Genomic DNA, 72,089 nt, shown 5'->3' with positions numbered 1-72,089 from the left:
CATTCAAATCGGATAAGAATTGCGCACTCTAAGGCTCAAATAGTCAAGACCCCAGATCGGTTAATATGGCAGCTATATCAGGTTATGGACCGATTTGAACCATACTGGGCACAGTTGTTGCAAAATTGCAGTCAAATCGGAACAGAATTGCGCCTTCTAGAGACCCAAAAATTCAAGACCCAAGATCGGTTTATATGGCAGCTATATCAAAACATGGACCGATATGGCCCATTTACAATACCAAACGACCTACACTAATAAAAAGTATTTGTGCAAAATTTCAAGCGGTTAGCTTTACTCCTTCGGAAGTTAGCGTGCGTTCGACAGACAGACGGACGGACAGACGGACGGACATGGCTAGATCGACATAAAATGTCGCGACGATCAAGAATATGTATACTTTATGGGGTCTCAGACGAATATTTCGAGTATTTACAAACAGATTGACTAAATTAGTGAACCCCCCATCCTATGGTGGAGGGTATAATAATGACAACGTGCTAATCTTGTGTACAAAAGAACAAAGTTGGTTTGCTTTACTCAAAAAATATCCCCCCGTAGTTATGAAAGGCATAAAATAGTTTTAGTCAAAACAACTACTTGGAAAAATGGTATGAAAATTAGAGCAAGTTTTACTTTTTAAATCTAATCGAGTGCTGGAAAAAAGCAAGACTGAGAACATTACACATCACCTGTAACAGCTATATAATAAGGCATCGTCTACTTTCCCTAAAAATTTCACCAAATATGTAACATTTATTAGAGTTTTTGTTGGTGTTTGTAAGTCAATACAGTTGCTAATGAAAATTGAATTTTTTGTTTTTCAGATCTTCGGCTTATGAATAACTACATCTATTTAGCTTAAAAAGGTTAGTAGTATTTAATTAATCATTGCATTTACTTAATCATTTTTGCAGCGAACGAGACTTTTTATAGTCATTTCGATTATAACGCCTTGATGACCCTTATATAACATACTTTTTTTCGACCAACACCTTCTTAGTCCCTCAAGTTATCTCTAAGGTGTATTAATACAACACTAATATTCCTTAAAGTGCCATTTGACGACATATATTTTTATTCAAATGTTTTTTTGGATGCGTATCAGATAAGGACAGAGCGCGCATTAAACAACATGTATTTGACATATGTATGCGCTATTGTTGTTTATTCGTATGTTTCCGCATGTATATCCAACGATGCTAATTTGACCCATTGTGACACCCTAGCCAGAATAGAAGTGTAGTTGAGAAGGTAAAGAAATAGTGTGAGTCCCCGGATTAGGTAGGCAAATGAAGATATAAAAGAAGTGAACATATGTTAAGTTCAGCTGGGCCGGTATACCCTCAACCATTGATCGCGTTTGTTAAATTCTTTACAAGATTTTTAGAAGCTAAACAAAGACAATGTGAATTTTTTCCAAATCTTACATGAAAACCTCTGCGCCACGGTGGCAGAGGTTAAATACATGTTATTTCCACAAAATTCTACAATAACCAACTGAAAACAACCATCATGTCTTTTTGTAAATCCTAAATTTTGCCAGTTTTAGAAGAAAATAAAATATAAGAAGGTGGTAGAACTATGGTGCTCATTCGGTTTTTGAAAACCGGTTTTTGAGCTCAAAATGCTTATCGGTTTCTTAAAAATATCCATTTTTCGGGTTTTTTATAAATCGTTTTCTTGCCCAAATTTATCGGTTTCTTTCTAAAGTAAATTTCTCATAACATTTTGTTGCAATTATCACTTTTATTTCATTGAAATTTTTCCTTTGGATTTTACTTTTAGAGAAAATTAAAATAATTTATCGAAATTCGGTTTTCAGGCAAAACTCCATGAATATTTTCAAAAAAAAAAAAAACTTTTGAAAAGTTAATTGATCAATATTTCATGTTAACAGAATTTCTTATTAAAATTTTGTCTTAAGAGAAAATTTGATTGAAATTTGGACTTCATAGAAAATTGCATTGAAATGTTGTCTTTGAACATTCCTTTCAAAATGTTGTCTTCTCAGAAAATTTCAAGAAATTTTTTCTTCAGCAAATTTGTAGCGAAATGTTGTTCGTTATTATCTTGCTGGTCGACTTTGTTATACCCTCCACCTTAGGATGGGGGGTTCACTAATTTCGTCATTCTGTTTGTAACTACTCGAAATATTCGTCTGAGACCTCATAAAGTATACATATTCTTGATCGTCGTGACATTTTATGTCGATCTAGCCATGTCCGTCCGTCCGTCTGTCTGTCGAAAGCACGCTAACTTTCGAAGGAATAAAGCTAGCCGCTTGAAATTTTGCACAAATACTTCTTATTAGTGTAAGTCAGTTGGGATTGTAAATGGGCTATATCGGTCCATGTTTTGATATAGCTGCCATATAAACTGATCTTGGGTCTTGACTTCTTGGGTCTCTAGAGGGCGTAATTCTGGTCCGATTTGACTGCAATTTTGCAAAAACTGTGCCCAGTATGGTTCAAATCGGTCCATAACCTGATATAGCTGCCATATTAACCGATCTGGGGTCTTGACTATTTGAGCCTTTAGAGTGCGCAATTCATATCCGATTTTAATGAATTTTGTTATGATATCCAACAACTGTGTCAAGTATGGTTAAAATCGGTTCATAACCTGATATAGCTGCCATATAAACCGATCTGGGATCTTGACTTCTTGAGCCTCTAGAGGTCACAATTATTATCCGATTTGCCTGAAATTTTGTACGACGGATTCTCTCATGACCATCAACATATGTGGTTATTATGGTCTGGATCGGTCTATAGCTCGATACAGCTTCCATATAAATCGATCATTCTATTTTACTTCTTGAGTCCCCAAAGGGTGCAATTGTTATTCAAATTGGCTGACATTTTACACAGGTCTCCAACATATAATTTAATTGTGGTCCAAACGAGACCATATCTTGATATCGCTCTAATAGCAGAGCAAATTTTTTCTTATATCCTTTTTTGCCTAAGGAGAGATGCCGGGAAAAGAACTCGGCAAATGCGATCCGTGTTCGGCTGTATGCCCATGTAATAACTTGGCACACATGGCTAATCTTGAACACCTTCTACCAAAGTTTGGATATTCTAGGTTATAGTAGAGTTGTCAGATAGGACTTATTAAATGCGGAATAAGATGATATATGATTTCCAACATCCATTCCAGGTCTGCTTCGATTCAAAATCTGAAATAACTCCTTTATAAACAGTTTATCATATTTAACTTAATAGGCTTATGACATATTCACTATTTTTCTTACATGTTTGAGTTTTTTGGGATTTAAATTTAAATATTATGGAATGATCGAACTGGGAAAATCGATAAATTGATCCATTGGTTTGGCTTCTTAATCCCCTAAGAAGTTTAATTTTAACCTGTTTTGCTTGAATTCTAGTATGTTAAGTTCTCTTATAACCTCCAATCCATACGTATATAACCATGTAGGTCTTTGTGGTCTTATATGACCAGCTTGAGCATCTTACCAGCCTTCTCCACACTTTTATATTTCTTTTATATTCAATTCCTTTTCTATATCAAGGTTGTAATTATATGTTTAAAACTGGCAATGACAAAACAAATTTCTATTTACTGCATTCACAATAACCCCCCATAATTATTGCGGTATGTGATGAATTCCTTTTTAGCTTAAAAATGTTTCGAAATAATTGAAAATTTTTTTCGGGGGAATTTGTCTTTTGTTTGAGTCGCTAAGAAAAATTTGATGCGGTCTTTTTGTCTTTTGTCACTTAAAACAAAAGACCCAAGTAGCAGAACAACAAGAAAGGTCTGAAAATCAATTGAAAGCCACGATCACTTCACAGTCAGCCTAAATAAACATTTCCTCCATCAGTCAAACGACCACCATATGCTCCAGAACCAGTTGGCGTTGCAAAATTCCAAATTCCACTGGACAACCTTCTTTAAGGAAGTTGAATGTAGTGCCATTTTTCTTACTTGCGTTAAGACCACTTGTGAGACTTGATACATTGATCGGCCTAAGTTCGAGAGATTTTGACAGGAACCTCAGAGTGCTCTTTTAGTTGATGTATATGATTGTGTGTGCACTGAAACAAAAAAGTGATTTGAAAATGTTTGTAAAATCCGTTTCAAACCTATAATTGGCTGTTTATTTGCCATTCTGGTGGATTCGCTAGCTTATGGATAAATAAAACGCTCTTCCCGCTTCTTCTTTTGTATTTAAACGATGACCGACAATAACATTCGTTCGAAAAAATTAAATATCAAAAAAAAAAAAAAAAAAATCATTTAAATTATAAATAAATATTATTCGGAGTTTATAATTGTGTATTTTTTATAAATTCTTAGCAATTTATGAATTCTAGAACGCTTAATCATTGAATTAATATGTTAGATTCTGACATTCTTACACGCTTTCTAACAATGTCTTTTATTAGCAACTATAAAGAGACGGGGTACACAAGCCGCTTAGTATGCATATTTCTACAAAATAAGCGAGTTAATCTTGGGTACATAAAACCAAAACCAAATAATTGTTAATAGTGAATATCTTCACTGTACATTGGGTTCACTACTTAAGATATAAAATGACCCATTGGAGGATTAAAGGTATTTTTGTTTGGTTTTTCCAGGTGTATTATCATGTAAGTGAAGATTCAAGCTAGTCATACTGGTAATGTAAATACTTATCTACTGAGAAAGTATCGTAATCTATAGTATCTATAAACGATACGAGGAAGCGTTCCTGAGTCTATAATTCTTGATTATATGTGATTGCAACAGTTACCATCTCTTTACTTCCACTTTGGCTCTTCCCGACATTTGAGCGTTTAATACAATTTCCTCTTCAATGGTCTAGTGTCATGATGATTGCAGCGATGATGATGATGAGGAATAACGATTGCATTGTTCATTTTATGGTGACTAAGTACATATGTATTAAATATTGATTGTGGTGATTACAGAGGTAGGTTAAGTCAACTAAGGGGACATAGGAAAGTCAATTTGAATTATTAAACAATGTTACAAGATAACCATTAGGAACATTCCGAAAAAAGTGTGAACTCCCATTAAGCATCAGTAGAAAGAAATATTGGTGCGCGAACACTCATATTGGAACTTGATTTTTGTGTGAGAACGCATAACAGAATTCAAAAATTTCGGATCTTGACTTCCTGAGCCTCAGCTGTTGTAATGATTATACGATTTGCCCAAAAATTTGTTTTGTTTTGACTTCCAACAACTATGTCAAGCATGGTGTAAATCGGTTCATAACCTGATACAGCTTTCATATAAACCGATCCCGGATCTTGATTTCTTTAGCCTATAGAGGGTTCAGTTTTTATCCGATATGGGTGAAATTCTTATCCGATTTGGCTGAATCTACGCACGAAGACTTCTTCTATGGCCCCCAACATCACAACCAAGTGTGGTCCGAATCGTTGTATAACCTGATATAGCTTCAATAGCATAGTTATTCTTGTCCATTATCCTTTGTTCGGCACGGCCGAACTTAGTACGCTTTGGTTATAATTCCTACATCAAAAGTGGCAAGTTAACAAATTATGTTCAACAGGAAGAAGAAATGTTATACAATTACTCCAAAAGTGGCACTTCCCAAAAAAAAGTATTTGAATATCTCGCAGATATTCCAAAATTTTAAATTTTTGCCTGTAGAAACATTCCCTCGGACAGACATATGTTAGAGATGTTCTATTATTGTCAGCCTTAATTAGCTACAATTATTTTTTATTTTTACTAAGACTCTTCACGTGTGAATGTGGGAGTGTTTGTGACAAATTTGTTAGCACGATAAGATCGACATTTCGATGAATTACTATGGAAAAAATATCTATCCTCTTGAGAAAAGTAAAAAAAAGTACATGAGGCCTAAATTCGGGCGGTGCCGACTATACAAACTCTGTACATATAATAGAAGCCATAGATGAAAACATTGCGCAGTTTTGAGAAGAATGGTTAAGAAATACGTGAGATATCCAAATATAAACTGATTTCTTTTAGTTTCTGCAGGGTTTGTTGTAGGCAAGAAATGCCAAATTTGAAGATGATAGGGCGGAAATTGCGATGTGTACTAAGTGCACAATATAGCATGGGCAGACAAACGAACAAGGCTAAATCAAATCAGGAACTAATTTTCAGTCGATTGGTATACTTATCCTTTTTATGCCCACCACCATAGGATCGGGGTATACTAATCCAGTCATTCCGTTTGTAACACCTCGAAATATTCTTCTAAGACCCCATATAGTATATATATTTTTGATCGTCTCGACGTTATGAGTTGATCTAGCCATGTCCGTTCGTCCGTCTGACGATATCACGATAGCGGTCGAACGCGTATAGCTAGCCGCTTGAAATTTCGCACAGATACTTTACATTGATGTGGGTTATTGGGGATTTAGATATAGCTTCCATATAAACAAAGCAGCAATTTTTGTCCGATTTGGCTGAAATTTTGCATGCAGTGTTTTATTATGAATTTCAACAAGTCGAACTTGGCACGATTTTACTTGTTGTGTGCTACAAACTATTGTAATTTACGAATGGTGATTTCGATTCTGAAAAAAATGTTACACTAATGTTGCACTTATACTGGACAACATTTTCAATCGAATATGTTCATTTGTCCATATGTAGTCATTGCAACCAAATAATGTGGTAACAATCGCATCCTCGTTTTCTGATGAAGAATATTTTAGCAATGGATCTAATACGCCATTAGGTTAATAACGCATACACTTTCCATTTTATTTATTTATTTTTAATATTTTGCTATTTTTTTCCAAAACTTTCAACAAATTTTGTCTTCTTCTGTTCAAACTAAATTTGCTTTAATGTTAAGATCAATAACAAAACAATCCGTCTTAAATTTTGTGCAGATCGGTTGAAAATTTTAGTTACTACGGCCATTTGAGTGGAAATCGGGCGATACATATATTTGGGAGGTATATCTTGATCTTAACCTATTTTGATGCAATCTTGCATATATGTTAAAAGTGCAAATCGGGCGAAATCGGAATGTCGCACTGATTTTAAGTGCGACATTCTTCACCGTTGATTTGGCACGGTGTAAGAAAAGCAAAATGTTTCCACTCTCTGTAGGCAACACCATTACAAACGAACACTACACCTGTTGGTGGGGTTACATTTTTTTTTTTGGACAAACGAACACAACATTTCGATTTCAGTGCAACATGTTGAAAAAATGTTGTACTTTTTTGCACAATCGAAACCACCATAAGTTTAAATACCCTGTATCACAGTAGTGGTATATAGTATTGGGTTGCCCAAAAAGTAATTGCGGATTTTTTATATAGTCGGCGTTGACAAATTTTTTCACAGCTTGTGACTCTGTAATTGCATTCTTTCTTCTGTCAGTTATCAGCTGTTACTTTTAGCTTGCTTTAGAAAAAAAGTGTAAAAAAAGTATATTTGATTAAAGTTCATTCTAAGTTTTATTAAAAATTCATTTACTTTCTTTTAAAAAATCCGCAATTACTTTTTGGGCTACCCAAACATAAAATTTCGAATGGCTTAAGTAATTTAATGAGTGAATCCATTAATATGAGGGCCATTTCTATTTAGTGACTGATCTTGGCCCAATTTGGAGTTAGCGCTCGGGGTTATACACGTTTCTTTATATCTTGAGGGGGGAGGATAGGGATATACGGAGGTTTTATATATTTAGGGAACTATCGTGTATTGTTGTGGACTCAAAATTTATTTTCTAGGGCTTTGCAAAGCCAAAGCATTGGATTGAAAGAGAACTATGTACATCTTATTATGAACCGATACCGGTATCCGGTAAGATGATAGAGTTATCCGTTCGTAAGCTATCAGAAGGACGGACTACATGGCTAGAGTGTCAAGACGGTTGAATATAAATCATAGGATAGTCTATTGATATTTAAAAGTATTAAAAATAAAATGATTTGTGTATTCCCATCATGGTGGGTATAAAAAAGGACCTACACTTTCTTATGATACGTTAAGCAAACAAAAAGTTTTCTATTTCCCAGAATTATTTTTATCTTTTCGATTTAGCTCTTTTTGCAAACATATAGTCAAATCTCGTTTGAATGCTTCTTAACCCGCCGCATCAAATGGAACATCCATCCATACTTCTTCTATCTTGTGTCCATGTTTTGTGGGATTAAAAGTTGTTAAAGTCATTAATGGTATCCGTTTGCAGTCATTTGGTTTCTGTTTCTCAACTTAAAGTAGTTCTGGTGCTGTTGTTGCTGCTTCAACTTCCACTTTATGTTTTGCAGATTGCACAACAGCACATTCCGTTTCTGTTTTCGTTCCAGTTTTAATTCTATATTGGCTGGGCGACTGCACAAATTTTGTAGTCTTCTTCTCTGTGTATATGTGTACTACTGGCTCTTGGGTAGATGTATCTCATTTCTGGTTTGGGGTTATAACTTTAATGATCATGTTGAACTTTTTTCTTGTGGGGTTCAGATGTTCGTTGTATTTTATTTTGCCCCCTTTCAAAGAAGGTCATTGTTTTAATATGAAATGTTATCCAAGCAACACTTAAGTGTATGGTTTAATAACCATTCCACGTTTAATGGGAATGGCAAACATTGAACTACAAAGAAATAATGGTGAAAAATAAAACAAAACCCTCAAGAATTAATATTTTGCAAAATTAAACAAAGACTTTTTATTTGGGATGAGTATGCATTTTATTTGTAATTTAATTATAGCAACAAAGAAACTTTCAATTCAAAGAAGACAATTAAATATGAAAACACAAGGATGGGAGATTAAGCTGAATGATTATAGAAAAGGATAAAACAAATAAAAGCGTGATAAGTTCGGCTGGGCCGAATCTTATATACCCTCCAACATGGATCGCATTTGTGGACTCTTTTCCCGGTATCTCTTTTTAGGCAAACAAATGATAAAACAAAAGAATTGCTATCTTATTGGAACTATATCAAGTTATTGTTCATTGCGGACCATAATTGAGTTGAATATTGGAGACCATAGTGGAAGTCATTGTGTACAATTTCAGCCAAATCTAGTGAGAATTGCGCCCTTTAGGAGCTGAAGAAGAGATCGGTTTATATGGGAGCTGTATTAGGCTATAAACCGATTCAGACCATATTCAACACGTATGTTGAAGGTCATGGGAGAAGCTGTTGTACAAAATTCCAGCTAAATTGGATAATAATTGCGTCTTTTAGAAGCTCAAGAAGTCAAGCCCCAGATCGGTTTATAGGGCAGCTACACCAGGTTATAGACAAATTTGAACTGTACTTACCACAGCTGTTGAAAGTCGTAACAAAACACCTCTTGCAAAATTTCATCCAATTGTATAAGAATTGCGCCTTTCAAGAAGTCAAGACCCCGATCGGTTTATATAGCAGCTATATCAGGTTATAGACCGATTTCCACCATACTAAGCAAAGTCGTTGGAAGTCGTAACAAAACACCTCATGCAAAATTTCAGCCAAATCGGATAAGAATTGCGCACTCTAGAGGCTCAAGAATTCAAGACCCAAGATCGGTTTATATGGCAGCTATATCAAAACATGGACCGATATGGCCCATTTACAATACCAACCGACCTACACCAATAATAAATATGTGTGCAAGCTTTCAAGCGGCTAGCTTTACTGCTTCGAAAGTTAGCGTGCTTTCGACAGACAGACAGACGTACGGACAGACGGACGGACATGGCTAGATCGATTTTAAATGTCATGACGATCAAGAATATATATAATTTATGGGGTCTTAGACGAATATTTCGAGGAGTTACAAACATAATGACGAAATTAGTATACCCCCATCCTATGGAGGAGGGTATAAAAATAAAAGCTACAATTATTGCAGCATACGTTATATTAATAGTCAGTGTAATTACATGCTGCGTTATAGGAAATGAAAGAAATAAAAAAGGTTATGAGAAGCTAAAGTCGCTATTACAGTGATTTTGTTATGTCTGCACTGCTAACAAATTACTTTTGAATATTCTCTTTGTCAAGGTTCCAAATGTCATCACCAACACTTACAAAAAAGTCAAGGAATATGCTAGTTCGCCTCAATTTATAATAGGTTGACCCAATGTTTATCGAATTACAAATGTAAGGTAGACCTAATTTTTAACATCCCAGTAAAGGATACTTGATGTGATGTGAAAAAGTAGCAAGTTACTTGACATGATGTCGGCGAATGATTCGAACGATGATCATTTCAATCTAATTGACGTAAGTAGGCTCTTCGCAGGGAAGTACAATTCTAGAACAAGTAAAGGGTGCTAAGTTCGGCCGAGCCGAATCATGGGAACCCACCACCATAGATTCTGCTAAAAATGTATGCAAAATACATAAAGTTGTGGGGCATAATTTTATTTTAAATACCAAACTTCTGAGCCATCAAAAATTAAAGCTTCTAACAACCGAACAATGATGATCGAGAGACCGGTTTATATGGGAGCTATAATATCAGGTTATAGACCGATTTGGACCGTACTTGGCACTGTTATTGGATGTCATAACAGTTATTGGAAGTCATAACAAAACACTCCATGCTAAATTTTAGCCAAAATTGCAGCATCCAGGGACTCAAGAAGTCAAATCGGAAGATCGTAAACCTGTTGACATTTTCGTCAATGTCTTCTATGCTTGGAGAAGACTCAGACTCAGAAGAAGACTTGGGCAAGATAATTTAGATTGTTAAATTATCTTGCCCAAGTCTTCTTCTGAGTAGCCTTCCGAATTTTGTCCATTTCAGTTGTTACATCTCGAAATATTTATCTAGGACCCCATAAAGTATATATATTCATGATCGTCTCGACATCCTGAGTCGATCTAGCCATATCCGTCCGTCCGTCTGTCGAAATTACTATATCGGTCGAACGCGTAAAACCAGCCGCTTGAAATTTGGAAAAGTACATATTATCGACGAAGGTGGTTGAGGATTGCAAATGCGTCACATCGGTTCAGATTTGGATATAGTTCCCATATAAAGGAACTATATCCAAATCTGAACCGATGTGACGCATTTGCAATCCTCAACCACCTTCGTCGATAATATGTACTTTTCTAAATTTCAAGCGGCTGGTTTTACGCGTTCGACCGATATAGTAATTTCGACAGACGGACGGACGGATATGGCTAGATCGACTCAGGATGTCGAGACGATCATGAATATATATACTTTATGGGGTCCTAGATAAATATTTCGAGATGTAACAACTGAAATGGACAAAATTCGGAAGGCTACTCAGAAGAAGACTTGGGCAAGATAATTTAACAATCTAAATTATCTTGCCCAAGTCTTCTGAGTCTGAGTCTTCTCCAAGCATAGAAGACATTGACGAAAATGTCAACAGGTTTACGACTGCACTGGTTGGGTCCTTCGAAGACAGTTGTCTTCTTCGGGAAATGAAATCAGTTTAAGAAAAACCGTGGATGACCGGGGAGATTCCCAATATTGGGAGAGAGGTCCACAGACTGACTTTTTAACAGAGCACGTCATAAAAAGGCGGGATGTGTATTACACACGGCTAAAGGAATATAATAAAATTACCAGAGCGGCAAAAGTGCCTCCTGGAAGCTTTTCTGCGAACAGCATTAATGACGCCGCCAAGATAAAAAAGTTTCTCTCAAAAACCCATGCCCAAACGGAAACTTTAGTAGACGACATGGGAGTGAGAGCAGAGACAACGGAGGACATGTTGAGGCTTTTGATGAAAACCCATTTTCCACAGGATACGAAGGCACTCACGGAGACACCGGAATCTTGGAATAATGACGTTGATCGAAGGTTTATAATAACGGAATTTATGGTGAAGGAATCCTTGAGGAGCTACAAACCATTTAAGTCAACCGGATATGATGGAATATTTTCGGCGTTACTACAGAAAGAGGCAGACTATCTGGCACCTCGTCTGGCCAAAATTTTCACAGCGTGCATAGGACTTTCATATACTCCGAAAGCCTGGCAGGAAGCAAAGGGTGGTGTTTATACCCAAGCCCGGTAAGGCAAGTTATGCGACACCAAAGGCCTACAGAACCATAAGCCTTACATCCTTTCTACTCAAAATCATGGAACGTATTGTGGACACCATGATATGCTCAAATACAAACAGCATGCCTATGTCAACGGAAGGTCGGTGGAGACTTCGCTGCACGAGGTTTGCATAAAATAGAAGAACTATTCGATGCCAAAACGTACACACTGGCGGTATGCATTGACATCGAGGGGGCTTTTAACAATGTGCGGAGCGACACACTGATCCAATCCTTAGACCAGTACCCGCTGGGCCCGATCCTTAGAGACTGGATAAACCATATGCTAAGGAACAAGTGGATAAATTGTGTGTCGCATGGCATAAATATAAGGGAGAAAGTGGCACAGGGCACGCCACAGGGGGGCATTTTATCGCCACTCCTATGAGTGACCACCATAAATGACCTATTACGGATGGTGACTGAGGAGGGATTTGAACCCGTCTGTTACGCAGACGATGTTATAACACTTCTTAGGGGTAAGAATCCGAACGAGCTATGCAGAAGGGCAGAAAGTGCCTTGCATATGGCATATGACAGAGCTAGATTCAGAGGTCTTAATGTTAACCCAGACAAGACTGAAATATGCCTGTTCACGAGGAAGACGAAGGTGGGCCAATTTAACGCACCACATTTCCTCAATAAGACGATTTCGATATCTGACAAGGTCAAATACTAAGGTGTGATCTTGGACAGGAAACTGAATTGAAAGTGTCACATTCAGGAGCGTACTGAGAAGGCTCACAGATATTGGGCACTATGTAGACACGCCGTAGGCTCGAAATGGGGCCTGAATCCGAGGACAGTCCACTGCCTCTTCAGGAGCGTGATTAGACCAATACTTACTTACGCCTCAGTAGTTTGGTGGACTGCTATGGAGAAAAAGTGCAACATAAGGACCATACAACAGGTTCAGAGAACATGTTGTCTTGGTATAGGCGGAGCGATGAGGACCACGCGCACTAGAGCACTGGAGACCGATTGACATACAAATTAAGTGTGAGGCAGCCACTGCGGCTATAAGACTTAAGGCGATAGGAGAATGGATTGTGGATGGGAGTAGCTCATACCATTGTCGTATAATCGAGGCGACGATAGGAAACCTAGAAGGAAGGGAAGAGGTTTCCGATCGGATACCTGAGATGAACCTTGAAGTCGAGTGCGAGGCACTTCTGCCATCGGCACAGTCTTGGATTGACGGAACCCTAGTATTGCCATCTGGAAGATCATGTTACACGGATGGAGAACAGAGTGGGCCTGGGGACTGAGATCTGTTTCAGACTGCCTGACCATAATACGGTCCTGCGATCACGAAATGCGTGAAGTGGTGTGGTTCTAACGCGAGGACGTCGAGTGTGAACATCTTTACCGACAGTAAAATTGCCATAAGGGCAATAACAACCAGGACGGTAAGGTGACGAAAAGTCTTGCAGTGCAAGAAGGAGATTAACGCCTTCTCTGAGGTTGGCAAAATCCGCATCGTTTGGATTCCGGGCCATAACGGAGTAAGGGAAAATGAAATGGCAGACGATTTTGCGGTGAAGGCCAGAGGACTGCCGCCAATAAACTTGGTTAACCCGAAGCCTTTCGGGTCGCCGCAGGGCAAGTTAAGGGAGTGGGCGACGAATGCGCATGCAACATTGTGGAACAGCGAAACGGTCGGTAGGACGGCGAAAATACTATGGGGGATCCAGATCGTGAAAAGACAAGGCTATTACTGAAAGGAAGCAAGAAGGAGGTCAGTATTGCTATTGGTATCATAACGGGACACATAGGACTACGAGCTCACTTATATTAGATCGGTGCGATAGCATGTGTAGGGTATGCGGGGAAGATGATGAGACGTTGGGGCATTTCCTTTGCCATTGCCATGCCATGACACAATATCAGACATGAACCAGCTTAGGGGAGTTGTATTGAAAACAATTAAGGATTTTGTAAGTAGTACGGAATTCCTAACTTAAAATTTTCTTCTTAGAGGTTACTTTATAGTTTTTACAGCGCACATAGTGGTATGGGGCGGATTAATATTTGCAACCTAACCTAACCTACAAACGGAATGACTAGATTAGTATACTCCATCCTATGGTGGTGGGTATGAAAAGCTACTTGGTTTGGGTTACCCATATTAATTCCTCTTTCTCATAATGAATAACGTAAACATCAGGAAGAGTTGCTTCGTTTTTATACCATACACCACCACTGTGGTACAGGGTATTATAAGTTTGGGCATTTGCTTGCAACGCTAAGAAGGAGAAGAGCTAGACTGACATATATGTATAACGATCGACTCAGAATCACTTTCTGATTCGTTTTAGCCTTGAGATTTTGTTGTCCAATCGTGACGAAAGCTTGCACATGTCACTTTTTTTGCACAAGGACCAACGCTATTGATTTTGATAAAAATCGATTTCAATTTGTATATGTTTCTCCTTATTTGGACTTTAATGGCCGCAGTAACTTAAATTTTCAACCGATCTGCACAAATTTGTCACGGTTTGTTTTGTAACAGATTTTAGCATATCTGCAAGATTTCAGGGAAGTCGATTCAGGTTTGGATATAGCTCTCACATAAATGTATCGCCCGATTTGGAATTTAATGGCTGTAGTAACTTCAATATTCAACCGAACTGGACGAAATTTGGCATGGAATGTTTTGTTGCTGATCTTCACATATTTGCTGATCTTAACATTTGCACCTATGTGGTCGTAGAACAGATCAAAAGATCTGTTCGAAAAAAGTCTGTTCACATTTAAATATATATATATATATATATATATATATATATATATATATATATATATATATATATATATATATATATATATATATATATATGTATATATATATATATATATATATATATATATATATATATATATATATATATATATAGGTGCGATAGTCGCCTCTGCCCGACTTTTGCATTTCCTTACTGGTTTTTAGGATAATAAAGTTCTCTTAAACATATCGAAAGGTGCTTGTTATTGCAATTATTCCGTAGGGACATATGACACGAAAAAACCAAACTTTTTTATACCCTCCACCATAGGATGGATGGTATACTAATTTCGTCATTCTGATTGTAACTACTCGAAATATTCGTCTGAGACCCCATAAAGTATATATATTCTTGATCGTCGTGAAATTTTATGTCGATCTAGCCATGTCCGTCCGTCTGTCTGTCTGTCGAAAGCACGCTAACTTCCGAAGGAGTAAAGCTAGCCGCTTGAAATTTTGCACAAATACTTCTTATTAGTCTAGGTCGGTTGGTATTATAAATGGGCCATATCGGTCCATGTTTTGATATAGCTGCCATATAAACCGATCTTGGGTCGTGACTTGTTGAGCCTCTAGAGTGCGCAATTCTTATCCGATTGGGATGAAATTTTGCACGGCGTGTTTTATTACGATATCCAACAACTGTGCTAAGAGTGGTTCAAATCGGTTTATAACCTAATATAGCTGCCATATTAACCGATCGGGGGTCTTGACTTCTTGAGCCTCTAGAGTGCGCAATTCTTATCCGATTGGAATGAAATTGTGCACGACGTGTTTTGTTACGATATCCAACAACTGTGCCAAGTATGGTTCAAATCGGTCCATAACCTGATATAGCTGCCATATAAACCGATCTTGGGTCTTGAATTCTTGAATTCTTGAGCCTCTGGAGGGCGCAATTCTTATCCGATTTGAATGAATTTTTGCACGACGTGTTTTGTTATGATATCCAACAACTGTGCTAAATATAGTTTAAATCGGTCCATAACCTGATATAGCTGCCATATAAACCGATCTTGGGTCTTGACTTCTTGAGCCTCTAGAGCGCGCAATTCTTATCCGATTGCAATGAAATTTTGCACGACGTGTTTCAAATCGGTCTATAACCTGATATAGCTGCCATATAAACCGATCTTGCGTCTTGACTTCTTGAGCCTCTAGGGAGCGCAATTCTTATCCGATTTGAATGAATTTTTGCACGAAGTATTTTATTATGATATCCAACAACTGTGCCATGTATGTGTATAAACCGATCTTGGGTCTTGACTTCTTGAGCCTCTAGAGCACGCAATTCTTATCCGATTGGAATGAAATTTTGCACGACGTGTTTCAAATCGGTCTATAACCTGATATAGTTGCCATATAAACCGATCTTGCGTCTTGACTTCTTGAGCCTCTAGGGAGCGCAATTCTTATCCGATTTGAATGAGTTTCTGCACGAAGTATTTTATTATGATATCCAACATTTGTGCCATGTATGGTTGAAATCGGTTCATAACCTAAAATAGCTGCCATATAAACCGATCTGGGATCTTGACATTTTCAGCCTCTAGAGGTCACAATTATTATCCGATTTGCCTGAAATTTTGTGCGACGGATCCTCTTATGACCATCAATATACGTATTTATTATGGTCTGAATCGGTCTATAACCCGATACAGCTCCCATATAAATCGATCTCTCTACTTTTCTTCTTAAGCCCCCAAAGGGTGCAATTCTTATTCGAATTAGCTAACATTTTACACAGGTCTCCAACATATAATTTAATTGTGGTCCAAGCCAGACCATATCTTGATATCGCTCAAATAGCAGAGGAAATCTTTTTTTTATATCCTTTTTTGCCTAAGATGAGATGCCGGGGAAAGAACTCGACAAATTCGATCCATGGTGGAGGGTATATAAGATTCGGCCCGGCCGAACTTTGCACGCTTTTACTTGTTTTAGATTACCGTAACCTCAATGTAAAATTTGTTTATACCCTCCACCATAAGATGGGGGGTATACTAATTTCGTCATTCTGATTGTAACTACTCGAAATATTCGTCTGAGACCCCATAAAGTATATATATTCTTGATCGTCGCGAAATTTTATGTCGATCTAGCCATGTCCGTCCGTCTGTCCGTCCGTCCGTCCGTCTGTCCGTCCGTCCGTCCGTCCGTCTGTCTGTCGAAAGCACGCTAACTTCCGAAGGAGTAAGGCTAGCCGCTTGAAATTTTGCACAAATACTTCTTATTAGTGTAGGTCGGTTGGTATTGTAAATGGGCCATATCGCTCCATGTTTTGAAATAGCTGCCATATAAACCGATCTTGGGTCTTGACTTCTTGAGCCACTTGACTTCTTGAGCCACTTGCGCAACTCTTATCCGATTGGGATGAAATTTTGCACAACGTGTTTTGTTATGATATTCAACAACTGTGCCAAGTATGGTTCAAATCGGTTTATAACCTGTTTAGCTGCCATATAAACCGATCTTGGGTCTTGACTTCTTGAGCCACTAGAGTGCGCAATTCTTATCCGATTGGGATGAAATTTTGCACGACGTATTTTGTTACGATATCCAACAACTGTGCCAAGTATGGTTCAATCGGTCCATAACCTTATATAGCTGTCATATAAACCGATCTTGGGTCTTGACTTCTTGAGCCTCTAGAGGGCGCAATTCTTATCCAATTTGAATGAATTTTTGCCCGAAGTATTTTGTTATGATATCCAAATATGGTTCAAATCGGTTCATAACCTGATATAGCTGTCATATAAACAGATCTGGGGACTTGACTTCTTGAGCTTCTAGAGGGCTCAATTTCTATCCGATTTGGCTGAAATTTCGCAAGACGTTTTTTATTGTTACTTTCAACAACTATGTCAAATAAAGTACAAGTCGGTTCATAACCTGATATAGCTGCATATAAACCGATCTTGGATCTTGACTTCTTGAGCCTCTTGAGGTCGCAATTATTATTCGATTTGCCTGAAATTTTGTACGACGGATTCTCTCATGACCATTAACATACGTGTTTATTATGGTCTGAATTGGTCTATAGGCCAATACAGCTCCCATATAAATCGATCTCTCTATTTTAATTCTTGAGCCCACAAAGGGCGCAATTCTTATTCGAATTGGCTGACATTTTACACAGGTCTCCAACATATAATTTAATTGTGGTCCAAACCGGACCATATCTTGATATCGCTCTAATAGCAGAGCAAATTTTTTCTTATATCCTTTTTTTTGCCTAAGAAGAGATGCCGCGAAAAGAACTCGACAAATGCGATCCATGGTGGAGGGTATATAAGATTCGTCCCGGCCGAACGCACGCTTTTACTTGTTTATATCTCCGCCATTTTTCGCACCTCCTTATAAAAATTTCATTCGGCAAAAAATTGATTTCCCAAAAAATTTGAATTTTCAATTATCTTCTTTTACCGGAAATCATTGTTTTGCACCAACAAAAACAAACTCTCAAAAACGCTTATTCTTCACATGCGCTGAATTTTGTATGCCTTTCTTTTTCCAGCTACTGATATGCCAAATACAAATCTCATTAACTCCAAACCTCAGAATGTAATCTCGACAACCATATAATCTTCTTTGCACATGCATATGAAGTTGTTGTATAATATTGATTTTGTTGTTGTTGTCATATCACAAACATTATGATTTCAGGTGATAAAATTTTTCACCAAGGTTATCATCACACCAATTCAATGGCATTCATTATACTTTTATGGTGAAGAAAAAAGTTTAAAATTTCTCGCAATAGCTTTCAACAAAAAAGAGAATTTTTTGATGTTTACTTTAGCTTTAATCTGAAATATTTAATGTATATTTGTTTGGTTTTTGTTGCGTGTGTATATACGGAAGGTGGTTTGCATGATATGATAAGCGAATTGCTTTAATAATGTTTTGCTCAGAATAAGAAAGGGATGAGGAAGGCATTTCACAGCAGCACTTGCAGATAACAGATAAAACACAGGAATTTCAGATAACTTATTTTATAGGAGGGAGATATTAGCGCCACAAAGGTACATGAGTTTAATAAAAAAAAAAAAAAAAAAAAAAAATATATATATATATATATATATATATATATATTATAGTATATATATATTATATATATATATATATATATATATATATTATTACATTATCGCGGTTGTCATTAAACAACACCATGGATATTTATACCCTACACCACCACTGTGGTACAGGGTATTATAGATTAATGCATTGGTTTGCAACGCCAAGAAGGAGAAGAGCTAAACCCATTGATAAGTATACCGATGGGCTTAGAATCACTCCTGATTCGATTTTGCTATGTCCGTCGGTCCGTCCGTCTGTCTGTCTGTCCATGTATTGTTGTAATCAAGGTACAGGCCACATTTGTTGTCCGATTTTCACAAAATTTTGCATAAGTCTCTTTTTTGGTGCAAGGACGAACGCTATTGATTTTGAAAAAATCGGTCCAGCTTTAGATATAGCTTCCATGTATATCTTTCACCCGATGTGCCCTTTTAAAGCTGTAGAAGCCGCAATTTTGGTCCAATCCTTACAAAATTTAGCACAAAGTGTTTCTTTTGTGTGCAAAATTTCATAAAAATCGGTTTAAATATAGATATAGCTCCCATATGTATCTTTAAGGGCATATCGGACCCTTTTAAAGTTGTAGGAGCCATAATTTTGGTCCGATCTTTACCAAATTTGTAACGAAGTGCTTTTTGTGACGTCCCAATATGTGTGCAAAATAATAACAGAATCGGATCAGATTTATATATAGCTCCCATATATCTTTCATGCGATATGGTATTTTTAAGAAGGCACAATTTTGGTCCGATCTTTATCAAATTCGGCACGAAGTGTTTTTTTTGACGTCCTAGTATGTGTGTAAAATTTCATCACAATCGGACAAGATTTATATATAGCTCTCATATTTATATATAGCTCCCAGATTTAAGTAAAGTTCATATATATATCTTTCATGCGTTTCGACTTTTAAGGCTGAAGTATCTACAGTTTTGGTCCGATCTCTACAAAATATTTCATGAGATGTTTTAATTGACATCCCAATACGTGTGCAAAATTTCATCAAAATCGAATCACATTTAGATAAAACTCCCATATATATATTTTATTCGTTTCGAATTTTAAGGCTGTATAAGCCACAATTTTCGTACCATCGTAGAAGGTTCTATTAGATATTTCAATAGGTATGCAAAATTAAAGTCTGACTAGATTAGAATATAAGTGCTATATTTTTAAGGTATAACGTAGACTCGGTGGTGTAGTGTATTTTATAGTCGGCTCCGCCCGAGTTTTGCCTTTTTTAACTGGTTTTTATAATGAAACAGCGTTCTTGCATCTATTGCAAGAACGACTATATGAATAATCCGCAATTACTTTTTGGGCAACCCAATAAATTAACTAATCACGACAATATGAAATTCAAATGAAAGATATTTAAGATAAGAAAACGTATATGATATCCAATTGTCGAACCAAGTGTTTGGGGGACTGCCCCAATCGGCGCAGCGGGCCCGGTTCAGCTAGTATTAAATAAACAAGAAGTAAAAAGACGGGCCAAACTTTTGATACCCACTACCTCGAGTATATGTGTAAACCACCTTTCGTCATAATCAGGTGAAAAATGCGTAATTTATGCCCCCATACCAGCTATATCTTAATATGGTCCGATTTGGACCAAATTCGGAAGAAGAAAATCAAAGGCCCTAACACAACTCAGTGCCCCAAATTTCGGTAACATCAAACAATAAATGCGCCTTTTATGGGCCATAAATCGAGCGATCGGTCTATATGACAGCTATGTCCAAATCTGAACCGATCTGGGGCAAATTGAAAAAGGATGTCGAAGGACGGAACACAACTCAATGTCCCAAATCTTAGCAAAATTTGATTATAAATGTTGCTTTTATGGGCTTGAGACCTTAAATCCGCGTATTGGTTTATAAAGGGCTATATCAAGATATAGTCCGATATAGCTCGTCTTCGAACTTAACCTAAAAGTTCCAACTCAATATCTCTATTTTTAAAGACTGTAGCGTGGTTTCAACAGACAAACGGGCGGACATGGCAAGATCGTATTGGATTTTTACGACGATCAATAATATATATGCTTTATAGGATCGGAAATGGATATTTCGATGTGTTGCAAGCGGAATGACAAAATGAATGTAACCCCTTCCTTCGGCTGTGGGTATTAAAACAAATATATATAGATGGGACCATATTTCGATACAGCTGCAAGGTATATTTTTCACCGGACCTGATGTAATGTGGTTATCCGAGGTGGTGGATATCCAAAGTTCGGCTTGGTAGAACTTGATGAGTTTTTACTAGTTTATTTATTCAAATGACAAACATTTTTCAAGCTAAAGAAATTTTTGAATCTGTTCCAACTACTACTTGATATAATTTCCTTTTAACTTGACTATTACTCTAAGTCGGTCAAAAATGAGTTGAAAACTGCAAAAAGCAATCGGCAATTTGGCCCATTCATGTGCAATAATTTTCTTTTTTGTTTTGCTCCCTAAAATGGTCCATCTGACGATGTGAACCGCCACTGTGTTGAAGAAATGAAGTATCGAATACAAACTTTAGTCAATCTTGGTTTTCACGTGCATTATGTGACGGTGTCGAGTCTTGTTAGTATGTGTATATCTTCTCCTATCTTCTACTATTCTCTTCTTCTTCTATTATATATAAATGAAATTGTTGCGCTTTGTTTGTTAGTTTGTCTATTCCGTATAGCCTCAAAACGGCTGAACCAATTTTCATGAAATTTTCACAGATGGTAGAGTTTGAGCTCCCGATGAAAATAGGGTACTAAATTTTTTTTATATCGGAAGGGGTGGCGGACCCTCCCCCTTACCTCAATTTTCAAAAACGCCAGATCTCGGAGATTGTTGCACCGTTTTATGCGAAATTTTGTATGCCACCTTACGGTACCCTTAAAATACGAAATTTGTACAAAACTTTGGGGTCAAATAACCGGGCGGGACGTCCCACCCTAAAACCCATCCGAACGGACATATTTACCGATTGGGACAATATGGGTATCAAATGAAGGGTATTTAAGAATAGAGTGCGAACTTGACGTGAAAATGGCACCATTAGTGTCGGAGAAGTACCCCACCCTCAAAAACACCACTCAACAGGATACTTCAACAGCTTTGGGCTATATGGGTATCAAATGAGCGGTATTTAAGAGTAGACTACGTACTTGGCATAGAAATGACACGCTAAATGTCGGGGGGTTCCCCACCTCCGAAACACCACCCAACAAGACACTTTTACCGCTCTATTCAATTTGAGTATGAAGTTTAAGGTATTGAAAGTAGAGTATAAATCTGAAATAAAAATTGGTGTCTGAAGATATAAGCATTCAAGAATCTGGGTCACGTCCTGCAGTTCAGCCGGACATGTAGATCTCGACATTAAAGAACTTATATAATTTGTCTTTTGGGTCTCCTCTCCTCCCAATTAAAAACAACACCAAACTGTCATGTGGGACGACCGAAAATATATTCAAATGAAAGGACGTGTCAGAGGGCAATCCCCCCCCCCCTATCCTACCCAAAAAAGGAATAAAAAATAATATATGAAGGCTGGTCAGGATCGAATAGAATAACAATAAAAGGTCTAAAAGGTGGTAGATTACACTTGTCACCCTCAAATTGGGATAGACACAGGAGGACCCGCGGGTCTTTAAAACTGCGATATCCCAAGTGGTAGCTTTGAAATATGATTTTGAATATAGATAACCAATAAAAAAAATTATTAGTGTGAATCTGGACAAGACCCGTAGCTCTGAATATCGCCATCTTCAAAATGCTTGACATTATGGGGCTAAAAAATCGTGTTCTAAATGCTGATAGGAGGCCACCGTAGCGCAGACGTTAGCATCTCCGTCTATGACCCTGAATGGCTGATTTCTAATCCTGGCAGGAACATCAGAAAATTGTTAGGCTTCGTACTCGGCTATAAAAAGGAAGTCCCTTATAATTGTGCTTAAAATTGATTCAGACAGCACTCATTGATTTGTGGGAAGTTTGCCCCAGTTCCTGAATGGAATGTTCAAGAGCAAATTTTCATGCTGATGCTGATATTATTTCAAGGTCCGCCCCCTAGACTTCCTTCAAACCGGTAATGTTTGCCTACTGTGGTAATAAGGGGCTCAAATATTGGGTATTTCATAGTAGAAAACGAATTTGATATCCAATTTTGAAGCCAAGTGTTTGGGGGTAGTCTCACCCTGTAAACATCCCCTAACCAATTGCAATAAAAGGAATTTAGCAGTAGAGCACGATGATGATATTTTTTCAGGGTTAAGTGCGTGGGTGGTCGCCCCACCCTACATACGCCTCAAACTGGACATATTTGTGGATTATGGAAAAAAAGGTGCTCAAATCTGATATATGTTTTATGGCCAAGTGTTTCGGGGATGAGTCATCTCATAAACTTCCTCTGAACCACACATATATACCGCCTATAGCAATATGTAGCTCAAATGTGGTTTTGGCAGTGGATATCCATTTTCGGGGCAAAGGATTTGGCTACTACAATCCACCACCAAAACCAAGAGAATAAAGTAGATCAAACAACCAAACTTTAATGGGCGGACTCTCTCCTTACACTTTTTCAAAAACGCCAGATCTTTGAGTTGGTTGGGCGATTTAAGCGAAATTGAGTTTGTTTGAAATAACTTAAAAACAGAAATTTGTTATACAGGGTGGCTGATGAATATTGCTACAATGATGAATATTGCTACATTTTTTTTTCGGTGTATGGAATACATTTTTCTTTTATTCATGTTAAATTAAATTATTAAATTAATTATTAAATTATTATTAATTAAATTAATTAATTAATTAATTAAATTAATTATTAAATTATTATTATTAAATAGAAAAAAAGTTATTACATTTTTTTTTGGTAGCGGCTTTCATCAGCCACCCTGTAGTTAATTAAGGTGAGATGTCTAGGACGGCCACCACACCTCCAAAGCCAGCCAAATGGAAATTTTAACCAATAATGACAATATTAGGCTCAAATAAAAGGTATTTGAGACTAGAGCATGAATCTGATGTATTGGGGTCTATCTCACCCCCAAAAACACCCCCATACCGTATATATTTACCGATCATAGCAATATAAAAAATTTTGTAGTAGAGCACCAATATGATATGCAAGCAGGACGTTTTTCTTAGCCGTGCCAGATAAAATTAGAGAGTGAAAGAAGGCGCAGCGAACGGGCCATGTTCAGCTAGCCTTCTTATATATAAAAATTAATTTGAACCGATTACCTTGAAATTTTCACAGATTTTGTAGTACTACCCCAAAGAAAAAGTGTACTGATCGGGACAATATGGGACTCAATGGCAGGTACTCGGGAATAGATTTCGGATATAAGCAGGAGGGAGAAGCAGGCAAAAATACCAACCAAAATCAAAAGTGGAATGATAATGACAATATTGGTATTGAAGAGTAGATTACGAAAATTAAAATTTGCGTTTAGGTCTAGATGGCGCCCTTCCTCCTAAAAATACGTCAAATAGGTTAATAGGACTCAAACGAGAGGTATTTTAGAGTAGAAAACGAATTTAATATCCAATTTTGGAGCCAAGTGTTTGGGGGTACGCCCTAAAGCAAACTGAACTTAATTTCCGACTATGGAATATGGAGCTCTAATCAGGGGGTTTGCGAGTAAAAACGAATTTGAAATCTATTTTCAGAGTAAAGTGCCGGTGCCCACCTGACGATCATGTCACTATGGGACTCATATAAAATGTATTTGAAAGTAATGCGCGAATTTTATATTTACTTGAAGGGCCAAGTGTAAGGGTGGCGACCCCACACCCGAAATACCCCCTTATACGTTAATATTTACCAATACGGTCATATAGAACTCAAAAGAAAGACATTTGGTAGTAGAGAGAAAGTTTGCCCAGGAACCGAGCAGAGAAAACTTCTCACACATCAATGAGTGCTTTTCGATGTAAGCTTAAACACAATGATGGGACCTTTTTTATAGCCGAGTCCTAACAGCGTGCTGCAGTGCGACACCTCTTTGGGGAGAATTTTGTACCATGCATAGTACCTCGCAAATGCCGCCAGTTTTAAGAGAGGATAACCACCGCTTCCAATTTTGTCCGATATTCTCGCCAGGATTCGAACGAAGGCGTTCGGCTTCATTGGCGGACTCAGCCAAATTTGATATTCAAAACAACAAAAATGTTTGCTAAACAGCAGTTTTTGTCTGCTGAAATTGGGAAAGCTGACATTACTGCTGCTTCAGCAAACATAGCGCTGCTGTATTAGCAAACATTTCTTACTGCTAATTCTACTAACAAAATCTGCTGAAAAAAATTATGCTACTTTTTATGGTTGCCTGTTATTTGATTTGATAACTTTTGGCATTTTTTAGAAATTATGTGGGAAGAGATGATTTTATTTGTTTAATATTACTGTTAAGAAGCTACCTCCATCCATCCATTGGTATAAATTTCGAAATGTGGCTGAGCTAGCTCGTATTTTTATACCATCCACCATAAGATGGGGGGTATACTAATTTCGTCATTCTGTTTGTAACTACTCGAAATATTCGTCTGAGACCCCATAAAGTATATATATTCTTGATCGTCGTGATATTTTATGTCGATCTAGCCATGTCTGTCCGTCTGTCCGTCCGTCCCGTTCAAGCTAGCCGCTTGAAATTTTGCACAAATACTTCTTATTAGTGTAGGTCGGTTGGTATTGTAAATGGGCCATATCGGTCCATGTTTTGATATAGCTGTCATATAAACTGATCTTGGGTCTTGACTTCTTGAGCCTCTAGAGTGCGCAATTCTTATTCGATTTGAATGAATTTTGGCACGACGTGTTTTGTTATAATATCCAACAACTGTGCCAAGTATAGTTCAAATCGGTTCATAAACTGATATAGCTGCCATATAAACCGATCTGTGGTCTTGACTTCTTGAGCTTCTAGAATGCGCAATTCTTATCCGATTGGAATGAAATTTTGCACTACATGTTTTGTTACGATATCCAACAACTGTGCCAAGTATGGTTCAAATCGGTCTATAACCTGATAAAGCTGCCATATAAACCGATCTTGGGTCTTGACTTCTAGAGCCTCTGGAGTGCGCAATTCTTATCCGATTGGAATGAAATTTCGCACGACGTGTTTTGTCATGATATCCAACAACTGTGCCAAGAATGGTTCAAATCGGTCTATTACCTGATATAGCTGTCATATAAACCGATCTTGGGTCTTTACTTCTTGAGCCTCTAGAGGGCGCACTTCTTATCCGATTTGAATGATTTTGTGCACGACGTGTTTTGTTATGATATCCAACAACTGTGCCAAGTATGGTTCAAATCGTATCATAACCTGATATAGCTGTCATATAAACTGATCTGGGATCTTGACTTCTTGAGCCTGTAGAGGTCGCAATTATTATCCGATTTGCCTGAAATTTTGTACGACGGATTCTCCCATGACCATCAAAATGCGTATTTATTATGGTCTGAATCGGTCTATAGCCCAATACATCACCCATATAAATCCATCTCTCTATTTTACTTCTTGAGCCCTCAAAGGGCGCAATTCTTATTCGAATTGGCTGACATTTTACAAAGGTCTCCAACATATAATTTAATTGTGGTCCAAACCGGACCATATCTTGATATCGCTCTAATAGCAGAGCAAATCTTCGCTTATATCCTTTTTTGCCTAAGAAGAGATGCCGGGAAAAGAACTCGACAAATGCGATCCATGGTGGAGGGTATATAAGATTCGGCCCGGCCGAACTTTGCACGCTTTTACTTGTTTGTTATTGCTCTACTAATTGGCATATGACCGGCATGGCCCTTTGTATCTAAATTTAAAGAAAACAGGTTATGGAAAGCATACATTCAGTGGTGATTATAAACATCCACTGATACAGACATTTACATATGTGTTCTAATTTTTTCTAACATCTCCTTCATAAATAAGCAGCAATCATTTTCAGCAAACAACAGACTTTTTAGCAGTAAGCCTGCTACTCTGAAATTGCAGTACTACTGCTGTAATACCAGAACTACTGCTACAATAGCAGCAAAAATAACTACTAATATTCGACATACAGTGTTTGCTATTTTCAGCAAACTTTTTTCTATTAGTGTAGGGATACAGTGTCACGAATTCGATATCCACATTCAAGGCGAAGTGTTGCAACCCTAAAAAGTTATAAGAGAGTTAAAGAAGGCGCAGCGGAGCGGGCCCGGTTCGGCCAGTATATATATAGTCTACGAAAGCAATGTCCAAAATGCAAACGTGACTTTATGTGTGAAATACGCTCTTTAAGTATTTTTCCCTCTCAATGTTTACCAGTTAAAAAGGCGTTAAGTTCGGCCGGGCCGAACTTTGGATACCCACCACCTCGGGTATGTATGTAAACCACCTTTCGTCACGAGCCGGTGAAAAATGCATAATTTATGCCCCCATAGCGGCGAAATATGGTCTGATTTGGACCATATTTGACACGGATATTGAATGGCCTAATAAGTACAAGCAATTCTTCAATTTTGTAGAACAAAATATTGGTCATTTTGGTAGCCATATCCAAATATAGACCGATCTGAACCATATACGACACGGATGTCGAAAAGCCTAACATAAGTCACTGTGTCAAATTTCAGCGAAAACAGATTATAAATGTGTCTTTTACGGGGCAAAGACTTTAAATCAAGAGATCGGTCTATATGGCAGCTATGTCCAAATCTGGACTAATTTGGGCCAAATTAAAAAAAGTTGTCGAGGAACCTAACGCAACTCACTTTCTTAAATTTCGGCGAAATCGGACAGAAATTGCGCTTTTTATGGGCCTAATACCTTAAATCGAGAGATCGTTCTATATGGCAGCTATATCAAAATCTGAACCGATCTGAGCCAAATTTTAGGAGGATTTCGAAGGGCCTAACACAACTCACTGTCCCAATTTCGGCGAAATCGGGTAATAAATGCGCCTTTTATGGGCCCAAGACCTTAATAGAGAGACCGGTCTATATGCCAGCTATATCCAAATCTGGTCCGATCTGACCCAAATTAAGGTAGGATGTCGAGTGGCTTAATACAATTAACTGTCATAAGTTTCAGCAAAATCGGATAATAAATGTGACTTTTATGGGCCTAAGACCCTATCAAACTCTGAACCGATGTGGGCCAAATTGACGAAGGATGTCGAAGGACCTGACACAACTCACTGTCCCAAATTTCAGCAAAACCGAATAATAAATGTGGCTTTTATGAGCCTTAGACCCTAAATCGGCGGATCGATCTATATGGGGGCTATATGAAGATATAGTCCAATATAGCCCATCTTCGAACTTAACCTGATTATAGACAAAAAAAGAATCTGCGCAAAATTTCAGCTCATTATCTCTACTCTTAAAGACTGTAGCGTGATTTCAACAGACAGTCGGACAGACGAACGAACATGGCTAGATCGTCCTAAACTTTTACGCTGATCAAGAATATATATACTTTATAGGGTCGGAAATTAATCTTTCGATGTGTTGAAAACGGAATGACAAAATGAATATTCTCCCATCCTTCGGTGGTGGGTATAAAAAGAAATTTTTATACCCTCCACCATAGGATCGGGGGTTTACTAATTTCGTAATTCTGTTTGTAACTACTCGAAATATTCGTCTGAGACCCTATAAAGTATATATATTCTTGATCGCCGCGACATTTTATGTCGATCTAGCCATGTCCGTCAGTCTGTCCGTCCGTCCGTCCGTCTGTCCATCCGTCCGTCCGTCCGTCTGTCTGTAGAAAGCATGCTAACTTCCGAAGGAGTAAAGCTAGCCGCTTGAAATTTTGCACAAATACTTCTTATTAGTGTAGGTCGGTTGGTATTCTAAATGGGCCATATCGTTCCATGTTTTGATATAGCTGCCATATAACCTGATCTTGGGTCTTGACTTCTTGAGCCTCTAGAGGGCGCAATTCTTATCCGATTGGAATGAAATTTTGCACGACGTGTTTTCTTATCATATCCAACAGTTATGCTAAGTATGATTCAAATCGGTTTATAACCTGATATAGCTGTCATATAAACCGATCTTGGGTCTTGACTTCTTGAGCCTCTAGAGGGCGCAATTCTTATCCGATTGGAATGAAATTTTGCACGACATGTTCTACTATCATATCCATCAACTGTGCCAAGTATGATTTAAATCGGTCTATAACCTGATATAGCTGTCATATAAACCGATCCTGGGTCTTGATTTCTTGAGCCTCTAGAGTGGGCAATTCTTATCCGATATAAATGAATTTTTACACGAAGTTTTTTTTTATGATATCCAAGAAATGTGCCAAGTTTGGTTCAAATCGGCTCATAACCTGATATAGCTGTCATATAAAGAGATCTGGGGACTTGACTTCTTGAGCTTCTAGAGGGCGCAATTCTTATCCGATTAGAATGAAATTTTGCACGACATGTTTTGTTATCAAATCCATGATTTAAATCGGTCTATAACCTGATATAGCTGCCATATAAACCGATCTTGGGTCTTGATTTCTTGAGCCTCTGGAGGGCGCAATTCTTATCCGATTTGAATGAATTTTTGATATAGCTGCCATATAAACCGATCTTGGGTCTCTAGAGGGCGCAATTCTGGTCCGATTTGACTGCAATTTTGCAACAACTGTGCCCAGTATGGTTCAAATCGGTCCATAACCTGATATAGCTGGCATATTAACCGATCTGGGGTCTTGACTATTTGAGCCTTTAGAGTGCGCAATTCTTATCCAATTTGAATGAATTTTGTTATGATATCGAACAACTGTGCCAAGTATGGTTCAAATCGGCTCATAACCTGATATAGCTGTCATATGAACAGAGCTGGGGACTTGACTTCTTGAGCTTCTAGAGGGCGCAATTCCTATCCGATTTGGCTGAAATTTTGCATGACCTTTTTTATTCTTACTTTCAACAACTGTGTCAAATAAGGTTGAAATCGGTTTATAACCTGATATAGCTGCCATATAAACCGATCTTGACCCCTAGAGATCGCAATTATTATCCGATATGCCTGAAATTTTGTACGACGGATCCTCTTATAACCACCAACATACGTGTTTATTATGGTCTGAATCGGTCTATAGCCCGATACAGCTCCCATATAAATCAATCTCTCTATTTCAATTCTTGAACTCCCAAAGAGCGCAATTCTTATCTTGATATCGCTCTAATAGCAGAGCAAATCTTTTCTTATATCCTTTTTTTGCCTAGGAAGAGATGCCGGGAAAAGAACTCGACAAATGCGATCCATGGTGTATATAAAATTCGGCCCGGCCGAACTTAGCGCGCTTTTACTTGTTTGGACTGATTGATATATATTTTGCTAAAATAAATCTTATATGTAACAAGTAAACGCTTGTCAAGTTCGGTCGGGCCGAATCTTATATACCCTCCACCATAGATCGCAGTTCTATACGCGCTATCTCTTTTTTAGACAAACATAGAATATTGAATAAAAACTATTATGCTATTGGAGCTATATCAAGTTATTATCCGATTCGTACCATAAATGAATGCTGAACATTGTAGAAGTCAGTATGTAATATTTCAGTTCATTCGGATTAGAATTGCGCCTTGTAGGGGCTCAAGAAGCAAAACCGGGAGATAGGTTTATATGGGAGCTGTGTCAAGCTATTGACCCATTCTGACCATATTGGACATGTATGTTGGAAGTCATGAGAGGAGCCTTTGTACAAAATTTCAGCCAAATCGGATGAGAATTGCGCCCCCTAGAGGTTCAAGAAATCAAGATCCCACATCGGTATATATGGCAGCTATATCAGGTTCTATACCGATTTACGCCTGTTTATGCCAAAATACCATAAACAAATCCTCATACCTAAATCCCTAAAACTTCGTTCAAAAAAAATCCCCAAATACAATTAATATATCTAAGACGTTGCCACAAGTTTATGCTACAACGGCTGTAGCAACAACTTAACGAATAATTTTGACAATCGTACTAAGACGACTTCCGATAGAATTTCGTTAGCATACCTTCTTGTTCACTTGCAACCGTTGTACTGGTAAGACTACGAAAATAAATCCCCTTAAATCAATCCAATCCTAATTCGTTTCAATTTTCCTATTTCTTGTCTTCCATATTGCACTGGAGCAACCAAGTCTCATCTACTCTAACCATTTGAGATTTTGAATTGTTTTCGGCTCATGTGATGTCTCATTTCTCCTCCAAGTAGACTTCAGCTGTTCCATCTCAACAGTTGGTCCTTCGAACCGGATATGAACCAGTGACCTATGGATATTTGGAGACATTTGCTCTTGGGAGACACTCACTGGGATTTCCTACTCCAATCCAAATCTCTACACTACTCATCATCTCAACAGGTTAGTTTACATTTCTTATTGTACTCCCATTCAGTTGCGAATATAGTGCGAAAGTGATCTTTAACAAGTGTTTTTACGGCAAAATTATTTTGCGTTAATTTGGTGAAAAAGCGCGCCAAAAATACTACAAGTTCCAATAAATCGAATACCAGCCAAAACACATATATTCCTGTCCATATATGATGATCCAACGACAGTTCCGTTTGGTCCAGCTATAACTATAAGCTCGAGTGGAAATAACCAAGGAAATATAAATTAATTTGCTGCCCAACGCATAATTAAACTCCAACATTAAAGAGGGAATACCCATTAAAAGGCATATAGAAACAAGTGGATAGTGGTGTCCAAGATCTACAGTGAGTTTTTTCATATTTTTTTTGGTTAATATAATTCCCTTTGAAAAAAAACCACGTGTGATACAACAGTCAAAGAGTTCCCTTCAAATTCGCCATAAGGGGATAGTATTAGCACCGTCCGTCCGTCCATTAAATGCGGTTTCTTTTGTTTCTTTACTATACATGTGTTATCCACCAAGAGTGCGGGGATCGATGTTAAAACATCCCAGCACAATAGATTGCTGTTGTAATGCTTCCCACTCGTATATTATTATGCTATGAGAATCGACCTTCTCTTTGAGTGTAATCGAAGGTACATATCTTCTACCTTTTACTTACATGTTCTCTTGAGTGATCATAGCAGTGGGAGTGTTGGAACAGGTTCCTAGTTACAAGTGTGTAAGCGGCTCTTTTATGTCTCCCCATTTTTTGTCGACATAACCTCGCCCCCCACTCACTTCGGTTGCTCTACTGATTTTTTGTATGCGGTATTCTGATAGAGTTGCCGAAATATCTTATTGACACCTATTAATTTATTATCCTGAGGAACGTTGGAAGATATTTTTTATGCGAGGCTGTGAGATCTTCTTTGGGTTCATTGTAAAAAAAAAAAAAAAAACTCCGTGACATGCACTTGCGTTGGTCTTAGAGGATTTTTATTAGATTGACATCAAAACTGTTCTTTACTGGGGAAATGCCCTGAGACACAGATTGAATGGTTAGAGACCCCGTAGTACAATTTGCTATTTTCGTTCTAGTATATAAACTCGAAGTTGTCCATTTCCCATCGAATTTGCACAATCCGTGAACGATTTAAGAAGAAAAGTTATTTGGCATCCCTGCCTTCTTTTGCATGCGGGTGGTCTCACTCAATTTATCTCGTCTCATTTAATTTGTTGACGCCCCCACCTTATGGAGCTAACTCTCTGTTTGCCGCAGCCGTGTACCTTGCCGAGAGAGAGAAAGAGTTTGGTGTTCTATTTAGTCCCATTTTGTTTCCCTGGTTCTCTGAATAGGGAAGAAAAGAAAAGATAGGTCAACGACCTCGTCAGCTGTTTGCTTGCTTTCACCTCAATTGGAATTTTATGAATTTAGCACGTAATCCCAGCGAACCCTGTGAAAGTATAGAGACGGAATATACGATTTCAGCGCTATATACCTGAAAGTTTTCGATAGCTGAATCCTTTGAGTTATTTTTTAAATATAATATCATATATTTCTTTAAATTTTATTTATTTTTTATATTTTTTGTTTTTTTATCTACATTTTTTATTGATTGCTATTGCTAAAAGTGAGTTCGTTCCGAAGCATTTTATTATGTCATATATTTTATTAAAATTCGATACATTTCAAGAGACTGAAATTTCTAAAATATTTTTCCATTTGTATTTGTTGTTTAAATAACTATTTTTCTTCACTCGGTTGAAATTATTTTCTCAGTTTTTCAATATATTCTGAATTGAATCTTCTCAGCTTTCTAACTTTTTAACTTAAATTTTTCGTGCTATAAACCCAAATTTCCATTAAATATTTATCTAGTTTAAAATCGAATATTTATTTTTGCTGTATGCTTCTTTTATCGTTAAATTATCTAATCTTTTGAGTATATAGTGTGTCCAGTGTTGCTAATATTGGCAGGACAGCAGCTTCTAGAAGTACTTTGAGGAATTTGCTAAATTTATTGCCTTGTGCCAGTATTCGCTAAAGATTTAAATTTCCATAATTGATTCTGTCCGATAATTACACTTTCCAAATTTGCATACGCAGTTCGGGTTCAATATGTCATTGGACAAATTTATCCGGTTGGCTGATAACCTTGTCGTCTTCGAGGCGAGCTTGAATGACAAGGACTTCCCTATGACATCTGTTCATTCGCTAGAGGTTCACAAGGAAGAGTTGACCTCAATTTGGGAGAGGCTCAGGTATTCATATGAGCAATGTCTGTCTGATATGGCTAGTGAGGAACAGGAAGACGATGAGGGTAAGACGGATGATTTGGAATTGGGTACCGTGCGACACAAATATACCAGTGCCTATGTCACTTACTGTCGTTGTAATACACGACTCCGTGAGCTTATCGAAGAGCTCTCTGCCCCAATTCAGGCTCCTAGATCGGAGACGACGTCAGGTTTTGGTTTCAAGCTGCCGCCATGTGAAATTCCCATTTTCGATGGTAATTACTCATCGTGGCCCACTTTCCGGGATATATTCGAGGCAGTTTGTATTAGAAATCCAAGGTTGAGTTCAGTGGAGAGACTTTTTCACTTGAGCCAGAAGACGAGGGGTGAAGCGAACGACATTGTGGGTAAAGTGCCTCTGACGAATGAGAATTTCAAGGTGGCATGGGCAAACCTCTGTTCGCGATACGAGAACAGGAGGGTCCTAATAAATATTCAATTGAAGAGACTTTTCGGACTTACTGTCATTACGGATGAAACGGCAGTGGCACTCAAGGCTTTGCAGAGGGATATTAATTCTTGCATCGAATTGTTGAGACTCTACGAGGTAGAGGTGGAGGAGTGGGATGCAATATTCATTTTCATATGTTCCAATTGCTTACCTAACTCGACACTTACATTGTGGGAGCAGACCTTATGTGATAAGACCATAATTCCGAAGTGGTCAAAATTGGATAAGTTTCTGACGGACCGACATAGGACACTTGAATCCGTGTCTGAGATAAGGCGACAATCTGATTCGGTTGCTTCTACTTCTAGGCAGAATCAGAGAGGGCCTTCAAGGCCCACTGGGGTGCGAAATGGTGGTAATGTCTGTGCATTTCAAACTAAGGTCGGTACTGGCAAATGTCATCTTTGCCCCAAAGAGTCCCACGTCATTCGCAAATGTCCGAAGTTCTTGCAGATGTCTCAGAGTCAGAGATACGATGCGATAAAGAAAAATAATTTATGCATAAATTGTTTTTCGAAGGTCCATACCCTTAGAAATTGCACTAGCAAATTCTCCTGCTACAAGTGCAATAAGAAGCACAACACACTCCTCCATAAGGAGGGTTTGCCTTCGAATTCATCCACACATAGTTCAACCCCACCTCCAAGTCCTAGTAACTCATCCCAGCCAGGCACTTCGAATTCAATACAGTCCACTGAATCTTCTTCAGGTAATATCATCCAGTCATGTTTTTCATCGAATTCTAGGGGTGTTTTATTGGGCACGGCCCTGGTTACTGTATGCCATGGGGGTCTGGAGTTCGCCGCGAGGGCTTTGGTCGATTCGGGTTCTGAGGGCACTCTCATATCCGAGAGACTTTTTAATGTTATGGGACTTCCGTTCAGGCGCACAAGTGCCCAGATTTCTGGCTTGAATAACTCCATTTCAGCGTCTGTGCGAAAAGAATGTACGTTTACTCTACGTTCTACTTTAAACGGTGAGTTCGAGCTATCGGCGTCGGCTTTGGTAGTGCCCCACCTAGCGGGTGGTCTACCATCAAGGACTTTGGATCCGGGACTACTTTCTTCCCTTCCTGATATTCCTCTTGCAGACCCATATTTCTTCCGGAGTTCTAAGGTGGACTTGTTATTGGGTGGAGATCTGCTTCCTTCGATAATGCTATCAGGAATTCGGAGTCCGGTTTGTGGCTCCTTGATGGCACAGGAGACAGTGTTTGGCTGGATTCTCACAGGTCCGGTACCTGTCCAGTCAACGGGCTCCTTTTCCACTATTGTTTCGTATTTCTGTGAAATCTCTTTAGATAAAGAGATTTCACGTTTTTGGGAGGTGGAGGAACTTCCCCGGAGGAGATTCTTGTCTCCCTCGGATCAATTTTGTGAGGATCTATTCCTTCGTACCACCACACGTTCTGACGATGGTCGATACGTGGTTTCTCTTCCCTTTAAGGAGGAATTTCCGAGTAAGGTCCACATTGGGGAATCCAGAAATGGTTCCATGGCACAATTTTATAAGAATGAAGCCCGGCTTCTTCGAACTCCCGAGTTCAAGGCGGAATATGACGATGTCCTTGAAGAATATGTTCGCCTTGATCATATGAGGATGGTTCCCCCTCCCTGTTCTAGGGATTCCACAAGGTTTTATTATCTTCCCCACCATGCGGTTATAAAACCAGAAAGTACGACTACGAAGGTGAGAGTCGTATTTAATGCTTCATCCTCCACTTCCAATGGGACGAGTCTTAATGACGTTCTATATCCGGGGCCGGTTCTACAGAAGGATCTTACTATCCTGATTTTGAAATGGAGATTTTTTCAATTTGTATTCAATGGCGACATCTCGAAGATGTATCGCCAGATTCTTGTGAATCCATCGCACGCTTCATTTCAACGTATTCTTTTCCGGAGAAGTCCAGATCTACCTATCCAGGATTATGAGCTTAGGACAGTTACATTCGGTGTTAACTGTGCCCCTTATTTGGCAATCCGAACGCTTCTGCAATTAGCAGAAGACGTTCAATCCATTTATCCTCTCGCAAGCGATATACTTCGCAATTCAATGTACGTGGATGATGCTTTGGTAGGAGCACATTCGGTTTCAGATGCTATTGGCGCACGGCTTCAGCTTGTTCAGGCTTTGAAATCAGCAGGTTTTCAGATGCGAAAGTGGACCTCGAATTCCAGAGACATTTTATCCGACATTCCTTCCGAGGATCTACTACGCGATGATTTCCTTCAGTTTGATGATCGGAGCACCGCCAAGACGTTGGGCATTCGCTGGAATGCGATGTCTGACTGTTTTTACTTTTCCATACAGCCATTTCCGGCTACAAATGCCTTTTCTAAACGCGAGGTTCTATCCCAAATCTCCAAACTTTTCGACCCAGCAGGATGGCTTTCGCCATGCATTATTATTGCAAAAATAATTATGCAACAAATCTGGATGGAAAAGACTGACTGGGACGAAATTATTTCTCCATCGACTCTGTCCCAATGGAGGTTGTTTCAGGACAATTATCTGTTAATCAACCAGATAAGAGTTCCTCGGTGGTTCCAATATATTCCGAATTCTAAGATCCAATTCCATGGGTTCTGCGATGCCTCTGAAAAGGCATATGCAGCTGTTCTTTACGTTCGTATTGAGGTGAACGATTCCATTGCCACCAATCTGGTGTTATCCAAGACCAGAGTTGCGCCAATCAAAACCCTTTCTATCCCACGCTTAGAATTGTGTGGTGCAGCATTACTCGCCGATATGATTGACGGCATTATACCCCAGTTGAATGTCGATTCGTATTCTATATACTGTTGGACGGACTCCACAATCGTGCTTTCGTGGCTGTCCAAACCTCCATGCTATTGGGCGACGTTTGTGGCCAATCGGGTATCCAAAATTGTCGAGGTTATTAGTCCTTCCAATTGGAGTCATGTGACCTCCGAATGTAACCCAGCCGATTTGGCAAGCAGGGGTGTATATCCTAGGGATCTGCTTGAAAGCCGAGTATGGTGGAAGGGGCCGCAGTGGCTGATGGAATCATGCGATTCATGGCCCGTGACGGGCCATGTGCCCTCAGAGATTATTGAGATCGAGAGGAAATCTCTGAAGGTTAATTTTACCTATTTTAACCACTTTGAGGATATTCTAGACAGATTTTCTTCTTTCTCTAGAGCCTTACGAGTCGTGTCATACATATACCGTTTTTATTTTAGGACACACTCGAAGTACCGCTCAGATTTTCGTGCTGATTCCAGAGTTTTATCAAATTCCGAGGTAACAATGACTCGGGACCGATTGATTGCCATGAGTCAGAAGGCATTCTATCCAAGGGAATACTTGTCCTTGTCATTAAAAAATCCCATTTTGAAATCAAGTTCGCTTTTGAATTTAAATCCATTTTGCGATTCTGAAGGTGTTTTACGGATTTGTGGTCGGCTTACTTCTTCTCCATTCTTAACGTATAATGAAAGACATCCGGTTATACTGCCATATAATTGTCAATTCTCCCGTCTATTGGTTCGTTTTGTCCACGAAATTTCCCTCCATGGCGGCAATCAACTGGTTCTAAGGTTGATCCGTATGCAGTATTGGATTCCAAAAGTTAAGAACTTGATAAAGACGGTTATAAACAAATGTAAGCCTTGTATCCTCTATAGGCGTAGATGTCAGACCCAACTCATGTCAGCTCTCCCTCCAGAGAGAGCTGAAATTTCACGTCCATTTGTTCACACAGGCCTGGACTTTGCCGGACCATTCGACATTAAATATTATGGAGGAAGAGGTTGCCGCATGACCAAGGGTTATGTATGTGTGTTTGTCTGCTTTTCCACCAAGGCAATACACCTTGAAGCCACTTCAGACCTCTCCACATCTGCCTTTCTAGCTGCCTTCAGTCGTTTCATTGCTCGTAGGGGATGTCCCTTACACATTCATTCTGATAACGGCACAACGTTTGTTGGCGCCTCGAGATCCTTGGCTAAGGAATTTATCCGATCTTCCCAAGAAGCAATCCTATCGGGCTATGCCCACCAGAATATATCCTGGCATTTTATTCCACCTGGGGCCCCCCATATGGGAGGCCTTTGGGAAGCTGGAGTAAAAAGTTTTAAACTTCACTTCCGGAAAGTTGCTGGAAACGTAAAATACACTTTCGAGGAATTCCAAACGCTTTTGTCCAAAATAGAATCTTGCCTCAATTCTCGTCCACTGTCGCCTATGTCCCAAAGTCCATCCGACTTTGACGCTCTTACGCCAGGACACTTTCTTATAGGTTCGCCCATTTTGGCACCTATAGATCCGAATGTTCGTGAAGCTCCTATGTCTTTGCTAAATCGTTGGCAGAGACTCCAATCAATTCATCAGCACTTTTGTGCCCGATGGAAAGATGAGTATTTAAAAGAGCTTCATAAACGCCACAAGTGGCAACGGCCGACAGAGAATTTAGAAGAAAACATGTTGGTAGTCGTAAGAGACGAAAACACACCGCCAAACACTTGGCGTCTAGGCAGGATTTCGAAGATATATTTTGGTAGCGATCGTAGAGTCCGCGTTGCCGATGTAGTCACTGAAAAGGGCGTTATTACAAGACCGATTACAAAATTGGTTATCCTTCCATCGGAAAGCACTTAAGATCACTTTACGCTCTTCCTACTCCGATTTCAAGGATTCAACTTACCAGAAATTATATCTACACATACCTTATAGTTCATTATGCGCAATAACGGAAAGAAAAATAAACAAGATAAGTTCAAAGGAAATCGACAGTTTATGTGCAGAATCTGCCGCCATCCACATGCTCTAAGAAAATGCCGACGTTTCCTTGGCCTTAATATAACGCAAAGAAGAGACATCGTGAAGAAATATGGTTATTGTGAAAATTGTTTGGCTCACAGCCACTCAGATGGGGCCTGCTTCACGAAGACCGGTTGCAGGATTTGCCATAAAAACCACCACACTCTTCTTCATGCTCATCCTAGAATTCAGGCCAGAAAACCTTTACCAGATACGCCTACTACAAAGCCGTCCACATCTAAGATGGCTTGCGACACGCAGGCAAAAGGCACCTCGCAATCCTCCACATCTACCAATGAGACATCTTTGACATCCATACTCAAACAAGATGCTATTACGCTGCTACCAACCATCATTGCCAAGGTCGATACGAAAAACGGAAGAAGCATTGTGAGATGTTTATTGGATTCTGGTGCAAGAACAAGCTGTATCTCTTCAAAAACTGTAGATAAGCTTAATTTGATGACACTAGCACTAGATGAAGAAACCATTTGTCCAATAACGTTGTTATCCATTCACGACGAAAATGTGAGCATCAAAACAGTCCTCAAAATGACCAATAGAGTGACCATATCCACCCCAAGTAACTCCATATCCAAATCCATAAGACAGAAATTCCATAACTTCATATTGGCTGATGTTGAATTCTTCAAACCAGCTCCAATAGACATCATATTCGGTGTCGACATATACGCCAAAATATTAAGCGAAGGAATTCTTTGTCGGTCGGGACTCCCAACGGCACAGAATACCATCTTTGGGTGGTCTATCTATGGTCTTTGCTCCAAATAATTTCCTATGAATTTCTATCCGATACGCCAATTTATCCAAATATTACACATTTTTCGCACTATCATTGGAAGTACAAATAAGAACATGTAAACTACCAACTGAAAATTTATCTATATATACATATATATATATATATATATATATATATATATATATATATATATATTCATATTTATATTACCTAGTCTCATAAGCACTTTAATGAAATATCCTTGAATTGAATATGAATTTTTGAATTTAAAGCATAACTGAATTTTTTTACAAATAGAAAATTATAATATGATAGGAAGCATCTGAAGTACGATTGTAGCCTCATTTTTTATTGCAGCCGTACTGCAAGGCGGGCGGCATGTTTATGCCAAAATACCATAAACAAATCCTCATACCTAAATCCCTAAAACTTCGTTCAAAAAAAATCCCCAAATACAATTAATATATCTAAGACGTTGCCACAAGTTTATGCTACAACGGCTGTAGCAACAACTTAACGAATAATTTTGACAATCGTACTAAGACGACTTCCGATAGAATTTCGTTAGCATACCTTCTTGTTCACTTGCAACCGTTGTACTGGTAAGACTACGAAAATAAATCCCCTTAAATCAATCCAATCCTAATTCGTTTCAATTTTCCTATTTCTTGTCTTCCATATTGCACTGGAGCAACCAAGTCTCATCTACTCTAACCATTTGAGATTTTGAATTGTTTTCGGCTCATGTGATGTCTCATTTCTCCTCCAAGTAGACTTCAGCTGTTCCATCTCAACAACGCCATACTAAAAACAGTTATTGGAAGTCATAATAAAACACCTCATGCAAAATTTCAGCTAAATCGGATGAGAACTGCGAGTGCTATTGCCTCAAGAACTCAAGATCCAAGATCGGTTTATATGACAGTTATACCAGATTATGTTGTTGGAAGTACTACCAAAACACTACGTGCAAAATTTTAATAAAATCGGTTAAGAATTGCGCCCTCTAGAGGCTAAAAAAGTCAAGACCCAAGATCGGTTTATATGGCAGCTGTATCAAAACATGGACCGATTTGGCCCATTTATAATACCAGCCAACCTACACTAATAAAAAGTATGCAAAATTTTAAGCGTCCTTCGTGCTTTCGACAGACAGACGGACGGACGGAAAGACGGCCGGACATGGCTAGATCGAATTCAAATGACATGACGATCAAGAATATATATACTTTATGGGGTCTTAGACGCATATTTCGAGCTGTTACAAACATAATGACGAAATTAGTATGCCCCCATCCTATGGTGGAGGGTATAAAATTCAATTTGTGTTTGTTTGTATATTTGTTTGTGTTTTACTTATAGACTTAAAAAGGGCTGAACCGATATTCTTGAAATATTCACAAATGGTGCATAATGATCCCTTGGTGCAAATAGGGTACTAAATTTTTTATTATCTGAAGGGGGGCGGACCATCCCCCTTACCCTAATTTTCAGAAACGCCAGAACTCGTTGGTGGGTGATGCGATTTAAGCGAAATTTTGTTTGCTCTCTTATAGCAACCTAAAATTAAAACTTAGGCATCCAAATTTCGGATGGGGTACCTAGGGGGAAAGCCCCACCCTCCAATGGCAATGTGGGACTCAAATGAGAGGTCTTTGGGAATAAAGTACGAGTCTTATATCATTATACGGGAAAAAGTGTGTATGGGCACCCCACCCCAATAACACCACCCATATAGGACGTATTTGCTGACCATTCCAATATGGGGCTGTAATAAGCAGTATTTTAGAGTAGAATACGAATCTGATACATATTTTTAGAACGAAGTCACCAAAACATCCCCCAAAACGGTCATGTTTGCCGGCTATGAAAAAATGGGGCTCAAATGAAAGGTATTTGGGAGAAGACCATGATTTTGATATCAGTATTCGGGACCAACTGTCTAGGTCACGTCCCAACATCATAACAACCCCAAATAGGACAGTGGACAGTCAAGACACTGGAGCTCGATATTGATAGTTTTTAGGACCAATACCCCAAACCCAAACCGGACATATTTGCTGACTTTTTCAATAAGGAGTTTAAATGAATGGTATAAATGTGTTTGGTATTTCCCAAAACACCACCCAAAGGGTAAACATTTTTCGACCATGTCAATATGTGGATCAAATAAAAGGTATTTGAGATTAGAAAACGAATTTGATAACCTATTTTGGGGACATGTGTTGGGAGGACGCCTCATCCTGTAAACTCCTCTTAAGCCAATGGCAATATGGGGTTTAAATAAATGGTATTTGAGAGAAGAGCACGATGCTGATATTTTTTCAGAGCCAAGTGTTTGGGGGACCACCTCAACCCCGAAAACACCCCTAAATCAGACATCATGAGAATATCGGGCAGAAGTGAAGTATTTTAAGAATGGAGTAAACCTTACATCCAAACTTAAATTCGTTGACCAATAAAGATCATATGGGATTCAGATAAAGGCACTTACGTTGTTAAACTATTAGTCAAAGGATATACTATTTTCGAAGCATGGTATTTCACTAAAAGTTCTTTAATTGTCGAAAATATATATTCAAAGGAAAATTTTATTCCATATAAAGTAAAAAAAGGAGCAGCGGTGCGGGCCCGGGTCAGCTAGTATAAAATAAGAAAGTTTTAATTCTTGTTTGTACCTTCCAAACCTTTAATCAATATTAATCATTGCTTTCAAAATAAAAACAGAAAAAAGATGCGTACACTCCCGCGCATGTCCATTCGTTGCTGTCTCAACAACGACTGAAACAAAGACAATGAGAATATGTGTGAGCCGCCATCAAAGCTACCGTACAGGGCTGGGCATCTGAGGTCTACGACCGAAATGTTTGCATTCCCACGGCTTTAAAGCTGTTTCCAAAATATTTTTCCCGAAAATAAGTCACATTTACTATAACCCCAGGCTTGATAAAAACGATTGGGGCTATCGGCGGGCTCAACTGAAAAAACCATATTTCGAGATGGAAAGTACCGCGGGTGCCGTAAGCTTAATCAAATTCTCGTACGTGCGCTCAATTATGTAATCACTCTAATTTTGGGAGTTTACGAATTGCTCAGTTTGGAAATTGTTCACGATGTTTGGAAATTCCCCACATACGAGCAAGTGCAGAGAAGAGAGCAAGAGCCAGGTTAAGTTCAAAGACATCGCATGGTATATTGATAAAGCCTAAACATAAGCCGATCTCCCGATTAATGGTCTTAGGCGCATAAAAGCTGTATATATTATTCGATTGGGCTGAAATTTGGCGGATTGATAGGTGTTAAGATCGTCGATATCTGTGCCGAATGTGGTTCACATCGGTCTGTATCTTAATATAACCCCCATATAGACCGGGCTCCCGATCTAAGGACCATAAAAGCCACATTTATTACCCGATTTCGCTGAAATTTGGGACAATGATTTGTGTTAATATTTCCGACGTCCGTGCAAAATATGGCTCAGGTGAATTGATATCTTTATAGTCTAATCGTCCGATTTATGGTCTTAGGCTCACAAAAGCTGCATTTATTACCCGATATTCCTGATATTGTGTTAAGATACTTGACATCTTAATATAGCCCCAGTATAGACCGATATCTCAATTTAAGGTCTAAGGCTAATAAAAGATGATTTAGATTTTACATTTTTGGGTGTGACCCACATATATACAGATCTCTCGCATGAAGGTATTTAACCAATAAATATCTTTTTTATCCCCGATTTAGAATATATTAAGTAGAGTAAGCTACGTTAAACCCCTTGACATTCACCCCGAATATAGTGCAGATTGGATCATATTTGAATGTAGGCGCTATATTTTGACATTGAGTGGTCTAATAAGTAAATGTCCTTGCTCAATTTTGTAGAACAAAATATTGGTATATTTGGTAGCAATATCCAACTACAAAACCATATACGACACGGATGTCGAAAAGCCTAACGTAAGTCACTGTGTAAAATTTCAGCGAAATCGGATTATAAATGCACCTTTTAGGGGCCAAGACTTTAAATCGAGAGATCGGTCTATATGGCAGCTATATCCAAATATGCACCGATCTGGGTCAAACTGAAGAAGGATATCGAAACCCCAAAACAACTAAATGTAACAAATTACGGCGCCATAGGACGATAAATACGACTTTAATGGGCCTAAGACGTTAAATCGAGAGATCGTTCTAAATGGCAGCTATATCCAAATCTGGACCGATCTGAGCCAAATTGCAGAAAGATGTCGAAGAGCCTAACACAACTCACACTCCCAAATATCGCCAACATCGAACAATAAATGCGCCTTATATGGACTCAAGACTTTAAATCGAGGGATCGTCCTATATGGCAGCTATATCCAAAGTGCAGAAAGATGTCGAGGGGCTTAACACAACTCCAAAACCATAAATCGAGAGATCGGTGTTTATGGCGCTATATCCCAATATAGATTGCGAAAAATTGTCGAAGGGCCTAACACAGCTCACTGTCCCAAATTTCAGCGAAAGAGGACAGTAAATACGCCTTTTATGAACCCAAGACCTTTAATCAGAAGATCTGTCAATATGGCACCTATATCCAAATCTGGACCGATCTAGGCCAAATTGCAGAAAGATGTCGAGGGTCTAACACAACTCACTGTGCCAGATTTTGGCGACATCGTAGAATAAATGCGCCTTTTATGGGCCAAAACCTTAAATCGAGAAATCTGTCTATATGGCTACTATATCCAATTCTAGAGCGATCTGGGCCAAATTGAAGATGATATGAAGATATAGTCCAATATAGCCCATTTAGATTTTTAACGCGATTATGTCTATATATGCTTCAAAGTGTCGTAAACGGATATTTTGATGTATTGCAAACGGAATGACAAAATGAATGTACCTCATCCTTCGATGGTGGGAATAAAAAATTCGTTTTAAAAACACTAATTTGATGAACTTTTTCTAAAAACAGAATTTAAATAATTTTTTTTAAACAAAATTTCAATGAAATTGGTTTTAGAAACAAAATTTTAAAAACGTATTTTCTTTCTAAAAACAAAAAATTTTTTTCAAGAAAAAATACTAGAGATTTTTTGAAACAAAATATAAGCAAAAATTTCTTTCTTCTTCTCTAAAGACTTAAATTTGGGGAAAAAATTACAAAATTTACATTTTTTGTAAATGGAAGAATTGAGGTATATTCATTTTGTCGTGCCGTTTGCAACACATCGAAATATCCATTTCCGACCCTATAATGTATATATATTTCGGATCGTTGTAAATATCTAAGACGATCAAGCCATATCCGTCCATCTGTCTGTTGAAATCACGCTACAGTCTTTAAAAAAGGAGATATTGAGCTGAAACTTTGCACAGATGCTTTTTTTCCCTAACCAGGTTAAGTTCGAAGATTGGCTACATCGGATATATCTTGATATAGCCCCCATATAGACCGATCCGTCGATTTCGTGTCTTAGGCCCACAAAAGCCATTTAATTATCCGATTTTGCTGCAACTTGGGACAGTGAGTTAAGATAGGCCCATGACATTCTTCTTCAATTAAGCCCACATCGGTTCAGATTTGGGTATGGCTGCCATATAGACCGATCTCCCGATTTAAAGTCTTGGCCCCGTAAAAGCCACACTTACAATCCGATTTCGCTGAAATTTGACACAGTGACTGATGTTAGACTTTTCGAAAATCGTGATATTGTTGTCCTTTTTTCATTTTTATAATATAATATAATACACATGATGGCTAATTTACTTTGCTTGAATTTTCGCATGGAAATGCATTTGTAATATAACAATTTTACGACTAATGATTTTCTTAAAAGGTACGTAGGAAAAAAAGCGTGGTGAAAATTGACTAGTCGAATTCCCAAAATGTTGACAAAAGTTTCGAGAACTTCGTCAATTAGGAAATCTTTTCATACAGATCAGTTTTTTTATTATTCTCAATTATTCATCATCTATAAAAAACGATTTTCGGCCGATTTAAATGATATCCTGTTGAAATTGTTTATCCAATTCGACACAAATTAAAACTAGCAGAAAATAAAAATTTTTACAATAGATAACAAAACAGGTAAGGATAGGCAAAAGTCGGGAGGTGCCGACTATATAATACCCTCCACCTACCCTCTAAGTGAAAATTGGGAGCTGCAGTTAATTCTAAACCGAATTTAATGGACTTCGGTGGAGGTTTTCAGATGGATTACATCCACATCACATTACGAGCAAATGTGTTCAAAATTGTAATAATTGCGGCTTTATGTGTGCAAATAGGGCGTTATATATGTATACGGAAGCTATATTTAACTCTGAACCGATTTCTATGAAATTCATCAGTAATATCGAGAGTCACAAGGAAATCTTTCCAGCCAAATTTTGAGAGAATTGGTTAACAATGACCATATTATAGCAATATTGCTCAAAATCGGACGAACATATATACGACAGATATATCTAAATCTGATACGATTCCGACCAAACTTCTTAGATATTGTGGTAGTCGTCCAAAAAAGCCTTTTAAAAAAATATTTGGAGAATTGGGAATAAATGCGGTTGCAGTGGTTCTAACAGTGAGAATCGAGCGATATATACATATGGGAGCTATATCCAAATCTGAACCGATTTCAGTAATGTAATGTCACCAGTAATGTCGAGAGTCATAAGAAAATATTTCCTGCCAAATTTCGAGAGAATCGGCTAACATATTTATGGGAGTTATAACCAAGTCTGAGCCGATTTTTATACCCTCCACCATAGGATGGGGCTTTACCAATTTTGTCATTCCGTTTGTAACACCTCGAAATATTCGTTTGAAACCCCATATTCTTGATCGTCATGCCATTTTTAATCAATCTAGTTATGTCCGTCCGATGTAGTTAAGCTAGTCGCTTGAAATTTTGCACAAAAACTTCTTATCAGTATAGATCGGTTAGGATTGGACATAGGCCATATCTGTCCATGTTTTGTATAGCTGCCATATAAACTGATCTTGGATCTTGACTTCTTGAGCCACTAGAGGGTGCGATTCTCATCCGATTAGGCTGAAATTTTGCATTAAGTATTAAGTTATACCTTCACACAACTGGTTCAAATCGGCCTATAACCTGCCATATAAACCGATCTTGAATCTTGACTTCTTGATCCACTAGGGAGCGCAATTCTTTTACGATTTGGCAGAAATACAGGAAGTGTTTTGTTATGATTTCCAACAACTTTGCTAAGTATGGTTCAAATCGGTACATAACCTGATATAGCGTCTTAGGCCTCTAGAGGGCGCAGTTCTTATCCAATTTGGATGAAATTTAGCACGACTTTGTTTGTTATGACTTCCAACACTGTGCCAAATATGGTTCAAATCGGTACATAACATGATATAGCTGCCATATAAACAGATATGGGATCTTGACTTCGTAAGCTCTAGAGGGTGCAGTTCATATCCGATTTGGCTAAAATTTTGTACAACGGCTTCTCCCATGACCAACAACATACCTAAAATGGTCTGCATCTGATCGATATCCTGAAACTGCACCTATATAAACCGATCTCCCGACTATGCTTCTTGAGCCCCAACGAAGCGCAATTCTTGTCCGAATGGACTGAAAATTACCCTCTGACTCTTACTGTGGTCTTCAACATTCAATTAATTTATGTTCCGAATCTGACTATAACTTGATATAGCTCCAATAGCAAACAATTCTTGCAAAGAATTCAACAAATGCGATCCATGGTGAAGGGTATGTAAGATTCGGCCGGGCCGAACTTGCACTCTTTTACTTGTTTCCAATAGGCTTCATCTATTGACTAAAAAAATAATACCCTGTATCACAGTAGTAATGTAGGGCATAAAAAAATTTTCATAAAAATACTCGCCAGGTCGCCGAAATCTGTGACAAAATAATTAAATAACCCAAATTAACTATAAAACTAATGGTGATTTCGATTGTGCAAAAAAAGGTTAGCATTTTTTCGTTATGCCGCAATGAAATCGAAATTTCGTGTTCGTTTGTCCAAAGAAATGTTACCACATGATTTAATTTTCGTTTGTAATGGTGTCTTACATAGAGTGGAAAAATTTTGCATTTCCTACACCCTGCCAAGTCTACAGTGTAAAATGTCACATTTTAAAACAGCTGCTATCATTTCATAGGCACCTAAACCAAATGACGGCGTTCACATCTATATATATAAAAATGAATTTGTGTTCGTTTGTTTGATTGTTTGATTGTATGTTTGTTTGTGGGTTTGTAAATTAGTTTGTTCCGTATAGACTCAAAAAAGGCTAAACCGATTTCTTTGAAATTTTCACAGATTGTGGGGAGTGGTCCGGAAGGAGCAATAGGCTATATAATTTTTTGATATCGCATTGGGGGCGGACCCTGCCCCATACCCCAATAGTCCCAGTCAAAAATATAAGTGGACGGATTGGGACAATATGGGACATAAATGAAGGGTATTCAAGAGTAGAGTACAAATTCCACAAAAATCCCCCAAAATAGGTTTATTGGAAGATAATGACAAAATGGGAATCGAATGAAAGGTATTTGGAATTAGATTGGTCCGGAAGGAGCAATAGGTGATATAAGTTTTTGATATCGCAAGGGGGGGCCGACCCACCTACTTACCCCAAAAGTACCACCCAAAAGTACCACCCAAAACTAAAAGTGGACCGATTGGGACAATATGGGACTTAAATGAAAGGTATTCAAAAGAAGAGTACAAATTCCGTATTAAAAATTGGGTCCATGTAATTGCGGGGCCGCCCCGACCCCAAAACTCCCCAAAATAGGTTTATTGGACGATAATGACAACATGGGAATCGAATGAAAGGTATTTGGGATTAGATTACGAATATGGTCCGGAAGGAGCAATAGGCTATATAATTTTTTGATATCGCATTGGGGGCGGACCCTGCCCCTTACCCCAATACTACCATCCAAAAAGTGGACCGATTGGGACAATATGGGACCTAAATGAAAGGTATTCAAGAGTAGAGTACGATTTCCATATTAGAAATTGAGACCAAGTAATTAGGGGACAACCCGACCCCAAAACCCCCCAAATTGATCTATTGGACGATAATGGCAATATGGGGCTCGAATGAAAGGTATTCGTGAGTAGATTACGAATATGGTCAGGAAGGAGGCATAGGCTTTGTAATATGTTGGAATGGGGCGAATCCTCCCCCGTTACCACAAAAATACAATACCACCCAAAATCAAAAGTTGACCGATAGGGACAATATAGGTATCAAATGAAAGATATTGGAGAGTAGAAAACAAATGTGGTATAAAAACTTCGCCATAACCCCGAAATTATAACATTCAGCGTGAAAGCAGGAGTTGCTTTCACCGATAGACGAGACCAAACGATGTGTTGCTGGGCATATGGCAATTTAATATGATTTAAAAACAAGTAAAAAAGCGTAAAGTTCGGCCGGGCCGAACTTTGGATACCCACCATCTCGGGTATATATGTAAACCACCTTCCATCAAAATTCGGTGAAAATTGCATACATTATGTCCCATAGCAGTTATATCGAAATATGTTCCGATTTGGACCAAATACTAATAAGTAAAATTCAATTGTTCAATTGTGATCTGAAGCATATACGACACGGATGTCGAAAAGCTTAACATAAGTCACTGTGTCAAATTTCAGTGAAATCGGATTATAAATGCGCCTTTTATGGGGCCAAGACTTTAAATGGAGATATAGGTCTACATGGCAGGTGTATCCAAATCTGGACCAATTTGGGCCAAATTGCAGAAACATGCCAAAGAGCCTAACAAAATTCACTGTTTAAAATTTCAGCGACATCGGACATTTTATGGGCCCAAAACTTTAAATCGAGAGATCGGTCTATATGGCTGCTGTATCCAAATCCTTACCGATCTGTGCCATATTGCAAAAGAATGTCAAGGGGCTTAGCTCACTGTCCAAAATTTTGGCGAAATCGGACAATAAATGCGCCGTTTATGGGCCCAAAACCTTAAATCCAGAGATCAATGTATATGGCAGCTATATTCAACTCTGGACCGATTTGGGCCAAATTGAAGAAGGGCCCAAAACCTTAAATCGAGAAATCGATATATATATATATATATATATATATATATATATAATTATTTTTATGGCATTTTAGAATTTTCATGAGATCGTGAAAAACATATACACATACATCAACACTTTGAAATCAAACTACAAGCAATTTAAACCTTCTATCCTTCTGCAATAACAAAACTGATGACTTGTTAAGTTTAACATTTGTTTCTTATGAAGAACAAAAAAAAAAACGCCCACCAACATCGAGATAGCCAAGAACTAGTTTAAGTTTTGTTAAATTTCGAATAGCTGCCTTTGTTTATTATGCAGTCTATATTTGAAATTTCACGTTCAGCTATATAAACTTTATGGCTGTCAGTAAACAAGCGAAACATAGACAAGAAAGCGAAAAATAATACAAGTGTCGTAGCAGTCGTCACCATCGCAGTAGCTACGCCATCGCCATGGAAGACAAATGCTTTTAATATTGCACAGCAATTTTCTTTGTCATATCATATTTCGTCGCATAATTTGTTTATTGTTGAAATTGACAGAATATGATACGATTGATTCCATTTGAGTAAACTAAATAAACTTGATTCCCATTATGTGGCATTATGTCTTTTAAACGTTTGCGCCATTTGTCTGTAAGTGCAGCTATTTATACCCTACACCACCACTGTGGTACAGGGTATTATAGATTTGTGCATTGGTTTGTAACGCTAAGAAGGAGAAAAGCTAGACCCATTGATAAGTATACCGGCGTAGAATCACTTCCTGATTCGATTTAGTTATGTCCGTCTGTCCATGTATTCTTGTAGTCGAGGTACAGGCCGCATTTGTTGTCCGATTTTCAAAATATTTTGCATAAGTTTCTTTTTTGGTGTAAGGACGAACGCTATTGATTTTGAAAAAATCGGTCCAAAATTTATCACCCGATGTGCCCTTTTAAAGCTGTAGAGGCCGCAATTTCGGTCCAATCCTTACAAAATTTAGCACAAAGTGTTTCTTTTCACGTCCCAATATGTGTGCAAAATTTCATAAAAATCACTTTGTATTTAGATATAGCTCCAATATACAATATATCTTTAAGGGCATATCGGACCCTTTTAAAGCTGTAGGAGCCATAATTTTGTTCCGATCTTTACCAAATTTGTCATGAAGTGCTTTTTGTGACGTCCCAATATGTGTGCAAAATTTCATCAGAATCGGATCAGATTTATACATAGCTCCCATATATATTTTTCATCCGATATGGTCTTTTAAGGCTGTAGAAGGCACAATTTTAGTCCGACCTTTACACAAATTTGGCACGAAGTGCGAGTCCTAGTATGTGTGTAAAATTTCATCAGAATCGGATCAGATTTTTATATAGCTCTCATATATATCTTTCATCTGATATGCGCTTTTAAAGCTGTAGTAGCCACATATTTGGTCCCATCCTTCCAAAATTTTGCAGGAGATGTTTTACTCGACGTCGCACTACATGCAAAAAATTTCATCAAAATCGAACTAGATTAAAGTAAAGTTCCCATATAGATCTTTTATGCGTTTCGACTTTTAAAACTGACGTGTGTGCAAAATTTCATCAAAATCAGTCGGATTTAAATAAAACTCATTATATATATTTTATGCGGTTCGACTTTTAAGGCTATAGAAGCCACAATTTTCGTACCATCGTAAGAAATTCGTAGAAGCTTCTATTCGATAGGTCTGCAAATTTAAAGTCTGACTAGATTTATATATAAGTGCTATATATTAAAGGTATTACGTCAACTCGGTGGTGAAGGATAATACATAGTCGGCTCCGCTCGACTTTCGCCTTTCCTTACTGGTTTTGTTGTTCTTTTTTTCAACGAAACAAAGAGCTTAAGTTAAATTTAAGAAGGAAATGGGTACATTGAAGCAATTGTCCATTTTTGTGCATGTAAACAAACCATCCAAAGAAGGTTGGAGTCTTGGAAAAAGAAAACTATCTTTTAGTGTACCCAGAATTAAATTTTTTAAGAAATATCGTGGCATTTGAATGGAATTGCACAAATACAGATGTTTTAGAGAGATATATAATGTGATACATTGTAAAGGGTGATTTTTTTGAGGTTAGGATTTTCATGCATTAGTATTTGATAGATCACGTGGGATTTCAGACATGGTGTCAAAGAGAAAGATGCTCAGTATGCTTTGACATTTCATCATGAATAGACTTACTAACGAGCAACGCTTGCAAATCATTGAATTTTATTACCAAAATCAGTGTTCGGTTCGAAATGTGTTCATTCACCGTAACGTTGCGTCCAACAGCATCTTTGAAAAAATACGGTCCAATGATTCCACCAGCGTACAAACCACACCAAACAGTGCATTTTTCGGGATGCATGGGCAGTTCTTGAACGGCTTCTGGTTGCTCTTCACTCCAAATGCGGCAATTTTGCTTATTTACGTAGCCATTCAACCAGAAATGAGCCTCATCGCTGAACGGTGAATGAACACATTTCGAACCGAACACTGATTTTGGTAATAAAATTCAATGATTTGCAAGCGTTGCTCGTTAGTAAGTCTATTCATGATGAAATGTCAAAGCATACTGAGCATCTTTCTCTTTGACACCATGTCTGAAATCCCACGTGATCTGTCAAATACTAATGCATGAAAATCCTAACCTCAAAAAAATCACCCTTTATTTCAAATTAGATGACTCATCTCCACATTAGGTATGTACCCAGCAACACAGAAAAACTTTTAAGCAATCATTAAATGCGCTGTGGTGCTGTTGTTGTTGTAGCCACATTTTAATGTTGAGGTGGCGATCCTCGTCAAGCTCTTGTAGGTGAGCAAGCTCGATCCGGTCCAAAGGACCGATCGCCAAAGAAACAAAGTGGCCATTGGTTTTTTAAAGGCGCCAATAACTCGCCTTGTCATTTTGGGCGTCATAGGCACCCAGTATTTGCGTAAGAGCCGGTGCCGCTCGATACCGCTAATTGTCTGAGACTGCCGTTGCAGGTACTCTGTATGGAGAATTCCACTATCCACAACCGGTACACGCGCCCGGTGGCTCGCTGCTAAGCTTCTCGTGACAGCAATGAACGTCACACAGATCGTTTATACTCCAAACCGCTGAACCGATTTTTGAAATTTTCACAGATTGTGTGGGCTAGTATGGAGGGAATAAAAAGTTATAAAATTTTTTGATATCGGTAGGGGTGCTGACCCGCTTCCTTACCCCAAAATCCCCTTCTTAGCTGAAAAGTGTGTCAAACGAACAATATGAAACTGCAATGAAACGAATTTTAGAGTAAATCGAATTTTAGAGTATCAAAATTTGTTGCTTACACTCAGTGGGCTCGACTGACTCCAAAAAACCGTCACAGGGAAAAATAGACCGATCCATAATAGACATTGTTATTGGTCAAAATTTAAAAAATTTAATTTTAATTTTAACTTCTAAGAGATTAAGCCTCCCCAAAGAATTAATTTTATTGTAATATAGGCAACCATAACGAATAATTTTTAAGGGTACTCTTGAAAAATATCACCAGAAGTGAGAAGTGATATATACTTTACAGTAAATCGATATTTCGAAGTATTTAAAACGGAATGACTAGTGATGGATATAAAAATTAAAGCAAAATCTTATATATAAAAATCAATTTGTGTTTGTTTTGTAGATTTGTTTGTATGTTCCTTATAGACTCAGAAACGGCTGAACCGATTTTCTTGAAATCACAGATGGTGCATAATGACCCCATTGTGAAAATAGGGTACTGAATTTTTTGATATCTATAGTACCCCAAAAATAAAAATTTGGTATCCAAATTTTGGGATGGGGCTAGGGGGGCTGCCCCACCCTAAAACCTACCAAACATATATTTAGATCAATCACGACAATATGGGACTCAAATGAAAGGTATTATGGATAAGAAAACGTATCTGATATCCAATTGTCGGACCAAGTGCTAGGGGGACCACACTAAGCCCCAAAACACCCATAAATCGGACATATTTACCGACCATGGCAATATGGGACCCAAATGAAAGGTATTTGCGAGTAGAATACGAATCTGATATCCAAATGTGCGACCACGTTTCTGGGGGTATTGGTGGAACGGTATTGGTGGTTGTAGCAAGAATTGATACCCACATTCGGGACAAATTTTCTGGGGTATACTCCTTTCCCAAAACATCCCCCAAACAGCAATTTTTTACTGACCATCGCACAGTGGGCCAAATGGCAAAAAAATTGGAAATAAGTCTACAACTTTTTATCTGTTGATTTTAGCCATACAAAATGTTCTAGACATTTGTAGAGGAGGACATAGGCTTTCAGAAAAGTGCTGTTGTTGGTCCATATCTTTAATACAGGGTGAGCTACAGGGTGTGAAAGTTGACCACTTTTGACTTCTCCAAGCTTCTGGGGGCCATAACTTTTGATCTACTCAACCGATTTACATGATTTAGGACTCTAGAGAAAGAGCTTGACAAGATCTAAAAAACTTATGCATAAAGTACCATGCCATCGTGTACTGTTAAGGAGTTATGAATTGTTTAATTTTAAAATATGAAAATTTGGCCTTGGTTTTTTTCAGTGTTTTTTTAATAACTCCGTCAATTTTAAAGCTATAAACTTCATACTTCACACAAATTATGCCAGCATATGTGTGCATAAAATACAAAAGGAATCACGTGAATATCTTTGGCGGTTTAAAAATGGCATCGTTTTCAATATGAAAAATATTTTTTTTGTCAAAAAATTGCAAAATTTTTCAAAAAAGATACTCCCATTTCCTTTAAGTTTTCGCAAACTTTGGCCGTCAAAGCATTATCATTTCTTTCCATTTTCACAAAGTCGAGGTATTAAGAAAAGTTTTAAGTGCTAATTTGGCTAATTTCGATATCAAACAACACCGTTATCTTAAGACCAAAATGGCCAATTTTTTTACTAAACTTCAAAAGTTTCTCACTGGAAAAAAAGTTCCACGGGGATTTTTTCGCTTTTTTTGAACTTAAATGAAAGCTTAAAATGTTCCCAACATTTTAAGGTATGTCTCGCCATATCCTAGCCATAAATGAGATCGTAGCGATCAAAATACTGAAAAAAGTCAATTTTCAAGTAGTGCTATATTCATTGCTAAAAAACAAGTATTACGTCACATTTTATTGCAAAGATGTTAAATAAACTTTTATTTGGTAACACTTCTTCTACAAAACACAAAAAGAATCATGGAAATATCTCTATTCTATTCCATTTTATGGAACCGGCAATAAAAAAGTCAATTTTTCAAAAAAGTCGAATTTCCCAAATTTTGTTTTTGTTGTCCTAATTGCACATGACACACTATAGCCATATTTACGCAACATACCTTATCGTAAAGGAAATTTTCATACCTTTCCAACGATGTATAAAACATTTCTCAACTCGGATTCTATCTACTCTAAAATTCATTTACACTTCATTAAACTCTATATAAAAATGTCTATTTGTGAAATGGAACCTTATATGGGGCCTACACTAAAACATTGATAGATTTGCCCAGGGTTTACAATACAAATGTGTTAGAATAAAAAAAGGTCTCCTGCCAAAGTTTAAAAAAATTGGAATAAAAATATGTGTTTTAGAGCGAAAACACTTCGCATCGGCGTGCGTTTATATGTATATTAGCTACTCCCAAAATAAAAAAGCATTTTAGTTTTGTATTATTTGATTTTATTCTCTACCAAATAATCTAAGGTATCAAAATTTAAAAGCTCTTTAATTTGAATGGCATCGGGATCGTCCTTATCTATATCGTCACATATTTTTGGTAGCCATTTAGTTCTGATGCTGTATAGTACCGGATCAGACGATAACAATAAATATTGAAGTAAATCATAATTTTGGTTAAATTTGGTGCTCTTTCGGGTATTGAAAAGCCGGAACTGTTTAACATCTCTATTACGGGATTCCTGAGCTTCTTCTGTAAGTTCTCCTAACGGAAGTATGTTGTATTCCACAATTTCCTTGCCATGATGTAAGACTTTATGTACTGTCGGTGTTAAAGCTTTCCACGAATATAAATCAGATAAAATGTTTTTTGTGTCATTACTATAAGCTTCAAATTTGGTTGAATTTATCATCTTTTTGCTATTGATTACAGCCAAAATCACTTTGAATCGTCTTAGCAAGTGTTCATCAAGACCGGTTATTTTAGATGTCGATACGGGGTCCTCAAAAAACCGCCTTGCCGAGTTGCCATCATTTGTGCTTCCGTATCCGTAAAGAGGTTTATCTATTATAAGTCCCTTTTGTTTAAACTCCAACTGGATTCGATTCTTCTCTTCCTGCCTCATTTTGTGAAGATCTTGGTTGTTTCTAGCAGAGACATCGCGGTTTCCAGGGCTAGTCCGATATTTAAGGTCATACGATAAATGCAAACAATACTCCATGAATCGAATTCTACAGTGCAGGGGCGAAATACCGAAATTGAGCGCATTTTCGTTTACTAAATTTTCATCAGACTTGTCCTCGAATTGCCCATTCTTCTTGCCACAAATATTGCATCTCCAATTGGACATAACGCCAGTTAATGCGTTTGCCACCTTTCCATCGATCATAGTGAGTTGTAGTTGAAACGAAACTTTTATATTTCTTCCCAATTGGTTTATAACAATCATGGGTAATGCAGCAATTTCTTCCTTTATTTCGTTCACCAAAGATCGTGTTGTGTTCCGGTCTTCCTTTGTATACTCAAACCGAATTGGGCGACATAAATATTTTGACCCAGGTGTTCTATTTATCCATATATCTTGAAATGCATTTTCTTTCGATGATGAAGATTGGTCCTTGTACAATCTCATTCTCAATGGTACTAATGATGCCATGAAAATTGATGCGAAGTTGGTATCTATTTCTGTTTGTTGCTTATATTCGGAAAATCCAGATGATCCATCACAACCCCATTTGCTGATCAAAACCACTTCGGAATTATTACATGTGTTCAACTGTTCTTCAGTAAAATTAGAAATAATTCTAACAGCTGTATTTTCAACAAGATCAGCAAGTTTCACTCTTGCTTTTAATTCGTCCACGTATATATTTGATGGCACCATTTTCGTCCTGGTGTTGTACAATTTATGTTTTGAGGGTAAACAACCCCATCCTTTTTCACGAAGAGCCTTCCTCATTGTTGAGTATTTGTTTCTTGAGAGGCCTAGGTTCAAAATCAGGGCCAGTGCATCTTCCTCCGTGAATTCTGTAGTCGATTTTGGAGTTGGAATACTTTCTACCATTCTCTTTACCCTTTTCGGAGATGCTAATGGTAAAACATCGACAATTCGTCCAACATTTTTTGGTTGTGTTTTTAACAATGCTGTTTTGAACGTATCTTTTATTAAATTTGGCGGATGTGCCGCCAATAGTTCCTCTTGTTTTTTCTTTTTGGTTTTCTCCGTAACTTCGTCGTATGCTTTGCTAGGCCGGCCGGGAATCAGCGGTTTAATTTCAATAAGTAGATCCGATTTCAGCCACTTCTCATACATTTTGAAAAACTTGATTTTTGCGAATGAACATTCTGGCAACCTTCTCTCAAATGATTTGTAGAATTTTTCAAGTTTGTCTAAAGCGTCTTTATTTAGCCTTATTCCATATATGTGGTCCAAAGTGTAAACAAGTTCCTTAAATGACTCCGTGTATGATTTGGAATCATTTTTGATGTCCCATACAATTTTCGAAAGAGTGGAATACTTCAGTATGACTTCCATAACTTATAAATGTCCTTTACGCCTCTACAAAATATAATGAAGAAAATTTGGATTTTGTTCAAATATTTATGCAATATATTCACAATTAATGACCCATTTCAGGTATCAGACGCAATCGTAAAAAGGGGTCCAAAGTGCCTCTTTTTACTTACTCTTCTATAATTATTTACCTGGACTCGAATTTGGTTAAAAAAAATGACAATGAATTTTTTATGGGTAGGTTTTTTCACATTCATTGATACGGTGGATTTCCTGGGAATTCGACATAGCGAAACAGGTAACATTTGTCTGCATCAAATCTTAACACAAATATATATATATATGCAGGTATATTTCTAGGTTACTTTTTATTCAAAAATCATCAGCTTACATTAAAAATAGATGTAGGTACTATACAAACGCACGCCGATGCGAAGTGTTTTCGCTCTAAAACACATATTTTTATTCCAATTTTTTTAAACTTTGGCAGGAGACCTTTTTTTATTCTAACACATTTGTATTGTAAACCCTGGGCAAATCTATCAATGTTTTAGTGTAGGCCCCATATAAGGTTCCATTTCACAAATAGACATTTTTATATAGAGTTTAATGAAGTGTAAATGAATTTTAGAGTAGATAGAATCCGAGTTGAGAAATGTTTTATACATCGTTGGAAAGGTATGAAAATTTCCTTTACGATAAGGTATGTTGCGTAAATATGGCTATAGTGTGTCATGTGCAATTAGGACAACAAAAACAAAATTTGGGAAATTCGACTTTTTTGAAAAATTGACTTTTTTATTGCCGGTTCCATAAAATGGAATAGAATAGAGATATTTCCATGATTCTTTTTGTGTTTTGTAGAAGAAGTGTTACCAAATAAAAGTTTATTTAACATCTTTGCAATAAAATGTGACGTAATACTTGTTTTTTAGCAATGAATATAGCACTACTTGAAAATTGACTTTTTTCAGTATTTTGATCGCTACGATCTCATTTATGGCTAGGATATGGCGAGACATACCTTAAAATGTTGGGAACATTTTAAGCTTTCATTTAAGTTCAAAAAAAGCGAAAAAATCCCCGTGGAACTTTTTTTCCAGTGAGAAACTTTTGAAGTTTAGTAAAAAAATTGGCCATTTTGGTCTTAAGATAACGGTGTTGTTTGATATCGAAATTAGCCAAATTAGCACTTAAAACTTTTCTTAATACCTCGACTTTGTGAAAATGGAAAGAAATGATAATGCTTTGACGGCCAAAGTTTGCGAAAACTTAAAGGAAATGGGAGTATCTTTTTTGAAAAATTTTGCAATTTTTTGACAAAAAAAATATTTTTCATATTGAAAACGATGCCATTTTTAAACCGCCAAAGATATTCACGTGATTCCTTTTGTATTTTATGCACACATATGCTGGCATAATTTGTGTGAAGTATGAAGTTTATAGCTTTAAAATTGACGGAGTTATTAAAAAAACACTGAAAAAAACCAAGGCCAAATTTTCATATTTTAAAATTAAACAATTCATAACTCCTTAACAGTACACGATGGCATGGTACTTTATGCATAAGTTTTTTAGATCTTGTCAAGCTCTTTCTCTAGAGTCCTAAATCATGTAAATCGGTTGAGTAGATCAAAAGTTATGGCCCCCAGAAGCTTGGAGAAGTCAAAAGTGGTCAACTTTCACACCCTGTAGCTCACCCTGTATTAAAGATATGGACCAACAACAGCACTTTTCTGAAAGCCTATGTCCTCCTCTACAAATGTCTAGAACATTTTGTATGGCTAAAATCAACAGATAAAAAGTTGTAGACTTATTTCCAATTTTTTTGCCATTTGGCCCACTGTGCATCGCAATATGGGACTCATATAAAGGAATTTGGGAGTAGAATACGAATTTGATATCCAAATGTAGAACCATGAACCCAAAACACCCCCCAAAGGGTAAACATTATTTTTATATATTCAGGGCCAATTGTCTGGGGGACCACCTCACCCCCGAAAACACCCCTAAATCAGATATCATGAGAATATCGGGCTGTAATAAAATGTTTTAAGAATGGAGTACACCTTACATCCAAACTTAAATTCGTAGACCAATAAAGATCATATGGGATTCAGACAAAGGCACTTACATTGTTAAACTGTTAGTCAAGCGATATACTATTTTCGTAACATGGTATTTCACTAAAAGCTCTTTAATTGTCGAAAATAAATGTTCCATGGAAACTTTTGTTCCATATAAAGTAAAAGAAGGCGCAGCAGAGCGGGCCCGGGTCAGCTAATCTCATATATAAAATTCAATTTGTGTTTGTTTGTATGTTTCGTTGTTTGTTTGTTCCGTATAGACTCGAAAACGGCTGAACCAATTACATTGAAATTTTCACAGATTGTGTAGGTTGGTCTGGAAGGAAACATGGGCTATATAATTTGTTGACATCGTGGCTGACCCTCCCCCTAACCAAAAAGTACTACCCAAAAATAAAAGTGGACTGATCGGGACAATATGGGATTCAAATGAGAGGTATTCAAGAGTACAGTAAAAATTTAAAAATAAAAGTAGGGTTCAAATACCTGGGGGGCCGACCCAGCCCCAAAACCCCCCAATACTCTAATTTTCAGAAACGCCAGATCTCGGAGATGGGTGGTGCGATTTAAGCGAAATTTTGTGTGCTCTCATATAGTACCCTAAAAATAAGGCCCCTAGGGGGCCGCCCCACCCTGAAACCTATCATACATATATTTAGATCAATCACGACAATATGAGACTTAAATGAAAGGTATTTAGGATAAGAAAACGTATCTGATATCCAATTGTCGGACCAAGTGTTAGGGGGACCACCCCAACCCCCAAAACACCCCTAAATCGGACATATTTACCGACCATGGCAATATGGGAGTCAAATGAAAGGTATTTGCGAGTAGAATACGAATATGATATCCAAATGTGGGACCAAGTTTCTGGTGTCCACCCCTTCCCCAAAACACCTCCCAAACAGGACTATTTACTGACCATGGGAATATAGGGCTTAAATAAAAGGTATTTAAATGTATTTAGAATTAGAATCTGATGTCCAAATATGGGACCAAGTGTTTGGGGGGCCGCCTCCCACGAAGAACATCCCCCAAAGGGGACAAATTGACGACCATAGCAGTATGGGGCTCAAATGAAAGGTCTTTGGGAGTAAAGCACGAATCTGATATCAATATTCGGGAAAAATGTCTATGGGGTCACCCCACCCGCACAACACCACCCAAATAGTAAGTATTTGCTGACTATTACAATATGAGCCTCATATAAGAGGGTTTTTAGAGTGGAACACGAATCCGATATATATTTTCAAGGCCAACTCACTGAGTGGCCGCCCATCCCCAAAAACACCCCCCCAGGCCGGTCATTTTTGCCGACTATGGAAATATGTGTCTCAAATTAAAGGTATTTGGGTGTAGACCATGTATCTGATATCAACATTAGGGACCAACTTTCTACGGGAACGTCCCACCAACATAACAACCACCAAATAGGACGTATTTGCTCACCATGACAATTTGAGTCTTAAAGAGAGTGGAACTATATATTTATAGCTTTAAGGGGCAATACCCCAAACCGGACATATTTGCTGACTTTTGCAATTATGAGTTTAAATGAGATTAGAAAACGTATTTGGTATCCATTTTGAGGCCGATGACAATATGGGGTTCAAATAACTGATGTATAGATATATGAGAATAGAGCACGTTGCTGATATATTTTCCGGGCTTAGTGTTTGGGGGACCGCAAACACCCCTAAATCGTGCATATTTACCGACCATGTCAATATGGAGCTTAAGTGAAAGGTATTGGGGGGTAGAGCAAGAATTGATACACATTTTCGGGACAAATTTTCTGGGGATCTACCCCTTTTTTCAAAATACTCCACAAATAGCAACTTTTTTACTTACCATCGCAATATGGGGCTCAAATAAAGGTTTTAGGGAGTAGAATACGAATTTGATATCCAAATTTTGGACCATGTATTAAGGGCATCATCCCTTTCCCTAAACACCCCCAAAGGGAAAAAATTTTTCGACCATGCCAATATGTGGCTCAAATGAAAGGTATTTGAGATTAGAAAACGAATTTGATAACCTATTTGGGGCCATGTGTTTGGGGGACGCCCAATCCTGTAAACTCCCCTTAAACCAATGGCAATATGGGGTTTAAATAAATGGTATTTGAAAGAAGAGCACGATGTTGATATTTCTTCAGGGTTAAGTATCTGGGGTACCACCTCTCCCCCGAAAACACCACTAAATCAGACATTATGAGAATATCGGGCTGAAATAAAGTATTTTACGAATGGAGTACACCTTACATCCAAACTTAAATTCGTGGACCAATAAAGATCATATGGGATTCAGATAAAGGCGCTTGTTAATGCCAAACCTTGTTCCTACCTGGTCCCCCTAATCTACTTTCTAAGTTTCGCAGCTATTTGCATTTGCATACACCCACATACCTCATACTTTATATGTGTGTGTGTGTGTGTCTCTCTTTGTACTAAAGATGTCTCGCTTTCAGCAGCCTTGTGTACTCCGTCGGCCTTTTCCTTTTCTTTTTCCTATTTCAAACTTACTTATTATCTGGGCTTCAACCACTGCTGTTCTTCCTGGTAAGAGTTTCGTTCAATCTCCAATTCAGAGCGTTCTTTTCCATCCAATAAAGAGATAATTGTAAATTCCCAATTTCTAACCCACCTGTGTTTTCATTTTTTTTCCTATTCTCCCCAAACTCACCTTGCGAGGAAAATATTTCTACTCCGAGAAATATTTTCCACGACTCCAGTGATTAAACCATCCACTTTCCTCCAGAGCTAACCCCCAACATTTTCATTGTGGTCCTTCGAGCCGGATTTATTACTGGAAATCATCCCTTCATCACCATTTCATCCAACATACATATCATCATCGTCATCATAGAAAAAAAGGTGAGTTTGTGCTTTGTTCTATTCCATAAAAAGTGAAAACAATAGTGCTTTTTTCCAAATATTCATTGTGCTTCAGTTGTGTTTTGCCGACGGCATTTCGACATTTCCTAAACAGTGCTTCGAAATAAAATTTTTCAAAAACCGTACTGAAAAAATTTTTTTGTCCAACTATTCGGTTATTAATTTTCTTAAAATTTGGTGGAAGTGAATTTCATTAAATTCCATAGAGAAATTTAAGTAACAGTGTGCTTTGCCTCTATAAGAATTGCCATTAATTTGCAAAAAAAATAACATAAGATTTTATATTTCAATCGGTGTCGCGGCAGTGTGTTCCTTTGGTTTCTTTTCTTTTTCAATCGTGGTGCATTGAAAGTGATCTTTGCCCTCTTTCATATGCTGCAGTCGCGCTGCCCATAGCATTATTTCGTCGTTGTTAATGGTTCTCGCACTTCCACAGCCTTTCCTACAAGCACAGTGATTGTTGTTATTGTTTTTTTTTAGAACTAACCAACGTTGATCTCCATAACTAACATCCAATATACATACATCCATATATACACACAACTGAACGTACATACAAACATTTCTTGTTATTCGCTTCTATTGAGTTTCGTTGCGGGTGACATTGCTACTGCGAAGAGAATAAGAGACTTCTGTGTTGCTTTGAATTTGTTCATTCGCTCTTATATACTCTTTGTTTGCCGTGCACCCTACAGTCATTCCGTTTGTGTGGTCGCGACTCGGGGCGTTTGAGACATACCTTATATTTTGGTTCCATTGGCATATATATGCATTTGTGTGATACCCTGATCGGTCAGAGATATATATAGTGCACCCTACAGCCGGTCATAGTCGACTTTTGGTACAAAACTTTGATTTTTTCGAAAAGTAAATTTTTTTCTGATTTTCTTCACGAGACTGTTTTCGTTTGGTGTTCGTGTAAAGCAAAAATCGTATTTGCACCCTACAGTGAGCCAAGGTCGACTTTTGGATCCAAAAAGTTCGAATTTTCATAATTTTCAAGAGAATTTTTTTTCCTCTGCTGATTTTAAGAGTTTCAATACTATAGAGGCATTTCGAACTTATTTCAACCGGCGCAACTGTTCATTCTTCTGTTTTCCGGAAATATTACGCATACGCCTACGTCATTTTCAACGTTTTTTTTTCGATACCAGTTCCATTTTTTTCGGATTTACTGTTCATTTAGATAGGTTTTTTCCCTAACCTATTTAAGAGAGTTAAGTGCGTCTGGTTCAGAGCTAATTCTACTTTTTTCTTTCAAGTTCGAATATGTCTTTAGAGTCGTTCATTCGCTTAGCTGATCGCCTTGTCGCATTCAATGCTGATATAGGTGATAATACGCTTCCGCTCTCATCGATTCACTTAATTAATATACACATGACAGAGCTGAAGTCATTATGGAGCGACATTAAGTCCACTTTCGATACATTCATGGCTGATCGTGATAGTGAGCAAGACGAAGACGAGGGCGGTGCAGACGATTCCGTAAATGCATCCGAGCTGGAGACCTTCCGAGCCAAGTTTAAGAGTTCTTATGTGACTTACTGCAACTGCTTGGCGACATTGTCACAGCTCGCGGAGGAGTTTCAGTTGCCGGCAACTAAGATTTCTCCAAGCCAACGTCTTGTCGCAAATCCACCTGTTTCCGAAGGTCATCCAGAATTTCAAGACACTCCGTCTTCTACGGGAAGGACTGATTATTCCTTTCATCTCCCGCCATGTGATACAGAGGTTTTCCACGGTGATTACATGTCCTGGCCTACTTTCAGAGACATGTTTACGGCAGTGTACATAAAGAATTCCAGACTTAGTTTTGTCGAGCGTCTGTTTCACTTGACGCAAAAAACGCGAGGCGAGGCTCGTGACATTGTTCAGAGGAGCCCTTTGACGAATGATGGTTTCCATTTGGCATGGAAAAATCTATGCGCTCGTTATGAGAATAGACGAATCCTTGTTAACGGGCAGCTAAAGGTTTTGTTCAATCTTCCTTCCATTTCCAAAGAGTCCGCCAGTGCACTTAAACAGTTGCAGCGCGACCTTACTTCTTGTATCTCGGCCCTAGAGTTGTATGACATTGATGTCAGAGGTTGGGACCCTCTATTCGTATTTCTCTGTTCGAATCGTCTTCCAGAGTCCACACTTACCTTATGGGAGCAGGGTCTCGCAGATAAGACTGCAATTCCTAAGTGGTCTGACCTTGACTCCTTTCTTACGAATAGATACCGGACACTGGAGTCCGTTTCTGAAATGCGTGCCAATCCCAATGCAAGGGATCAAGATTCAAAATCCAATAGCACGAATACTAAGAGTTCGAGAAATATTAATTCATTCCAAGTGAGAGTTTCGGGTCCACAATGTCCTTTATGTCCAAGAGAGTTCCATGTGATTAGGAAGTGTCCTAAGTTCATAGCAATGGACATTAATCAGAGAAAGTCCGAGATAAGGAAGCAAGGTCTGTGTTTGAACTGTTTTTCTAAAACTCATCACGTTCGAAATTGTACAAGCAAGAACACTTGTTTCCAGTGCCAGAGGAAGCATAATACTTTGCTTCATGAGAGTTCCGCTAATCCAGAGGCCAGTAACTCAAGAGTGCAGACTCCGGCAAATACAAATTCAGGTTTGAATGCAAACTCCTCACCTTTCGCTCCTAGTCCTATACAGTCCACTAGTTCTGGTACGGGAGTCGTTCAAACCTATTTCTCTTCCAGTTCTCGTGGCGTTTTGCTGGGGACTGCTTTGGTTGATGTGTTGCACTTGGGTGTTACGTACCAGGCACGAGTGCTTTTGGATTCTGGGTCGCAGGGTACATTCATTTCAGAGAGACTTTTCAATAGATTGCAGCTCCCATATAGAAAAGTCAATGCTCAGATTTCTGGTCTGAATGATTCCATGGCTGCTTCCGTTCGAAAGGAATGTACTCTGCTTCTATGTTCGAGATATGCAGATGCTCAAATTTCGGTTAAGGCCTTCGTTATTACTAATTTATCTGGTGCCCTTCCATCTCATTCAATACCCCCCTCCATCTTCTCTCAGCTGCCCCAATTCGAGCTGGCAGATCCACTATTTCACAGGAGTTCCAGTATTGATATTCTGATTGGTGGTGACTTCCTTCCTTCCATCATGCGGTCCGGCGTGAAGCATGATATTTGTGGTTCCTTGATGGGCCAAAATACCATCTTTGGATGGATTTTGACTGGCCCCATTCCGATCCAATCTCCATCTCCATATTCCAGAATTATTTCCAACTTTTGTGAAATCTCTTTGGACAAAGAGATTTCGAGATTTTGGGAGGTGGAGAATCTTCCAAGGAAGAACTTTGTGTCAGCAGCTGATAGATTTTGTGAGGAATTGTTCGTTTCAACTACTAAGAGGGATGAAGATGGAAGGTACGTTGTTCATCTTCCGTTCAAAAGAGATTTTCCCAAGAGTATATCTCTAGGTAATTCACGGACAAGTGCTATGGCCCAATTTTTGAGAAATGAAGTCCGCCTCCTTCGCAATCTTGCGTTCAAGGATGAGTATGATTCCGTTATCCAAGAGTACGCGAATTTAAGCCACATGTGTCAAGTTGAGACTTCTAGTTCTATGGGAAGTGCGTCTCATTACTACCTGCCGCACCATGCGGTTATAAAACCAGAGAGCACTACCACCAAAGTTCGGGTGGTTTTCAATGCTTCTTCACCTTCCTCTAATGGCGTGAGTCTTAATGACACTTTGCATACAGGTCCTGTGTTGCAGAGTGATCTGACTGTGTTGATTCTCAAGTGGCGATTCTTTCGGTATGTGTTCAATGCCGACATTCAAAAGATGTACCGGCAGATTAGAGTTCATCCCAATCACACACCGTTCCAAAGAGTTCTATTTCGAAGAGATCCAAGTGACGACGTTCAAGATTTCGAGTTGAAGACTGTCACTTTCGGTGTGAATTGTGCTCCATACTTAGCTATTCGCACTCTTTTCCAACTTGCTGATGACGTTCAATCCAGTCATCCTATTGCCAGTGAAATACTTCGCAGTTCTATGTACGTGGATGATGCCCTAGTGGGTGCACATTCGCTGCAGAAGGCAATGCAGTCTAAGAAGAAGTTGATATCCGCTTTGGCTTCGGCCGGCTTCCTCCTGAGAAAATGGACAGCAAATTCAAAGGATATTCTAGCAGGTCTTCCTTCCGATCATTTGCTGTGTGAAGATTTTTTGGACTTCGACGACAGTAGCACAGCAAAAATGCTAGGAATTCGTTGGAATGCTCGATCCGATTCGTTCTATTTCACTACCAAGCCATTCCCAGATTCATCCAGAGATACTAAAAGAGAACTCCTTTCCCAGATTTCAAAGCTTTTCGATCCTGCTGGTTGGCTATCGCCATGTATTGTGGTAGCAAAGATTCTTATGCAGAGGATATGGTCAGAGGGTACGGGCTGGGACGAGGTCGTTACCCCTGGCACACTTGCAAAGTGGAAAGAGTTTCAGACGTGTTATTCGGCTATAAATGAAGTTCGAATTCCGAGGTGGCTTCATTATGTTCCTTCCGCCGATATTCAATTCCATGGCTTCTGTGATGCTTCAGAAAGGGCATACGCAGCAGCTTTGTATGTGCGAATAGCTACAACTACTTCGGTCTCCACACATTTGGTCTATTCAAAGACAAGAGTGGCTCCTGTTAAGACATTGTCCATTCCGAGGTTAGAGCTTTGTGGGGCTGTTCTATTGGCAGAGATGTTAGATACATTACTTCCGACACTTAACATTCCCAAGTATTCTCTTTTCTGTTGGACAGACTCCACTATTGTCCTTTCCTGGCTTTCGAAACCTCCGTGTTGTTGGGCAACATTTGTTGCAAACCGAATTTCAAGTATAGTTCAAGTGGTTGACCCCTCCAAGTTCGGTCATGTTCCTTCAGAGACGAATCCTGCCGACCTCGCTAGCCGAGGTCTCCTGCCTCAGGATATCGTCGCAAATGAGTTGTGGTGGTCGGGACCTGAGTGGCTCCGCGACTCCCCTGAGTGTTGGCCTAATTCTGTTCAATCCACTATTCCCGAGATAGATTTGGAGCGTAAAGCCATAAAGGTTCATCATGCTTACTTTCAGAACTACCAGGACGTTCTTGAACGTTTTTCTTCCTATCCACGAGCGCTACGTGTACTGGCTTATGTGTATCGATTCTTCTATCGTACTCATCCAAGATTTCGTTCCAGCTTTTCAAAGCAGTCCACTTTGATCACAAGTTCTGAGCTTGTACTGGTTAGAGATGGATTGATTCGAGTGTGTCAAAAAGCGTGTTTTCCAAATGAGTACAAGTGTTTGTCGTCACAAGAGCAAATTTCGAAATCAAGTTCTATTCTGAACTTAAACCCGTTCCTGGACGCTGAAGGGCTAATTCGTTCATGTGGCCGGCTGGAATCGTCAGTCGGCCTTCCGTACAATGAGAGACACCCGATAATAATGCCCTACGGTTGTCAATATTCCAGGCTGCTCGTGAAGTTCATCCACCAACTTACTATCCACGGTGGGAATCAGCTTGTACTTCGGATGGTCAGATCACAGTACTGGATCCCGAAGGTCAAGAATTTAATCAAAACGACCATCAATAAGTGCAAGCCTTGCATTCTCTACAAGAGGCGTTGTCAGCAGCAGCTCATGGCGGCTTTGCCGCCAGAGCGCACCGAGTTCACTCGTCCATTCACTCGAACGGGTTTGGATTTCGCGGGTCCTTTCGACATAAAGAGTTACAGTGGGCGGGCCTGTCGTATTACGAAAGGCTACGTCTGCGTTTTCGTGTGCTTCTCCACAAAGGCGATACACTTAGAGGCGACGTCCGATTTGTCCACTCCCACGTTCTTAGCGGCTTTCCATCGTTTTGTTTCTCGGCGGGGTTGTCCGTTGCATCTATATTCCGATAACGGTACAACTTTCGTCGGAGCTTCCAGGATCTTAGAGAGAGAATTTATTCATGCTGCTCGTGCTGGAACTGAGTCGAACTATGCGCACCAGTCTTTGAGTTGGCATTTCATCCCGCCTGGAGCTCCTCATATGGGAGGACTCTGGGAAGCGGGAGTAAAGAGTTTTAAGTCCCATTTTCGAAAATTTGCTGGTTCCTTCAAATTTACATTTGAAGAGTTCTCGACAATCCTGTCGAGAATTGAAGCATGCCTCAATTCGCGCCCGTTGTCTCCTATATCCAGTGATCCTAACGATTTCGCTGCCTTAACTCCAGGTCATTTCTTGATTGGTACTCCCATTCTTGCGCCGATCGATCCACGCATGGAGGAGAGTCCTGTATCGATTTTGAACCGATGGCAGAGACTTAAGGCTATTCATCAGAGTTTTTGCGTTCGATGGAAGAACGAATATTTACGAGAACTACAAAAGCGAGTTAAATGGCAAAGTTCAGAAAAGAATATAGAAGAGAACACACTAGTCGTTATTCAAGATGACAACCTTCCACCAAATGTTTGGCGTCTAGGCAGAGTTTGCAAGACGTATTTCGGCACTGATCGCAGAGTTCGGGTTGCTGACGTGGTGACTCAGAAGGGCACCATTACGCGACCCATTACCAAGCTTGTCGCCATTTCCTCTCCGAATTAAACACAGATTTTCTATTCTTTCCCATCACTTCCCTATTGTTTGTTTTGCCACCATAGATTATCATGCCCAAGTATACCAAAGAGACACAAAGGAAGTCATCCGCGGTTCCCTACAAGAAGGAAAAATACGATTGCCGTATCTGTCACCGGTCTCATGCCCTACGATCTTGCCAAAGGTTTTTGGAAATGAAAATGGCAGATCGTTTGGAAGCAGTTCGAAGGCATAGTTACTGCTTCAACTGTCTGGCTCATGACCACTTGGTGGTATCCTGCTCTAGCAGTCACCGGTGTCACCACTGCAAAAAGAGCCATCATACCCTCCTCCACGTCGATCCGAAACTACGGGATGCCCTTCTTAAGAGCGATCGGAAGCAATCGCGTCCCAACACTCCTGAGCGGAAGTCAAAGGATTCGTGCCCACCGAGGGATTTTTCGCCATCACCGTCTTCTAAGCAGAGGACATCTCTTTCGGCTATTCTTCGACAGAACAGCATTGTGTTGCTTCCTACGGTGCTCGTTAAGGTAAAAGGCAAGTCTGAACGATCCACAGCCCGGTGCCTTCTCGACTCGGGGTCTCCGGTGAGCAGGATCTCCAAGAGATTGGTAGATTCGTTGGCGCTCACGACATTGAGCCTGAAAGAGGAGACCATATGCCCACTTCGCCTGACCTCCAGATTCGACGAAACGGTAACCATTGAAGGCACATTTCGTGTGAGTAACCGCATTTCAACGGTGACGCCAGCTGAATCGCTTCCGGAATCATTTAAAAGACATTTCCCCCACTTATTCTTTGCGGATTCGAAATTTTTCAAATCGGCCCCGGTGGATATTGTAATTGGTGTCGATCTTTATCCCAGGGTCATCGCAGAGGGTGTATACGCCCAGAATGGTTTGCCTACGGCACAAAGTACTATTTTTGGTTGGGTGATCTATGGTGTCTGTTCGCACTGAGCGCACTACAGCGTTCTCATTATTCTTCGGTATCAATGAATTTAATCCAAACTGAATAAAAGAGTTATGAAATGCACTGTTGATTTTTACTTTACTAGCGAAGCACAAGCTCTATCTTTTAAACAGGTCCATTGAGCGGTTTGATTCATAGAAGGATGTCCACTACTGACAAGCTTGCCTTTTCCATGTACCAGCTGGATCCTGATGATGGAGTGATCCTTTGGCTATTCTACGGAGCTATACAACTATTATGTCAACATTTCCTTTCCTTACTAGAGTAATTAAATTCATAACTAGAGTAATTAGATTCATAACGTCCGTTTTCATAGAGTTTTCAATTATATTCCGTGCGAGTAATTGTAAGCTGGTGCGAGTACACACAGTTGCATTTTTCCTTTTTTTTTTTTTTTATTGCAGGTGTACTGCAAGGGGGCCGGTAATGTTAATGCCAAACCTTGTTCCTACCTGGTCCCCCTAATCTACTTTCTAAGTTTCGCAGCTATTTGCATTTGCATACACCCACATACCTCATACTTTATATGTGTGTGTGTGTGTGTCTCTCTTTGTACTAAAGATGTCTCGCTTTCAGCAGCCTTGTGTACTCCGTCGGCCTTTTCCTTTTCTTTTTCCTATTTCAAACTTACTTATTATCTGGGCTTCAACCACTGCTGTTCTTCCTGGTAAGAGTTTCGTTCAATCTCCAATTCAGAGCGTTCTTTTCCATCCAATAAAGAGATAATTGTAAATTCCCAATTTCTAACCCACCTGTGTTTTCATTTTTTTTCCTATTCTCCCCAAACTCACCTTGCGAGGAAAATATTTCTACTCCGAGAAATATTTTCCACGACTCCAGTGATTAAACCATCCACTTTCCTCCAGAGCTAACCCCCAACATTTTCAGCGCTTATATTACTAAACTGTTAGTCAAGCGATATACTATTTTCGTAGCATGGTATTTCACTTAAAGCTCTTTAATTGTCGAAAATAAAGATTCCAAGGAAACTTTTGTTCCATATTAAGTAAAAGAAGGCGCAGCGGAGCGGGCCCGGGTCAGCTAGTCTATTATAAAATATAGAAAAAACCAACAAAATTTATGAAACTATGCAGTACCGCTATATGGGGGCTATACCTAAACGTGGACCGATGTGGAAAAATGTTTCCCTTCATAATTTGTTTTGATACACGAAACATCGAATTTGATAGTGATATCTGCAATGGAAGTATTCATGACCGCTCTTCCTATACAAGTGCGATCACAGTGTGTTCGGAACAATATAGAACTTAAAATATTTAAGAGTAGAATATGATACACAAATTTGGTTCCAAGTCTCGGGGGTCCGCACCTCCCCTCTTCCAAAAGAAACTGAAAAGCCCAAATATGGAACTCAAATTAAAGGCCTTTAGAAGTTGAATACGAGTCTGATAGTAATATAAGGCATTGCAAAACTAGCGATTTTAATAATTGTACGAGGGCTGCTATATAAATTTCTAAAGTAATAATGAAAATGCAAATTTTTATCATCAAAAATTATTTTATTGTTCATCAAAATATCCTCCAGCGTTATTGTATGCGTTAAAATTGCAAAAGCACTTTTCCACTCTGATTGGGATACCTCCAAAAAAATCTGTTACCATTCTGCAAACCTCTTATATGATGCAGCAGATCCTTTTAACACACGAACAACTTTCGTTGGATTTTGCTCGCCTTCGAAAACCACCAATGACGATTGTTTTTTTGTTTTGGGCTCATAAGCTTTCACCGCATTAATCGACACGAGCCTTTTGTCAAATTGTGCGAAATTCAAAGAAAACAAATTTTTTTATGGCAAGGTGTTCATGCAATATTGCAGTTAGTCTGGTGGAAACAATGCCCAAGAATGCAAATATCTCACGGTGACGATCTTGCATTATAAGTTCACACACTGCACCAATGTTCTCTGGTACAACGGCGGTTTTTAGACAACCTTCACGGAATTCGACTTTGGGCGACCGAATTCATTAAACCCGTTTATCATAGTGCTAAAGGATGTTGCTTCATCGCCATACAAAGATTGAAGTTCATCAATGCAATCTTATCGTTTAATCCATGCAAAAAGTTGTAAAATATGGTCATACGAAAATGTTTATGAATCAAGTAATTTTTTTTGTCAAATTAATTTTTATACCCTCCACCATAGAATGGGGGTATACTAATTTCTTCATTCTGTTTGTAACACCTCGAAATATGCGTCTGAGACCCCATAAAGTATTTATATTCCTGTCGTCATTTTATGT

General features: G+C 38.5%; 4 protein-coding genes across 5 annotated transcripts; all 4 read left to right on the top strand.

Moving 5' to 3' along the window:
* The first annotated feature begins 31,173 nt into the window (after window positions 1-31,173).
* On the top strand, window positions 31,174-39,634 carry LOC131994149 (uncharacterized). The gene is made up of 2 exons (XM_059360547.1): window positions 31,174-31,241; window positions 38,684-39,634. Exon 2 carries the CDS (start codon window positions 38,690-38,692, stop codon window positions 39,560-39,562), a length of 873 nt encoding a protein of 290 aa, XP_059216530.1. The 5' UTR covers window positions 31,174-31,241; window positions 38,684-38,689; the 3' UTR covers window positions 39,563-39,634.
* LOC131996345 (uncharacterized) lies at window positions 33,527-38,608 on the top strand. The gene has a single exon (XM_059365947.1). It carries the CDS (start codon window positions 33,527-33,529, stop codon window positions 38,606-38,608), a length of 5,082 nt encoding a protein of 1,693 aa, XP_059221930.1.
* A 22,076-nt stretch (window positions 39,635-61,710) lies between the features above and the next one.
* Window positions 61,711-70,204, top strand: LOC131994121 (uncharacterized). 2 transcript variants are annotated; one of them, XM_059360438.1, is made up of 2 exons: window positions 61,711-61,944; window positions 68,922-70,204. In XM_059360438.1, the coding sequence occupies exon 2, from the start codon at window positions 68,928-68,930 to the stop codon at window positions 69,813-69,815; it is 888 nt and encodes a 295-aa protein (XP_059216421.1). In that variant the 5' UTR covers window positions 61,711-61,944; window positions 68,922-68,927; the 3' UTR covers window positions 69,816-70,204. The 2 variants fall into 2 exon arrangements, with proteins under 2 accessions (XP_059216421.1, XP_059216420.1); XM_059360437.1 differs by lacking the exon at window positions 61,711-61,944 and adding an exon at window positions 62,051-62,259.
* On the top strand, window positions 63,550-67,871 carry LOC131996344 (uncharacterized). The gene is made up of 2 exons (XM_059365943.1): window positions 63,550-67,521; window positions 67,749-67,871. The coding sequence occupies exons 1-2, from the start codon at window positions 63,550-63,552 to the stop codon at window positions 67,869-67,871; spliced, it is 4,095 nt and encodes a 1,364-aa protein (XP_059221926.1).
* Window positions 70,205-72,089: the final 1,885 nt, after the last annotated feature.

The sequence above is a fragment of the Stomoxys calcitrans genome, chromosome 1, assembly GCF_963082655.1.
Source record: "Stomoxys calcitrans chromosome 1, idStoCalc2.1, whole genome shotgun sequence".
Lineage (NCBI taxonomy): Eukaryota > Metazoa > Arthropoda > Insecta > Diptera > Muscidae > Stomoxys > Stomoxys calcitrans.
The sequence above is the reverse complement of the archived record's forward strand: the minus strand, read 5'-3'. Positions and strand labels throughout refer to the sequence as shown.

Excerpts from the sequence above, each read along its gene's own strand:
- LOC131996345 (XM_059365947.1), top strand. The coding sequence starts at position 33,527 with ATGGCTAGTGAGGAACAGGAAGACGATGAGGGTAAGACGGATGATTTG.
- LOC131994149 (XM_059360547.1), top strand. The coding sequence starts at position 38,690 with ATGCGCAATAACGGAAAGAAAAATAAACAAGATAAGTTCAAAGGAAAT.
- LOC131996344 (XM_059365943.1), top strand. The coding sequence starts at position 63,550 with ATGTCTTTAGAGTCGTTCATTCGCTTAGCTGATCGCCTTGTCGCATTC. Across the intron at positions 67,522-67,748 it reads CAAGTTCTGAGCTTGTACTG|GCTGCTCGTGAAGTTCATCC; the intron begins GTTAGAGATGGA and ends TCAATATTCCAG.
- LOC131994121 (XM_059360438.1), top strand. The coding sequence starts at position 68,928 with ATGCCCAAGTATACCAAAGAGACACAAAGGAAGTCATCCGCGGTTCCC.